This window comes from Mauremys mutica, chromosome 17 (genome assembly GCF_020497125.1).
Source record: "Mauremys mutica isolate MM-2020 ecotype Southern chromosome 17, ASM2049712v1, whole genome shotgun sequence".
Taxonomy (NCBI): Eukaryota; Metazoa; Chordata; order Testudines; family Geoemydidae; genus Mauremys; species Mauremys mutica.
The window spans coordinates 17972477-18043944 of NC_059088.1; the positions used below are offsets into that span (position 1 = coordinate 17972477).

The 71468-nt window shown below is 48.3% G+C and overlaps 1 protein-coding gene and 1 pseudogene across 3 annotated transcripts; one reads left to right on the forward strand and one right to left on the reverse strand.

Annotated features, from left to right (window-relative positions):
- Positions 1–6880: 6880 nt before the first annotated feature.
- LOC123352099 (natterin-3-like) lies at positions 6881–43514 on the forward strand. 3 transcript variants are annotated; one of them, XM_044991844.1, is made up of 4 exons: positions 6881–6898; positions 11315–11650; positions 28848–28953; positions 42166–43514. In XM_044991844.1, the coding sequence occupies exons 2-4, from the start codon at positions 11642–11644 to the stop codon at positions 42735–42737; spliced, it is 687 nt and encodes a 228-aa protein (XP_044847779.1). In that variant the 5' UTR covers positions 6881–6898; positions 11315–11641; the 3' UTR covers positions 42738–43514. The 3 variants fall into 3 exon arrangements, with proteins under 3 accessions (XP_044847779.1, XP_044847777.1, XP_044847778.1); XM_044991842.1 differs by lacking the exon at positions 6881–6898 and adding an exon at positions 10992–11218 and having other exon boundaries at positions 11297–11650; XM_044991843.1 differs by lacking the exon at positions 6881–6898 and adding an exon at positions 10992–11218.
- LOC123352100 lies at positions 9772–10215 on the reverse strand (annotated as a pseudogene).
- Positions 43515–71468: the final 27954 nt, after the last annotated feature.

Below are 71468 nucleotides of genomic sequence, written 5' to 3' on the forward strand. Positions count from 1 at the left end.
ACCAATGTTTTTTTACCCTTACGATTCCGGGCTGCTATACCATGATTTCTTTTGGGACCTCTCCCGTGGGGTAATCCCAGACAAGTTCTTTTAAGCTTTCAAAATTATTTTTTTCACTATTTCCTGAGTTGAGTGTGATGCCATTTAATTTCATACAGGTTTTACCGCTGGACAGTTTGTACCTGTATGTTTTAGGCCCGGTGGACAAAAACTCCATGATGTGTCCATCTGGTGGTATTTCGCTGGTCAGATCCCCTAAATAATCCCCTAGGGGCGGATTCCACTCCCCTTCTTTACTCACAAAAATCACAGAGACCGTATTGTGATAAAGGCACCGCTCCTGTAAGCACTCTAAGAGACGGAGCTCTAGCCTGGCATAAGCAGTGGTGAAGCTATAAACAGGTTAGTGTTGCTGGAATGGGTGCAGTGGATGAGAAGCTGGATATGAGTCAACAGTGTGCCCTTGTTGCCAAGAAGGCTAATGGCATTTTGGGCTGTATAAGTAGGAGAATTGCCAGCAGATCGAGGGACATGATTGTTCCCCTCTATTCGGCATTGGTGAGGCCTCATCTGGAGTACTGTGTCCAGTTTTGGGCCCCACACTACAAGAAGGATATGGAAAAATTGGAGAGTCCAGTGAAGGGCAACAAAAATGATTAGGGGGCTGAAGCACATGACTTATGAGGAGAGGCTGAGGGAACTGGAATTGTTTAGTCTGCAGAAGAGAAGAATGAGGGGGGATTTGATAGCTGCTTTCAACTACCTGAAAGGGGGTTCCAGAGAGGATGGAGCTAGGCTGTTCTCAGTGGTAGCAGATGACGGAACAAGGAGTAATGGTCTCAAGTTGCAGTGGGGGAGGTTTAGGTTGGATAGTAGTAAAAACGTTTTCACTAGGAGGGTGGTGAAGCACTGGAATGGGTTACCTAGGGAGGTGGTGGAATCTCCTTCCTTAGAGGTTTTTAAGGTCAGGCTGGACAAAGCCGTGGCAGGGATGATTTAGTTGGGGATTGGTCCTGCTTTGAGCAGGGGGTTGGACTAGATGATCTCCTGAGGTCCCTTCTAACCCTGATATTCTATGATTCTATGAAAACTAATGGGACATTACTTGCATTATTTTCACTTATCTGTATCCCGTTATAATGCAGCAGCAAACATTTACATTATGTATACTCCTTTGTAAGTCTTGTAGAATGCTAATGAAGAACTTTAAAAGAAAACTGCGAATTTTAAAGCAAGTGGCCACTGTGTGTGATGACTAGAGGTCAAAGACTCAAAGTGTGTTCCTCACTCACTATCATCAAAGGAAAAGCCCACATGGGTAGAGACACTATCAGCTTGTTTTCCATCAGAAGAGGTTACAAATATGGATTTAAGGAAAGATTATTCATCTCTGGACTGTTTGGAGTCTTACAGGGAAGTGTACCAGATACAAAGTGGAGACCCCCAGAGACAATCTGGGTACCCAGAAAAGACTTTGGGGAAACTGACAGTTAATTACATCACTGCCACAATTAGGAATTACAAACTGTGACTCACTTGTGCATATATTTTACCTGTTTTAATGTCTCAATAACACTCATTTCCTTTTCTTAGCTAATAAATCTTTAGTTAGTTTACTATAGAATTTACCAGCATTGTCTTTGGTGTAAGATCTAGAGTACCCATTGATCTAGGGTAGGTGACTGGTCTCTTGGGACTGGGAGCAACCTGGCATGTTGTGATTTTTGTTTTAAGTGACCTTTTATCACAAAATTCAGTTTGTCTGGGTGGCAAGATAGACTGGAGAGTCTAAGAGGAGTGTCTGTGACTATATGGTAAGACTTGTATTGTGATCCAGGAGTTCACATTTGTTACTGGATTGGTGAAATCTAATTATGAACATATCACGAGTTTGGGGTCTCTTCCCTGTTTCCTGACAGTCTGCCCTGAGGTAGGCACTCACAGTTGTGAGCCACTCCAGGCAGCGTGACAAATTTAATAGTGATGCTTGTTTAGTTTATGTAACTTTAGTGCCCTCGTGGCCAAGATGGAGTCTGCTCTGCAGGCAGCTCTGGCCAAGAGAAGGCGCGTGCAGGAACGCAGCAGGAAAAATCCCTTCCACCCCAGGGGCACCTGTTCCAAGCCCCCTAGAGTGAACACACACACACACAGGAAAAGTACAATGGATATAACAAAGGGAGATATTTATTTACAGAGGGTTGAGAGGAGAAATACAACAAGGGGAAATATAGGGGAAGCAGTAGACAGGGTTGCCTCCAAAACAAGGCCCCACAGGCCCAGTAGTAGCACAGTCTGACAGGGCAGACACTGAGCAATGTGTCTGCACACAGAGTTCAGGAGTCCTGAGCAAAGTTCCAGTCCAGTGCTGAGTCTTGGGTGTTCCTGGTCGTTTTCGGCGCCACTGAACTTTCCCCCAACAAACCCCTCCGGTGCCCTCTTCTGCCGCTCTCTGCAAAGCCCCACAGAGTGACCACCTCCCCATTTAACTAGCTAGCAACCTCCCTCCTTATTCCCAATGCAGAGTCACAAGCCCCAGTACTCACAGCCCCATGCAGCTCTGGGCAGCCATGATACTGGGTCCAGCTCCGGCTTGTCCTTCTCGGGCGATTCCTCCCTGGCCCAGGGCTCCTCCTGGCTCCTGTCCTGGGGTGTCCCCGATCAGCCCACTCCTTCCCAGGCTTCTGGCAGGTTTTCTCTTGCTTCCTTTGTCCAGGGCCTACAGGCTGCTCCCCCTCTCCAGGGCCATCCGGGGGGGGGGGGGGGAAAGTAGGGCAATTTGCCCCAGGCCCCGGGCTCCGCAGGGCCCCCATGAGACTGGCTGAGGCTCCCTCCCCAACCCAACCCCACTTCCGCCCCTCTCCTGGAGCCTCAGCGCATCCAGGAGCGTCCCTGGACAGCCCTGCAGCGTGCCTCCAGCGGGGCCTGAGCTCCTCCCCGCTCAGAGCCACGTGGTCAGGGGGCGGGGCTGTGAGCGCCAGGCCGAGTGGCAGGAGCTCAGGCCCCGCTGGAGCTCCAGGCCGAGTGGAGGGAGCTCAGGCCCCGCTGGAGCTCGCAGCCCCACCCCCTTACCATGTGGCTCTGAGCGGGGAGGAGCTCAGGCCCCGCCGGAGCCACGCTGCAGCGCTGTTCAGGGACGCTCCTGGATGCAGTGCTGTGAGGTGCCGGGTGAGGGGGGAGCCGGGGGTAAGGGTAAGGGGCCGGGCCCGGGCGGGGGAGGGTTGGCTAAGGGGCAGGAAGTCCCAGGGACGTTCAGGGTACAGGGAGGGGGCAGAGGTTGGGGGTGGTGGTCAGGGGACAGGGAATGGGGGGGTTGGATCGTGGGCGTTCCGGGGGTCTGTCAGGACTCAGCGGGGGGTGGGGGTGGATAGAGGTCGGGGCAGTCAGGGGACAGGGCGCAGGGGTGGTGGTTGGGAGGGTCTCTGGGGGACGGTGAGGGGACAAGGAGCAGGATGGGTCGGGGATTCTGAGGGGGGCGGGCAGTCAGGGGGCAGGAAATGGGTTCTGCCTCCTTGCCATCTCTGTCTAGACCCTCAGGTAAAGGTGTTCCACACTGCAATTTGATATTGTGCAGGATACAGGATTGTGACCCTAAAACACCCTCATAGTTCACAATTCTGTAACAGCAACACAAATGATTTTAGGCACCTACAGAGCTTGGGGCAGCTGAGTGGGGTTTTATGAATCCCAGTGGGGCCTGATTCTTGGATTTAGAGCTTGGACTAATCTAAATCATTAGGAAAGGTCTAGATAATAAGACAAAAAATGTCATAATGCCTTTACATAAATCCATGGTACGCCCACATCTTGAGTACTGTGTGCAGATCTTGTTGCCCCATCTTGAAAAAGTTATATTGGAATTGGAAAATGTACAGAAAAGGGCAACAAAAATGATCAGGAGTATGGATAATAAGCTTCCATATGAGGACAGATTAAGAAGACTCGGACTTTTCAGCTTGAAAAAAGAGAGAATTAAGGGGGGGGTAGGATAGAGCTCTATAAAATCACCTTAAGCACCTAAGTCACTTTGTGAATCTAGCTTTGTAGACTATTGCCAGGATAACAATGTGTTACTTCAGGGGCAGGGTCCAGTGGCCACCTATGTTCTTGAAGATGTTTGCTCTCACTGCAGTTTTGAGAAAGGAACCAGTCTGGTATTTCTTTATGGATTTTTATTAATAGAATAAACAACCAAATGTAAATGTAACCCCTTTGGGGTTTAGAGAACATGGCCCCTTTAAATCTTTTTCCTAGGGGGAAGGGGGAGAGTGAGAAAAAAGGAGGGAAACTCAGGGGGTGGGGCTGGAGCTCCAGGAGAAAGGGGCAGGGCCGCCCAGAGGATTCAGGGGGCCGGGGGCAAAGCAATTTTGGGGGCCCCTTCCATAAAAAAATTGCAATACTATACAATACTATATTCTCATGGGGGGAGCAGGGGGTGGGGCCACGGAGGGTTCGGGGCCCCTGATTGTATCCCAAATGAAAATCAGTTGGCAAGAGCAAACATGACAAATGCCCAGGATTGCCAAAAAGGGGCTTGGGAGGCTGAGTAGTGGGGCTCGGGCCAGGCCCACATGGGGGTGCTCAGGCCAGCTCCACGTGGGGGGCAGGGGGAGGGTTACTGAATTGGGCCAGCTCTGTGCAGGAGGGGGAGAGGAGTTTGGGTGAGCAACTTGGGCCAACTCCACCTGATGGGGAGGGGGCCTTGGGCCAGCTCTGCATGGTGTGGGAAGGAGCTCAGGTCAGCTCCGTGCAGGGAGATATTGTCACCCTACCATAGCCTGGCTCCAGCTTCTGGCCTGGCCAGGGGTGGGACCTCAGGGGGAAGAGGAGGAGCAGGGGCAGGGCCACAGGTCTGGTGCCAGTGGCCTTCCCACCCCTATACAGGGTCCAGTGCTTCTGCAGGGAACCCCAGATTGGCTGGGTAGGGTTACCAGGTGTCCAGTTTTTGACTGGAACACACAGTTGAAAAGGGACCCTGGTGGCTCTGGTTGGAACTGCTGACTGGGCTGTTAAAAGTTTGGTGAGTGGCACAACGGGGGCCCGGGGCTAAGGCAGGGTCCCTACCTGCCCTGGCTCTGCGTTGCTCCTGGAAGTGGCCACCAGGGCCTGTGGTCCCTAAGCACTGGGTCAGCCAGGGACTGGGAGGCTCTGCATGCTGCCCCCGCCCCAGTGCCAGCTGCAGCTCCTATTGGCTGGGAACCACGACCAATGGGAGTGCAGGGGGTGGTGCCTGTGAGCGTGAAGGCTGTGCACACCAGGGAGAGCTGCCTGGTGGCCCATGTGCCTAGAAGCTGCAGGGACCTGACAGCTGCTTCCTCAGAACTGCTGTAAGCGCCACCAGGACCCCACACTCCCTCCACACCCCTAACCCCCTGTCCCAGCCTGGAGCCCCCATCTGCATCCCAAACCCTTCACCCTTGAGCCTACACCGCCAGCCAGAGCCCACACCCCCTTCTGCACTCTGAAGCCCTCGGCCCCAGCCTGGAGCTCCCTCCTGCACCCCAAACCCCTCACCCCCAGCCCCACCCCAGAGCCCGCACCCCCTCCTGCACTCTGAAGCCCTCGGCCCCAGCCTGGAGCTCCCTCCTGCACCCCAAACCCCTCACCCTCAGCCCTACCCCAGAGCCCAAACCCCCAGCCCAGAGCCCTCACTCCCTCCTGCACCCAACCCTCTGCCCCAGCCTGGTGAAAGTGAGTGAGGGTGAGGGAGAGTGAGTGACGGAGGGAGGGGGGATGGAATGAGTGGGGATGGGGCCTTGGAGAAGGAGTGGGGCATGGGCAGGGCCTCAGATAAGGGGTGAGTGAGCCAACGAAGGAGGGGGAATGTAGTGAGTTGGGGGCAGGGCCGTGGGGAAGAGGTGGGGCTAGGGTGTCCAGTTTTGGGCAATTAGAAAGTTGGCAATGGCAACCCTACCCCTGCTCTACCCCCTCCCTTCCTTTCCCCACCCCATCCCCCTACCTCTCCACACTGTCCCTTTTCCCTGTCCCCAGAAGTGGCTTAATGCATAGGCCCCATGCCCAGGGGTCACAGTCATAGGGTTGCCAAATTTCTATTCACACAAAATGTAACACCCCTGCCTCGCCCCTTCTCTGAGGCCCAGCCCATGCCCCTGCACTAGGGTTGTTGGTGTCACTAGGCATAAATCTAGGCAACTCGGGAGGATGGCTCTGGGCCTATGTGAACCAAAGTACCTCTATGTGAAGCGCTTCTGTTAGCCTTACTAAACTTTTGTAACCTCCCGTGCTATGTGCTGACTACTAGCAGCTGCAAGGCCGGTTGGCACTAGATGCAGCCAATACTAGATAAGATAGGCGGAAAGCAGATGCTGTAATCAAAGTTATATGCATGAGAAAGTAGCCCCCACACAGTGGGAAAGTACAGATAAAGAAAAACAAAGGGGGTATAAATACTGGGACCCCGCCTGCGTGTGGGTGTGCAGGATTTGAGATTGCTATTTCTCCCTTGCACCTTTTCTTTGAGCTCAAATAAACTTGGTTTGCTTCTCCACCCTGGTGTGTTAATTAGTGCGACGCACACCGGGCAATGAACCCCGCTGTTGCCCACCTTGGGCCCTTTGGGCCGGCAACAGTTTGACCAGATAGCAACTGGGAATAAACAGGACAGGGGGTGGGGGGTAATAGGCACCTATATAAGAAAAAGTCCCAAGAAACTGGTGTGACAGATTAGATCACAGAAACCCCCTTTGGGACTGCCACCTGATGTGCTTTGACTACCTTTGAGCCTGTTTTCCCTGCCAGCTTAGGACTTCAGTGACCTGCCTGATTTGAGCCAGACACGCTAGCCTGCTACAAAGGCAGACCCAGGTCTGAACTACATCCCCTAAAAGCTGCAGGCTTAACTGAAAACAGCTTAAGAAGTGCTCCTGTCTCCAACACCCAGGTACCCAGCTCCCAAACCCCAAATAAATCCATTTTACCCAGTATCAGAGGGGTAGCCGTGTTAGTCTGGTTCTGTAGAAGCAGCAAAGAATCCTGTGGCACCTTATAGACTAACAGACGTTTTGCAGCATGAGCTTTCGTGGGTGAATACCCACTTCTTCGGATGCAAGCAGTGGAAATTTCCAGGGGCAGGTGTGTATATATAAGCAAGCAAGAAGCAAGCTAGAGATAACGAGGTTAGATCAATCAGGGAGGATGAGGCCCTGTTCCAGCAGCTGAGGTGTGAAAACCAAGGGAGGAGAAACTGCTTCTGTAATTGGCAAGCCATTCACAGTCTTTGTTTAGTCCTAAGCTGATGGTGTTAAATTTGCAGATGAACTGGAGCTCAGCAGTTTCTCTTTGAAGTCTAGTCCTAAAGTTTTTTTGCTGTAGGATGGCTACCTTAAAATCTGCTATTGTGTGGCCAGGGAGGTTGAAGTGTTTTCCTACAGGTTTTTGTGTATTGCCATTCCTAATGTCTGATTTGTGTCCATTTATCCTTTTCCTTAGAGACTGCCCAGTTTGGCTGATGTACATAGCAGAGGGGCATTGCTGGCATATGATGGCATATATTACATTGGTGGAGGTGCAGGTGAATGAACCGGTGATGGTGTGGCTGATCTGGTTAGGTCCTGTGATGGTGTTGCTGGTGTAGATATGTGGGCAGAGTTGGCATCGAGGTTTGTTGCATGGGTTGGTTCCTGAGCTAGAGTTACTATGGTGCGGTGGGCAGTTGTTGGTGAGAATATGCTTCAGGTTGGCAGGTTGTCTGTGGGCGAGGACTGGCCTGCCACCCAAGGCCTGTGAAAGTGTGGGATCATTGTCCAGGATGGGTTGTAGATCCCTGATGATGCGTTGGAGGGGTTTGAGCTGGGGACTGTATGTGATGGCCAGTGGAGTCCTGTTGGTTTCTTTCTTGGGTTTGTCTTGCAGTAGGAGGCTTCTGGGTACACATCTGGCTCTGTTGATCTGTTTCCTTATTTCCTCGTGTGGGTACTGTAGTCTTGAGAATGCTTGGTGGAGATTTTCTAGGTGTTGGTCTCTGTCTGCGGGGTTAGAGCAGATACAGTTGTACCTCAGTGCTTGGCTGTAGACAATGGATCTTGTGGTGTGCCCGGGATGGAAGCTGGAGGCATGAAGGTAGGCATAGCGGTCGGTAGGTTTTCGGTATAGGGTGGTGTTAATGTGACCACCACTTATTTGCACCGTGGTGTCTAGGAAGTGGACCTCCTGTGTAGATAGGTCCAGGCTGAGGTTGATGGAGGGGTGGAAGCTGTTGAAATCATGGTGGAATTTTTCCAGAGTCTCCTTCCCATGGGTCCAGATGATGAAGATGTCATCAATGTAGCGTAGGTAGAGAAGGGGCGTGAGTGGACGGGAGCTGAGGAAGCGTTGTTCCAGGTCGGCCATAAAAATATTGGCATATTGTAGGGCCATGCGGGTGCCCATAGCGGTGCCACTGATCTGGAGATATATATTGTCATTAAATTTGACAAGAATTTAATGACAATATATATCATTGAAGAAGTGGGTATTCACCCACGAAAGCTCATGCTGCAAAACGTCTGTTAGTCTATAAGGTGCCACAGGATTCTTTGCTGCTTTACCCAGTATAAGCTTATACAGGGTAAACTCATAAATTGTTCGATCTCTATAACACTGATAGAGAGGTATGCACATCTGTTTGGCTCCAGCCCACACACCCGGCAGGCATGCATAGCCTCCCTGCAGGGCAAAGCCCCACTCCGTCTCTAGGGGCCTGGCTCTCCCAAGGCAAGGATCACAGGGGACTGGAGGAGACGCTGCCCTACGGGGCTCCCCCTTCCAGGTCGCTGCCCTTTGCCCTTCTCCGATTCAGAGCTCATCCTCTCTGCCTCGAGTAAAGGGGGCTGGGGCAACCCCTGCTCCAGTGCAGGCAGATGCTGCCAAGAATGGGGTCTGGCCCCAGGCTCTGAGCCCAGCCCCTGCTCCCAGTGGCGGATTAACAAATATGGCGCCCCTAGGCCCTCAAAAAATTTCCGCCCCCCCCTACCGCCAGCTCACCTCTGTTCCCCTGCGGTAAGACTGGGAGGGAGGGGGAGAAGGGGAGTTGTGGCGCGCTCGGGGGATGGCAGTGGTGGAGTGGAGGTGAGCTGAGGCAGGGAGCAGTTCCCTGCCCCCTCCCCCCCCAAGAGTCACTCCCCACACCCGCCGGCCCCAGCTCACCTTTGCTCCGCCTCCTCCGATCGCGTCACTACTCGCTTCTCCCTCCCTCCCAGCGCTTTTGCGCAGCGAGCCTGGGAGGGAGGGGGGAGAAGGGGAGTTGTGGCACGTTCGGAAGATGGCAGCAGTGGAGCGGAGGTGAGCTGGGCGGGGAGAGGTTCCCGGCCCCCCAGGGTTACTTCCTGCGCTCGCGGGGCCCCAGCTCACCTCTGCTCTGCCTCCTCCAAGCGTGCTGCTACTCGCTTCTCCCTCTCCCCCAGCACTTTTGCGCAGCAAGCCTGGGAGGGAGGTGGAAGGAGGGAAGCACGGCACGCCTGGGGGAGGAAGCGGGCCGAGGATTTGGGGAAGGGGCGGAGTTGGGGAGGGGTCATGAGCAAATTTGCCGCCCCTGCAAATTTGCCACCCTAGGCCTAGGCCTTGTTGGCCTAGGCGATAATACGCCGCTGCCTGCTCCCCTCAGCAACCAGGCACTCCCTGCTGAGAGGAGTTGGGAAGGTCCCCTCTATGGGTCCAGAAACGCCCAGCCACAGGCCCAGGAGGGGCTTCCTGCAGGTGTCTGTGTAGCTGAGCAGCCCTGTCCCTCTTCCCCCCCACCCACACTCCGCGTAGGGAGGGGGGTGCCTCCGGCTGTGGCTATTTGTTGTGGTGGTGGAACTGGATCACAGCTTTCTCCTGGTCATGCGTCTCGATGGCTCTGGGCCGGATTCTCATGGATGGCGTCGACCCCAGTGAGTTTCTGGGCCTTCACAAGGTAACAGGCCAGCATGGTTCCCTGCCAAATCCCAGCATGCAGTGCACCACCACAGCCTCGCCCTTGGTGCTGGCATCCTCCACGATCTGCAGGAAGTGCTTGATCTGCTCCAGCGACAGGGCACAGAAGTCCTGGATGCAGAGGTGATGGTGCTTGATGCCAGGGCAGGTGTCGTGGTAGGGCGTGCTGTGCTCAGTCAGCAACACCAGGTGCTGGATGCCATGCTCATGCAAGTACTGGTAGTGTGCGGGCTGCCGTGGCATGGCTGGCCCTGCCAGCTTGCTGGGCACCACCCAGGAGAAGTTTGGAGGGACATCCGATGCCATTGGTGCTGAAGCTGGCCAGGCTGGTGCGCATCGCGCATACGTTCTCTGCAGCTCGCTGGTGGGAGTGCAGGGAGCCCCCGCCGCATGGTGCCTGGGCCCGGCTAGAGCCAGGACTGCGGGGTGGGTCCAGGCTGGCCTCAGTCCGTCCCCCGCTGCTACCAACGCATGACCTGGAGCCGTGCGGTGGGAGCTGTGGGTTTCTGGCTCCCGGGAGCTGGGGGAAGCGTCAGGGGCTGTTACATGCATCTTTGTGACAATGCTGTCAGTTGGAGGGCGCTTCTTCTGACTGGGGTTATTGTTTGGCCTGGCCACCAGTGTTTGTGAGAGTCTTCCTTGCACCCCACTCAGGTTGCTGGTTCCTGTGAATTCCATTCCTAGACCTTGTGTGCACTGGCAGCAACATGTAGAATATGTGTAGCTACCTCCCACAGTGAAAAGCAGGCTGTGTCCACACTCACTGCTGTGTGTAGCTAAATGTGGCAATGACAGGTTCCAGCCGAAAGGAGGCAATGGGGAAAGACTCCACTGGCAGGGAGGCATTGGACACTATGCTGTTAAAAATACATTTGTGTGTATTTACATTATTATGAAAAATATGGGATTTGTATAAACACACCCACCCCCTCCCTCTGAAATGGGTTGGGCTTGTTTAGAAAGGCAGTGCCACTTTTTTTGTGTGTGAGACTAGACCACATTCCAGCTGTGGGGAGGCAATCAGGACATTATGCTGCTAAAAACAGTGTGGACCTGGGAGAACAGTTTTAGAACTCTGTTACTTTAGGCTCTGTGGGGAAATGACCAAAAGCAAGGATTTGGAATAGAAAATTAGTTGAAAATAGCATGAGAATAAGCTAGACAATTCAGCCTTGTCCTCTGCACTGAACTGGTACAAGTTTGGGGAGGACCAGAGGGTATTTAAACTTAAGGTTTAAGGTATTAAAACTTCATTTAAATGTAAAATTGAACAAAACCCGGAAGCCACTAGGACGCCTTCTGAATCTAAGTACGCTGTCCAAGCCCTCCCCCTCTCCCCAGCACACAGTAAAGTCCGTCCTTTTGTGCCTGTTACGTTTGGTTTCAGTTTCCTTTTTGTTCGTAGGAGAAAGGACAGTACCAGTCTGCAGGGAAGAAGGACCACATGCCCCAGGAGCGCGTGCGTGGGGCCAGATTCTAGAAGGAGAACTGAGGAATGACGTGGTTATTTTAGTGGTTTGTGATCTTTAATGTGATGGAATGAAAACTGGAAGGTGAGGTTCCTGTGTGAAGTTGCAAGTGAATGCACAATCTGCACTTCCTCTGCGTGCAATGAAATTTTGGAAGAAGAATCCCAGCGGCATTTCGAACAGAAACGTGTTTTAAGGAAAGGAGCATTTACTGGAGGTGTCTAACAGTGAAGAAAGTGATACGCTAAGAGGTTTTGTTATTCATGTTCCCGGTGGGTTTTTTTTCTTTCATTTTCTCCTTAGTTGTGCATTTTAAACCTTATTTTCCTCTGAATTTCCCATTCCTTTTCCTGGTACTTTGCTTTGGGAAAATCTGTTTTTTCGGTTTAACTTGTAAAAAATGTATAATCAGTAATTGAATTTCTGAGGGTATATTTTGCATGTCTGACTGTGTTCTATGTTCACATATGTGTTTGACATGCATGATGCTGCTGTGATTTGTCAGAGAGGAGACTGGTTTGTTGAAGCAGAGCAGGTCCATGAGACCAAGGGCAGATCAGATCAGATCTTCTAGGACCAGGGAGCAAGGTGAATTTAAGGGGCTGGTTTAGATTGTCTTTGTTAGAGCTGTCCAGAAAACAGAATTTCTGTCCTGTGGAAAATTGGAAGGTTTTGGAAGTATTTCATCCCAATTCAGGACAAAGAACAGAATCTCACAATATTTTTTGTGGGAGAGAAATTTAAAAAAAAATCTGTTTTTGGAGAATGAAAATGGATTTTTTGTCTTGCTGGCAAAGTGATAGACTGACCATATCCTGCAATATCCTGAACAAACTTTATGGAATTCACATAAACTCAATTGAATTAAGTTAAACCTTTTTGAATTAGGGTTAATACCTTTCAGGTACATTGTGGGTGTGTTGTTGTGGCACTGTATGTACCTTCTCTAGTAAGGAAGGCAGCTGTTAATGAACCTTCTCCATTATCAGCTTTGGAGAGCGATGCATATACAGGTTCAAACTGGATTCTCCAGAGACCAACAGACAAAGAAAAGACTTTTGAATGAAGAGACGGAGTTTAAAATGACTCTGGGCCTTCTTCCTGATCCAGCAAATGGACAGGACACCTGGTCCACAGGGGGTCCCAATCCTTAGCGTAGGATCGGGGGAACTTGGCCTACTGAGGCCTCATAAGACAGACAGGGAAGAACAGACAGCTTGTTCTGAGCTGAAGCTCTGATGAACTTGTAGCCACAAGGAAGCCTCTGTGATGAAGGTATTGAAAGACTGCTCCTGTGACAGTCCCTGTTAGAGGTGGGGTGATCTCAGGTAAGTTTATTAGCATTAGGTTCTTTTATTGTTTTTAATGTTTTCTCTGTAATGGTCTGTACCTTCAGAAGAAAGTAGGCTGGCTTAGAAAGAGCTGTGTGGTGACTTATATCTATAGCAATTAAATCTGATAGTCTCTGAAGAGAAAGCAAGCAGGTCTGCTGAGTCAGCCTGTCTGTGCTGGGAAGTACACAGTAAATGCAGGAAACTGTGAAGCCTGGAAAAAAACTGGTCAGAAGGCAACAGCTGGCCAGCTGGAAACCTCACAGTGAATGCCCTTGTTACTCCTGGGGGAATTCTGTGCCACTGCACACATGCAGAATTCATGTCACCTATAGATTTCTTTGCATCTCTACAGAAAAATGACTTCTGATGGGGAAACAAAAGGAAGCTGCAAAAGTGGCCACACACCCCTCCCAAGCAGTGCAGGTGCATCATTTTGGGCGCCCAGAGCAGCTGGCGGTGAGATAAAACACTGCGGGAGGGGGAGGCCAAGGATGAAGATGCTCTGACTGGTGGCTCCAACCCTGTGCTGGGCTCAGCTGCTAGTCCTGGCTGGGCTGGGGCAGGGAAGGATGGGACTTCCTCTTCCCCTGAAGGATCATCTGGCTGCAGGAAGCTCCACCCACCCTCAGAAACCTCCTCTGGCTGCAGGAAGCTCCACACTCCTGTCCCTCCATTTCCTGCCCCTATCGCTCCTCAGCCATGGCGGGAGGAGTCGCTGTGCAGAGAGTTGCTCCCTGATGTCAAAGCCCCATTCATCTGGACCCCTTGTACCCAACACTTCTGCTGACCCTCACTCCCCCACACCCAGAACACCCCCAGTGAGTCCCCTGCACCCAAACAGACATCCTGCCAAGCCTCACACTTTGCACCTACCCCCCCACCAAGCCTCATCCCCTCTTCATCTGGACCCCCATTGAGCCTCTCCCCTCTGCATCCAGACAAACTCTACACCTACCTGCTGGGCTCCCACACTCAAACCCCCACCCTGATGAGCCCCACCCCCCTGCACCTGGACCACCGTGATGTGCCCTCCACACCCAGACCCTCCTGCTAAGCCCCGACCACCATCACCTAGACCCCCCCTGCAGTCTCCCATTACCCCTGCACCTGGAACCTCCCAAACAAGGCCCTGTGTATCCAGAATCCTCCCGCACCCAGACCCACCACCAAGCCATCCACACCTAGATTGCCCCACAAAGAATCGTCTTGCCCCACACCTGAATACCCCCACATTAAGCCCCTGAACACTTGGCTCCTGTTAAGTTGAGCTAGCCTACCCGTACCTACATGTGCATGCGAGACTCTGTCCCTCTTGCTCATTATATTGGTGTGCCTGGCACAGAGGGGCAGGGCCCCTGGGTGTTGCTGGGGCAGGCCCAGCCCTTGTGCTGTGTCAGGGTTGGGTGCAGCCTCACTGCTGAGTCTGTGTCCCGGGTATGTGTGGGCTGTACAGTGATCTCCCAACTCTGTGCAGCCCGTGGCCTGTGCTCCCCACTGCCATTCTGGAGCTTCCACATTTATTTATTGACAAATAAAATATGCAGAATTTTAAAATATTGTGTGCAGAACTTTTAATTTGTTGGTGCAGAATTCCCTCAGGAGTACCTTGTTGAACCACTCAGGGAAATACAGATGCAGTTGCGCTGAACTGTGCCTGGAAATTGACAATAGGCTTCGAAGTGGACTGCCAGATGCTGAGCTCTCCACCTACCCCTCTCAACCTCCCTCCCAGCCCAGCTGTGGCTCCCCAGCTGCCTCCTGGAAGGCTCTTGTCAATTTCACTTTCTCCCTGCAGCAGGGCAGCCAGGGTTTGGCCATTTCAATTTTCCTGATGAAAAGCCTTTTTTTTTTCTTTCAACAAAATTGAATTTTTCCTCCAGAAAATTTTGATTTTGTGAAAAGACCATTTTCATTTGGAAAATCATTTTGACAGACAATTCCCAGCCAGCTCTGATCTGTATGGGCTGCCTGTCGAGCTAGCCAGTCTCCTGTAGTGTGTCTCAGAAAGGGTTGGGAAGATGGCAGACAGGATGGTATGGGCTGGGGAACAGGATTCCTTCTCTGTCCCTCTATGGATTCCTTCTCTGTCCCGATATCTGCTGGGAGAGCAATACAGCAGTGCACAGACAATCCAGGAAGTTTCTGGAAAGTGTAGGGGACAATTTCCTGGTGCAAGTGCTGGAGGAACCAACTAGGGGAAAAGCTCTTCTTGACCTGCTGCTCACAAACAGGGAAGAAATAGTAGAGGAAGCAATAGTGGATGGGAACATGGGAGGCAGTGACCATGAGATGGTCGAGTTCAGGATCCTGACACAAGGAAGAAAGGAGAGCAGTAGAACAGAGACTCTGGACTTCAGAAAAGCAGACTTCGACTCCCTCAGAGAACTGATGGGCAAGGTCCCCTGGGAGAATAACATGACGGGGAAAGGAGTCGAGGAAAGCTGGCTGTATTTTAAAGAATCCTTATTGAGGTTGCAGGAACAAACCATCCCGATGTGTAGGAAGAAAAGTAAATATGGCAGGCGACCAGCTTGGCTTAACAGTGAAATCCTTGCTCGTCTTAAACACAAAAAACAGCTTACAAGAAGTGGAAGATTGGACAAATAACCAGGGAGGAGTATAAAAGTTTTGCTCAGGCATGCAGGAGTGAAATTAGGAAGGCCAAATCACACTTGGAGTTGCAGCTAGCCGGAGATGTTAGGAGTAACAAGAAGGGTTTCTTCAGGTATGTTAGCAACAAGAAGAAAGTCAAGGAAAGTGTGGGCCCCTTGCTGAATGAGGGAGGGAACCTAGTGACAGAGGATGTGGAGAAAGCTAGTGTACTCAATGCTTTTTTTGCCTCTGTCTTCACAGACAAGGTCAGCTCCCAGACAGCTGCACTCTGCAGCACGGTAAGGGGAGAAGGTGACCAGCTCTCTGTGGAGAAAGAAGTAGTTCGGGACTATTTAGAAAAGCTGGACGAGCACAAATCTATGGGGCCGGATGCACTGCATCCGAGGGTGCTAAAGGAGTTGGCCGATGAGATTGCAGAGCCATTGGCCATTATCTTTGAAAAATCATGGCGATCGGGGGAGGTCCCGGATGACTGGAAAAAAGCTAATGTAGTGCCCATCTTTAAAAAAGGGAAGAAGGAAGATCCAGGGAACTACAGGCCAGTCAGTCTCACCTCAGTCCCTGGAAAAATCATGGAGCAGGTCCTCAAGGAATCAATTCTGAACCACTTAAAGGAGGGGAAAGTGATCAGGAACAGTCAGCATGGATTCACCAAGGGCAAGTCATGCCTGACTAACCTAATTGCCTTCTATGATGAGATAACTGGCTCTGTGGATGAGGGGAAAGCAGTGGATGTGCTATTTCTGGACTTTAGCAAAGCTTTTGATAGAGTCTCCCAAAGTATTCTTGCCAGCAAGTTAAAGAAGTCTGGGATGGATGAATGGACGGTAAGGTGGATAGAAAACTGGCTAGATGGTCGGGCTCAACGGGTAAGTGATCAATGGTTCCATGTCTAGTTGGCAGCCGGTATCAAGTGGAGTGCCCCAAGGGTCGGTGCTGGGGCCGGTTTTGTTCAATATCTTCATTAACGATCTGGAGGATGGTGTGGACTGCACCCTCAGCAAGTTTGCAGATGACACTAAACTGGGAGGAGTGGTGGATACGCTGGAGGGTAGGGATAGGATACAGAGGGACCTAGACAAATTAGAGGATTGGGCCAAAAGAAATATGATGAGGTTCAACAAGGACAAGTGCAGAGTCCTGCACTTAGGACGACAGAATCCCATGCACTGCTACAGACTAGGGACCGAATGGCTGGGCAGCAGTTCTGCAGAAAAGGACCTAGGGGTTACGGTGGACGAAAAGCTGAATATGAGTCAGCAGTGTGCCCTTGTTGCCAAGAAGGCTAATGGCATTTTGAGTTGTATAAGTAGGGGCATTTCCAGCAGATCGAGGGATGTGATCATTCCCCTCTACTCAGCACTGGTGAGGCCTCATTTGGAGTACTGTGTCCAGTTTTGGGCCCCACACTACAAGAAGGATGTGGATAAATTGGAGAGAGTCCAGCGGAGGGCAACAAAAATGATTAGGGGGCTGGAGCACATGACTTATGTGGAGAGGCTGAGGGAACTGGGATTGTTTAGCCTGCAGAAGAGAAGAATGAGGGGGGATTTGATAGCTGCTTTCAACTACCTGAAAGGGGGTTCCAAGGAGGATGGATCTAGAGTGTTCTCAGTGGTAGAAGATGACAGAACAAGGAGTAATGGTCTCAAGTTGCAGAGGGGGAGGTTTAGGTTGGACATTAGGAAAAACTTTTTCACTAGTAGGGTGGTGAGGAACTGGAATGCGTTACCTAGGGAGGTGGTGGAATCTCCTTCCTTAGAGGTCTTTAAGGTCAGGCTTGACAAAGCCCTGGATGGGATGATTTAGTTGGGGTTGGTCCTGCTTTGAGCAGGGGGTTGGACTAGATGACCTCCTGAGGTCCCTTCCAACCCTGAGATTCTATGATTCTATGAAGATGTTGTGGGGCAGGCAGGCTAGGTGGTCATCCTGAGAGGTGATAGGAGCGGGAATGCCCAATCTCCCCCTAGAAGAAACTCCAAGGGTGAGTTCTTAGAGGTGGGAGATGTTATTGGTGAGGGGATATGAGCAAAATGGGGGATGGATCATAGGGACAGGCAGGTGTATGACATGATGGCTGGATGTTTGTGTTGGGAGAATGGGCCTCATTTGCTATGAGGCAAGAGGGGCAGTTGCCCTCCCCGACCTTGGTTTGCCCTTCCTACTTTTCCTGTGTCTATATGCTCCATGCCACCTCCCAACTGCTCAAAGATATAATATAATCACTTGTTCTGTTCTGTACGCGGACACACCTTTGTCCCCTCCAGAACTGTTCTGAAATGACATCACTGTAGCACTTCCCTACACTGAGGGGAGAATGTAGGTACTCCACCTCCATGAAAGGCAGTCGCTATGTTGACCGGAGAACATAGCTCCCTTGACACAGCGCTGTCTGCATTTGGGGTTAGGTTGGTATAATTACATTGTTCAGAGGTGTGGATGTTATACCGATGTCCATTTACAGTTGAGACCTGGTGTTAGGGGGAAAAAAAGGCCATACTTTCTTTGAGCCCTGTAAACCAACAAAAAAGGGCATGAGTCCAATTTTTATAAGCCTTTGAAGATTGTTTTTGAATATCATATAACTGCTTACAGGTATATGAATGGTACCGATTGAAAAGGACTGTGCAGAGTGGTACAAGAGGGGATGGAGAACTGAGGGATTACACAAAGCAAAGAAACATTTAGGCTTAATTTCATGAGAAGTCTATTCAATTGTGAGTAATTTTCTAGTGGAAGTGCTGGGAGCCCATCACAAATTAGTCTGGAGAGAGCACTGCGAGGGACAGGTCTGCTTTGCATCTCTAGCTTCTGAGATATTTAGAAGAGGCTTTAATTGTATGAAGGCAGGAGATGTTAAAAATCTGTGCCTATGACATGCCACTCAGGATGTGGGTTGGAGATCCTCTCCTTTCCTGTCTGCCTGGTTCATCTCTCAGCCCTCAAAAGGTCTCCTTGTTCAATCTCACTGTATTCTTCAGCAATATGAATGAAAACCTCAAGGAGCTGTCTGCACTTTGCAGGCAGCCAGGACACAGGACTCTAGTAAATAGGTACATAAGCGATAACTGGCAATAGCTCTATGTTCAGAGCAATAATCAGCAGTCTGGTGCATTTCCTGTTCCAACATGAACTTGGCTGAGTTCCCAGCTCTAGGGCATGCAGCTTTGTAGGGCCCCACCCCCTGAAACAAGATGTGTAGAGCTGAGAAAAAAGATCTCTGAAGGGGTGAATCTTACCAGCAGCATTGAATGAGTATAATCTGGCCCCTTCTTACTCCACATCACTACCCTGTGCAGGCTTTACACTGCATCCTCTACTCACTTTCCACGGCTCAAAGTTAGTGCAGACCTCTGACTGCTCTTAACACTCCTTTCCCCTGCCCCCCATGTTTACAATAAAAAAATTGCTAGACATTCCTGTCGGAGAAAAACACAGTTCTCACTTTCTGGTTGGGTGCAGCAAAGTCAGATACTTTATTTCTCAAGCAATTGCATAGAGGGAGAGAGTGCACTAGGACACAGAGTTTCCCCCTCCTAGGCAGGTAAACAATTACAGCAAGCATTTATACCTTTATTACAGACAATAATAAGCAACACTGTACAGACAGTAGCAAGCAACAGCTTCATTTTGTTTATACATAGGTCATCCTGATAACTTATTTTTCTCACTTATTTTGACTCTAGTCCACATTCTATCTCATCTACACAAGGTCGCAACAACTTCTCACACAGTTCTTTCCCACTCGGCTCACACAATCCTCATTTCTATAAATATCATGTTATTAGGGTTACAGCGAGCCTGACTCTTGCTAACAGAGACTGTCATGCATTAAAAACCCCTTCAAATCCCTGTCAGTTCTTTCTCTACTTCCACCCCCCTGCCACTTTTGTACTTCTAGTACAACAAATATTCTCAAACCTCTATTTGCATTAAGCCATGGATTTCAGATTCTATATCAGATGTTTCAACCTTAGGGGTTTTAATTGGATGTAATGACAATGCATGATTAGCCTGGACATGAAAGGTATTACTATTATCACGTCCTTTACAACAACAACATGATCCTAAACTAAATAACAACAATACAAAAAATAACATTCCCATAATAATAATATGATGGGGTTGTTGTACAGTTTTAGTCACAAAGCACAATACATCATACTTAGTACATAAAGTAGACACTCTATAAGCTATATGAAAGGCATTCTTTTCAACTTGATATATACTTTGAAGCATATGAATTTGCCCTCGTAATTCAGAGATTCTTTAAACCTCTGGTAACAATGAAAGCTAATCTTGAAACCGATCAGGTTCTAAACTAGTCCAATTAAAGGGTATCTGGAACCTAAGGGCTACTTGTAAAATTCTATCCGCAGGCTAGTAGATAATACTGCCTACAGCAGTAGTGAGATTAAAATGTATATCTCGCAACATGGTGGTTTTAACATACACACAGCTATCATTAGCTTGAAAAAGTAGGTGTCCTATCAGGGTAGTTCCTTGTCCCCTACCCTCCCAACAAACATTGTCATGAACAGTGACAACTTCCCCTGGCTTCAGTTTACGTATACACTGAAGCTGTGGGGGTTCTAATGGCCAAAATGTCCATTGACTCCCTAACCCCATCCAAATGTCGGGTGTAATCCCAGGAGCACTGACTAAAAATTGATTAGGCGTGCCAAGTAGTCTAATTTTCCAGATATCTCGGTGAATCACCCAATCCCACATGCATCCTCCCCATGGACCTGGCAGGATTCGGTATGTGGGAGCCCTGTGAAGGAGCACTGTGAATGTCCGCACTTCCACCCAGATAGTCTCGAAGTATGTCTCCATGGCCACAGATCAGATGGTACTCCTGATGTGTCTGTAAGGGCAGTGGGCCAAGCCTGGTGCTCAAGATCATTCCGAATGGCCATCAGCTGGTCATTCAGGAAATCCTGAATTTCTGAACATGCTAGATCCCACTGCAATGCCTTCCCAGCCTCAGTGATATTGAATACCATCTCTGTCAGCAACTTCTGGGTCATAGAACTAAGGGCGGATATAACATGTAACTCACCAACTCCAGCCTGTACTTGGGTTAGCTGTGCCCCAGAAATAAGGCCAGTGGCCTTCTCTAGTTGCCCCAATTTCTCATCATGTTTTTGGCTTTTAAGAATATTCCAAATGGCTGCTGCACTATTGGCGCCATCCCATAGGGATCCGGTCAAGTCTCTCTTCTTTCTAGAGGAAATAACCCAGGCCCTCTGTTGTGCTAATCTAATGGCAGCTCCCTGTGAGCAATTTGGGTATGTAGAGGTGATCTGGAAACTGGATAAGGGCAATGTAAATTTGACAGTCCCTAATGTAGTATTAATCACAGTCCATCAATATCCTAATACATCTCTCTTTGGTGTAGTACTATATCACATCTGTTATTTAACTATCCTCAGGTACTTTCAAGAGGCATTAATATTAATAGCATAGGAGGGGGTGTATTGCAATAAGGTACAGGTTACATTATTAGTCACTGGAATAATTTCTATACAGGTGAAATTTTCTGTGGCAGAACAAACTCTTTGGGTATTCATTTGATTACTCACTAATTGGGTGACCAAATAACAATAAGGGCCTCTTTCATGTAACACATTGCAAACTCCAGGAACAGCCATCATATCTACTTCACTATGGAACCCATCCATTTCAATTACAGATTCTTGGGGTTTATTTGTAGTGATATCATATACTTTTATCTCCTCTGACCAGTCTTTTCCCACTCAATTGTTTGCTTATATGGGACATCCTGAACTTTAAAAATATTTTTTTCTTTCTTTTTTTCCCAATCTTTAAATAAATCACTAAAGTGTGAAGGCCTTGGCCATTGGTTTTATCAAATATATGGCATTGTCTGTATTTGGATGTATTACAGGGGTAATAGTGTAATGGAGGAGATGGCAGGGGCAGTGGCAACAAGGTGCCTTTGGTATTTGTCATTTAAAATCCAATTAGAGAGGGCAATATATGCTGAAGGATTTATCCAAACCACAGGGCGCAGCCTGTAGAATAAACCCCAACATCCAATCAATACCACATTCCCAAGCATGGGTCCCACAATTTTTTTCCTGCCAGTGTATAAATCTTAGTTTCTTCACCAGGGTCAGTCTTTTGTAGTCAGGAATTCCTGGACTTTGGCAATTTCAGTGGAGCGAGTGTTCCTTCTTCTTTCCTGAAGCAATCATGGTTCAGCATCATACAGGGGAGCGGTTACCAGCACATTAACCTGTAATGGTTTTGCTTCTTCTAGAAAAATCCAAAGGCACAGTAGGTCTGTCAGTGGACAAGGGAGAGGTTACTAGCATTTCACCTTGTCCTTTTCCCCTGCTGTCCAGAAGGCACAGCAGAGCTAGAAGGAGAAATAGGCCAATCATCAGTAGGAAAATCCTCCCGAGGTGGAGGGGTCTTTTTGCAGTGAGAAGCATGGGTCCAGGCAGGTAGTCCTTGGCACTTCACGACAGTGTTGGTGGTTAACAGGACTTGAAAAGGGCCCTTCCAGTGTGGAGCCAGAGCAGTCTTTCGCTGATGGACCTTTACATAGATCCAGTCTCCTGGTTCCAAGGAGTGGTAGGGCTGCTAGAGTCTTTGGCAGGGGCGGCTCTAGGCACCAGCAAAGCAAGCACGTGGTTGGGGCAGCCCATTTGCAGGGGTGGCAGGGATCCAGCTGAGAACCAACAGGCGGCTCTGGGAGCTGTAGTTCCTTGGTTAGCTCCCTGCCTATAGAGCCAGCCCTGGAGCAGGGAAAGAACTACATTTCCCAGCATTCCCTTGGCCACTATGAACTGGAAAGGAGTTGGGGGGACCTCATGCTGCAGCCTGCTGTGAATGGAGAGCTGCACTGTGACGGGTAGGGATACCATATTTTAACATTCAAAAAATAGGACACTCCACAGGGAGGGAGGGTAGCCCCACCCTGCCACCATCCACTCCCTCCGACTGCCCCCCACAGAAACCCCAACCCATCCAACCCCCCCTGCTCCCTATCCCCTGACCACCCCCTGCCCCTAAGTGCCCCCCAGGACCCCACCCCCTATCTAAGTGCCACTGGCCCTTGTCCCCTAATTGACCCCTGCCCCTAAGTGCCCCCCAGGACCCCACCACCTATCTATGCCTCCCTTCTCCTTGTCCCCAACTTCTCCCTCCTGAGACCCCCCCCAACTTCCTCCAGGACCTAACCCCCTACCTGTCCCCTGACAAACCCCTGGGACTCCCATGCCTATCCAACCACTGCCTGTCCCCTGAGTGCCCCCCCGAACTCCTGACCCATCTAACCCCCCTTCTCCCTGCCCCTGACTGCCCTCCCGAACCTCTGCTCCATCCAACCCCCCCCGCTCCCTGTCCCTTGACTGCCCCCCCGGAACCGCCTACCCCTTCTCCAACCTCCCAGCCCCCTTACCGTGCCACTCAGACCAGTGTGTCTGGCTCCGCGCAGTGTCAGACAAGCTGCTGCATACATGCTGCCGTGCTCCCCCATGGAGCCACAGCCCCACCCCCCACCTCAGCACCTGCCTTCCAGATTTGAACACCTCAACATTCAGGAGTGCTCAAGCTCAGTTTGGGCAGCTGTAACTTCATTTCTCCCAAATCAAATATACTGATCCAATGTAACTTGCTGTAGAAAAAGTAGGATAAAACTGAGCAAGAAATGCTTTCCAGTGGTTATTAGGACTGGAATTGCTATTTTCAACAGCCATTGCCTTTTTTGTTTGTTTGTTTGTTTGTTTGTTTAAAAGGAAGACAGTGATATTGCATTGGCAAATTCCCCATAGAAAGAAAGAGTGGAACAAAAGAATAATAAGGACATCTCAACTTTTCCTCATTTATGTAGAACAGTCTTATAATATGCATCCAGATAGCCTCCAATCACACAAGCTGAAAATTGTTCCTCTTTACTGCAGTTCTGTAACCATATGGGAACCAATCCTGTCTGTGTTCTGTGCACATCCAAAATTCCTGCTGAATGACCTGCCCTGGGAACGAGTTACCAGTGACCCAGGGCTGCGGCGGAAGGAGGGTGCAGGTGGGGTGGGGGGAGAGCCCAGGGCTGGGGCGGCAGGAGGTGTGTGTGTGTGGGGGCAATGGTGTGGGGAGAAGGGGGAGCCCAGAGCTGGGGCAGCAGGGGGTGTGGGTGCAGGGGGAGAGCCCAGGGCTGAGGCAGCAGGGGGGATGCGGCGAAGAGCCCAGGGCTGGGACGGGGGGCAGCCAAAAATTTTGTTGCTTGGGGTGGCAAAAAACCTAGAGCTGGCCCTGGTCTTTGGGTAGCGCTTCTATACCTGTGAGAAAAGAAACCTAACACATTTCATTAATGCCTGGCAGTGTTTTGCAGATTTTACAGCTGCTTGGGCACATTCAAGCCCCACCCCCCTTTTCTTGGTTATCAGCCAAGTCTTAGCTGTGAGCAGTGTCCTTGAATCGGTCCAGCGTCTTATATTTGGACTGAGCTTGCTAGCTATTTTTTTCCCAGTTAATTCATTCTGATCTTTTTCTTTCTCCCCTTCTTGGCTTCTTTTAGCCTACAAAGGAAACTTCCACTCTTCACTCATACACCTTTTCCCAACCATGAACACATACACATTGCCGTTATACAGTACATTAGTCTTATTATTCAATGTATGCCACATACACCCTTCCAGTAAAATAACTTTATTACAGAGCTTTGGAGCAACAAGCGAGGACAAGCACACCCACTTTTGAGGAGTCCACTCAGTACAACCTCTGGTGTCCAATAGCTTCCCTTCCTCCCCAGCCCTCTGGCTAGAAAGGTAGCCAGAAGGATCCCATATGCAATATGGGGAGTGGGTTGACTTTTCATGTCCTTGCTTCCAAAAACTGTTGGTATGCAAATTTAACAACAGTTTTTCAATTAAAAGGTCTGGCCAATGAAGTTTCTTTTTCTTACTTAAGCAAATGTATTAGACTTTAGTATATCACATTTTCCTGATTTAGCCAAACACTTTGTATTTCAAGTTGAATAAAACAAGTATCTACATTTTAATTTAACCCTTCTGTTTGATTTTAAACTAGACTATCCTATGAAAATATTAAACACAACAATTCTGGCCACGAGACAAACATCACAAGACAGGACATAGAACACAGAACATAGTTCCTATTGTGCCAGTAAATGCCTGGTATGTTGAATGCTGTTCAGCTAGCATCAGTTTTCTCTGATTATCTGAAAGACAAAAGAACAGAGGTCTACCCCTTCTGGGCACTCTGTCATTGCTTAAAATATACAAATATCCTTGTTGATTTCAGGCAAAACAGAGGAATTACCCCATATTGTCTTGTATTTGTTTCATAGGCAGGCCAGGTTTCAGTGGTTTCTACCTTATCAGTTAGATAATTTGCATTAATAGAGATGCTTTCTGGCTTGCTTCTGGATCCAAAGCTATCCACAGCTTAAAGATTCTTACTTAAAAAGGGACACAATTTACTTTACCAGTATTTTGATTGCCTTTTACTTCTAACTCCAGCTTTCAAACACACAGTGACCTGAAAGAAAACATCACTACTTATTGTAGCCCCTTAGAGCCTATTACGGTTTTAATTACATAGGACTGTATACATTTCTTTAGCTAATTTGACTAAATTATTCATAGCCAAATGATTGCAATCAAATAATTTCTTTGCCTGGATTTATTTACAAAACATTTCAAAGACAGCAAGAACTTTCCTCTTTAGCATTTTTACGAAGTTCAACTACTGTTCCCTCCAGCAACTACAGAGTTAACTTCTCACTCTTTCCTAAAATCACTTGCTTGTCTCCCAACAGCCACTTTTTATCAACTCAAATCACCATTTCAAATATTGTCCTGGGTATTTGAAATCCCCATGCTTATACTTACTCTTTTCCTTCCACTATGCCCTCAAAATTTCCAACCTATTTTCCAATTTCTCTATCTCGGGGGTAGGCAACCTATGGCACGGGTGCCGACGGCGGCACACAAGCTGATTTTCGTGGCACTCACACTGCCTGAGTCCTGGCCACTGGTCTCTGCATTTTATTTAATTTAAATGAAGCTTCTTAAACATTTTAAAAACCTTATTTACTTTACATACAATAGTTAGTTATATATTATAGACTTATAGAAAGAGACCTTCTAAGAACTTTAAAATGTATTACTGACACACAAAACCTTAAATTAGAGTGAATGAATGAAGACTCAGCACACCACTTCTGAAAGGTTGCCGACCCCTGCTCTATCTGTTGCCTGTCCGCTTGGGCCCGATCCTGCTTTCCTCGCTGAACCGTCCCTTCCAGGGGCACCGGTTTGTTCCACTACCAATTTAGCTAGGAGGGTGGGCTTCTCAACTAGCCCCCACCCTTCCTGGTCTCTTCCCTTAAACATTCTTACTCACAAGGCTTGCCACCTGAGCAAAAATGCATGGCTCATGGGCATTTAACTATTCAATTTCCTCTTGTGGCAAACACACTGCTGTTACAGCATATGCTGAGCACAAATGGTTAAATTTTGCAAGTCTCTGAAGGACCGGTACTTGCTTAGCCAGTGTTTCCTTTTCTGCCTGGAAGTCCTATCTCAAGGCCTGCATCTTGCCCTGGGCATAGGTTTGAGTTGCTGCTTGGTTCATAATCTATGCTCTTAATTGCTCAATTCTAGTTATCAAGTACACATCTCTTCCCTTTTCTCCAACTTCTCTATTGCCCAGTCCTGCTATGACTGGGGGTAGATTCACCTGACACCCTTCCCGGTCAACTGGGGTAGAGAGAGGAATGCTAAAGCCCTCTCTGGTTCTCAGACTTACTGCGGCTGAGAGTGGGCACACCTTTAATCATTCAGTCCTCAACATATAACACCAACAATATCAAGCAAAGCAAACATTAAAATAACAAGGGCAAAACAAATAGATGGTGTGAATTCTGCAGGGCTCCCCCCTTTTCAATTGCCCACCAACTGTGACAAATTGCTGTTTACCAATCTATCTAGATTGAAGGTACCTTCAAGTGGGCATTGTTTAGGTGGATTTTCACGCGTGTAAAGATTCCAGTGTCTCAATACCTGCAGGTCTTAGGACCATAATGTACGTACATGTAATATGCTGGGGTACCCTTAGGGGGTGAGGGAGAATGCTTAGACTGTCTCCCACCCATTTTCCAATCACACACAGGGAAAACACCCTGCTCGCTAGCGGCTGATAAACTAAGGATCTCACCCTACAGGGCACTCACACAAGGAGAGGCACACGGAGAAAAGAAGGAGGAGGGAAGATGGGTTCACACACTCCTAGACCCAGGTAGCTTCCTCGCCGGACGATGCCAGACCGAGTCAGCCAACTGTGGGTTGGATCTTCTACAGATCCTGGAGTTACCCAGCTTGCTTTAGAATATTTCTGGTCACGAGTTATTGCTTTGCAGAATACTCTGGGCGTCTTCCGTTCACACTGTGTACACCCGCCCCCGCAAAGCCTCTGTTTCTAATTACCATGATGCATCTGTACCTTATGTCCGGACTCAATACACTTTCCCTTATGAGGCGGTAACAACCCCTCTTGAGGTGGTAAAAACCCCTCAGCACTGATGCATACCTAATGCATTTCCCTTATGCATTAACCTTATTGGGTGCGGCCAAACTAACAGTTCCCCAGTACCGCATACAACTACCTTATTGGGGGTGGCAAAACTAAGTCCCCAGTACCACTTCAAACTAACCTTACTGGGGGTGGCAAAACAGTTCCCCAGTACCGCTTTGCATTTGATCTTGCTGCACAGTCAATAAGTTCAGATGGCGTAAGCCCAACAGGGACAGACGGCCCCACGGACAGTTCTCCTCCGATACCCCAATAGAGATTTCAAAAGGTCTCAAACCTCTCTTGTGGTGCCATGGGGTTCAAAGGGGAACAATCCTGTCAAAGGGGACAGCTGCCGTTGTCTCAGTAGGTGTTGCCATCCTGGACAAGCCCCCAAATTGTCAGAGAAAAACACAGTTCTCACTTTCTGGTTGGGTGCAGCAAACTCAGATACTTTATTTCTCAAGCAATTGCGTAGAGGGAGAGAGTGCACTAGGACACAGGGTTTCCCCCTCCTAGGCAGGTCTCTCTACAGGTAAACAATTACAGCAAGCATTTATACCTTTATTACAGACAATAATAAACAACACTGTACAGACAGTAGCAAGCAACAGCTGCATTCTGTTTATACATAGGTCATCCTGATAACTTATTTTTCTCACTTATTTTGACTCTAGTCCACATTCTATCTTATCTACACTAGGTCGCAACAACTTCTCACACAGTTCTTTCCCACTCGCCTCACACAATCCTCGCTTCTACAAATCTCGTGTTATTAGGGTTACAGCGAGCCTGACTCTTGCTAACAGAGACTGTCATGCATTAAAAACCCCTTCAAATCCCTGTCAATTCTTTTTCTACTTCCACATTCCCTTTCATCCCTCTTCACTTGTGCACAGCTTTCCCTAACTATCCCCACACCTGGCTCGATTCTGACCTTACACCATCCCCAACACCCTATGGCCCACCCCACTTCCTGAGCCTGCAGTGTCCTCGTTAACCCTAACATACCAAGGCGTCACTCCCCCATGTCCTGATCCTTTTCTGAACTTTCTCCTCATCTTGCCCCATGGGGTTGATCTCCATGCCTCCAAACCAACTTGCACATGCTGGCCCTATACTGACCTTGCTTATCTCCATGCCTTGCCCCAGGTTCTGATTCTATACCTAGACTTTTGTTACCTCCCTAAACTCTTCAGTACATCACAAGGGTGTGTGTCTCATGAGCAATGACAGAGGGAAAGTAAAAGTCCCTTCTCTATTGATTACGTTGTTCATGCACACCACTGTGCTTTGTTGGATGAACATCAGGGGTAGGGTGTGTGTGTGTGTGTGTGTGTTTACATCACTGACTTGTACAATATGAGAAATGCCAGACATTGGATAGAAGGGTTCCAGTGTTGCTGTATCTGTGTTGGCCCCAGGATATCAGAGAAACAAGGTGGGTGAGGTCATATTGTTGATTGAACCAACTTTTATTTTTCTATAGCTCTTGACCATGGTGTTATAACCTGTTCATATGTGTATATGTGCCATATATGCCCTTTACTGAATCACTTTGTTTGTGTGACTGAGTCACCCACTGGAAGCAGGAGGATACTGATATATGATAGAAATTCCCATTGATCTCAGGTAAAGGTCTGTGTTTTGAGAAAGTTTTATAGCTGCAAGTGTGCATAGCAGAAGACTACAGGGTATAAGTCTGTAGCTATTCAGGATAAGATTCTACTCAAGGTTCTAGTTTTTTTAGGAAAAGACAGAACCACAGCTATGACCACTTGAATCTATTAAAAATAGATCTATTGAATCTATTAAAATCTTTTCTTGCTCAAGAAGTGGTGTTAACTGATGTCCTCACAGGATAGTACCTTGGATAATTATATTTTTTCTACCTAAAATTCCTCTTGTAATAACAATTGTTGTTTTTCACTTTTCCTCCCTGAAATTTTATGGGAAGCTGGAATTCTACCAGAAGGACATGTCCATGGATGCAGACACAGAACTCTTGGAAAAGATTAGTCTGAACGAATCTGCTTCCGAGATGGGGGAGGAAAAAGAAAAAGGTCAGTAATTCCAAAGGGGCTGTAATCTCCAGAGACTTTTCCTACTGAAGAGCCACAGACCAGTGACTAGCAAAGGGACACAGTTTGAGATGAAGCTAATAGGACAAGAAAGAGATCTTGGAGTCATTGTGGATAGTTCTCTGAAAACATCCACTCAATGTGCAGTGGCAGTCAAAAAAGCGAATAGAATGTTGGGAATCATTAAGAAAGGGATAGATAATAAGACACAAAATATCATATTGCCTCTATATAAATCCGTGGTATGCCCACATCTCGAATACTACGTGCAGATGTGGTCTCCCCATCTCAAACAAGATATATTGGATTTGGAAAAGGTTCAGAAAAGGGCAAAAAATGATATGGGTTATGGAACGGTTTCTGTATGAGAGAGATTAATAAGACTGGGACTTTTCATCTTGGAAAAGAGACAACTAAGGGGGGATATGACCGAGGTCTATAAAATCATGACTGGTGTGGAGAAAGTAAACAAGGAAGTGTTATTTACTCCTTCCCATAACACAAGAACTAGGGGTCACCAAATGAAATTAATAGGTAGCAGGTTTAAAACAAACAAAAGGAAGTATTTCTTCACACAACACACAGCCAACCTGGGGGACTCTTTGCCAGAAGATGTTGTGAAGTTCAAGTCTATAACAGGGTTAAAAAAAGAACTAGATAAGTTCACGGAGGATAGTTCCATCAATGGCTATTACCCAGGATGGGCAGGGATGGTGCCCTCTGCCTCTGTTTGCCAGAAGCTGGGAATGGGTGACAAGGGATGGATCACTTGATGATCACCTGTTCTGTTCATTCCCTCTGGGGCACCTGGCATTGGCCACTTTCAGAAGACAGGATACTGGGCTAGATGGACCTTTGGTCTGACCAAGTATGGCCATTCTTATGTTCTTACGTTCTGACATAAAATTTGGTTCTGGTCAGAAAAGTGCCCATGTACAAATTCATTTTCTTACTCAACAGATCGTTTGCTCCCTGTGTGTGTGAGTCAGATCAGGCTTCCCATATGTGTCAGTTTGATCATACACACAAAAACACTCCCTGTGTGCATCATAAGATTGCTCCCATGTATGTATCAGGTCTTGTCTATACCAACTCTTTGTTCACAGCAAACTGGAGTATAAATCTATTCCACTCATTAACTAGTTGTGTGGAACCTGCTGCTGGATATTAACAATTCCATACTATGTTTTCATCTACCCTGCTTTGAAACAGGAGTAGATCAAAGCACACTACTGAACAGTTAGTGCCCATCAGCAGAGTCCTCATGGGCACTTAATGTGTGGCAGGCTAGTGTGGGGTAGATTCACACCCTAGTTTGCTGTGAATGAAGTGTATAAATAAGCCCTCAGAGTCAGACTGGCTCCCATGTGTGTATCAGTCTGGTGACCACTCATTTGTGTCAGAGTCAGATTCCCTGCACCCCTCTGTATGTGTCAGAATCAGACTGGCTCAGTTTCTGAAGTAACTTTCACGTTTTTGTACCTCCCTATAAACAACAGAGCCAAAATAGCTATGGGAGAGTGAGCTGGATTCATTTCTAGGCCATGCAATGTCAAAAGAATTGTTAACTAAGAGCTAGACTATGCCTTTAGGCACAGCCCTGAGCTAGGTGTGGGGCACAGCCTGGGGAGGCATTCTGCTTTAGAGACACTCCCTGCTTCCTCTCTGCTCCATGCGCGTAGCAATTTACTACAGCAGCAAATTATGACTAATAGACTCATGGACTTTAAGGCCAGAAGGAACCATCATGATCATCTAGTCTGACCTCCTGGACATTGCAGGTCCCAGAACCTTGGCCATTCCCTGATGTAATAGGCCCCTAGCCTCTGGCTGAGTTACTGAAATCCTCAAATCATGAATTGAAAACTTCAAGTTACAGTGAATGCACCTTTTATTCCAGTTTAAATCTGCAAGTGACCCATGACCCATGCTGCAGAGGAAGATGAAAACTTACCAGGGTCTCTGCCAATTTCACCTGGGGGAAAATTCCTTTCTGGCTCTAAGTGTGGTGATCAGTTGGACTCTAAGAATGTTGCCAAGACCCTCCAGCCTGGGAAAGAATTCTCTGTAGTAACTCAGAGCCCTCCTCGTCGAGTATTCCATCTCTAGCCACTGGGGATATTTGCTGCTAGCAGTTGCAGATGGGCCACATGCCATTATAGGCAGTCCCATCACACCATCCACTCCATAAACTTATCATGTGCAGTCTTGAAGCCAGTTAGGTTTTTTGTCCCCACTGCTCCCCTGGAAGGCTGTTCCAGAACTTCATTAGTTTGATGTTTAGATACCTTCATCTAATTTCAGGCCTAAACTTGTTGATTGCCAGTTTATCTCCCTTTGTCCTTGTGTCAACATTGGCACTTAACTCCTCTCCCTCCCTCTGACGTAGTTATAGATAGCAATCATATCTCCCTCAGCCTTCTTTTGGTTAGGCTAAACAAGACAAGCTCATTGAGTCTCCTCTCATAAGGTAGGTTTTCCATTCTTCTTATCATCCTAGTAGCCCATGTCTACACCTGTTCCAGTTTGAATTCATTTTTCTTAAACATGGGAGACCAGAATTGCACATGGTGTTCCAGGTGAGGTCTCACATAAATGCCTTGAACAATGGGTACTAACACTTCCCTATCTATACTGGAAGTGCCTCACCTAATGCAGCATAGGATTGCATTAGCCTTTTTCACAGATGCATCACATTAGCAGCTCATAGTCATCCTGTGATTAATCAATACACCCAGATCTTTCTCCTCCTCTATTGCTTCCAGTGTAGGTCCCCAGTGTAGAGAATGGCCTTGCATTTTGCACTGTTAAATTTCATCCCATTTCTATTACTCCAGTTTTCAAGGTAGTCCAGATCTTCTTGTATGATATTCCGGTCCGCCTCCATCTTGGCAATACCTTCCAACTTTGTTTCATCCACACATTTTATTAGCACACTCCCACTTTTTGGTCCCAAAACCAATCCCGGAGGAACTCCCCTAGTAATCTCCCTCCAACCTGACAGTTCACCTTTCAGTATAACCTGTTGTAGACTCCCTTTTAGACAGTTCCTTATCCACTTTTCAATTCTCATGTTGATCCCCATCCTCTCCAATTTATCTAATAATTTCCCATGTGGAACTGTATCAAATGCTTTATTGAAATCCAGGTAGATTAGATCTACTGCATTTCCTTCGTCCAAAAAAATCAGTTAGCTTCTCAAAGGAAGAGATCAGGATGGTCTGGAACAATTTACCTTTTGTAAAACCATTTTGTATTTTATCCCAGTTACCGTTCACCTCTATGTCCTTAAGTACTTTCTCTTTCTGAATTTGTTCCAAGACCTTGCATACAATTGAGGTCAAACTAACAGGCCTGTACTTTCCCGGATCACTTTTTTCCCTTTCGTAAAAGTAGGCACTATATTAGAAATTCTCTAGTCATGGAATCACTTTTTTCTCTTTCATAAAAATAGGGACTATTAGTAGTATACGGCTCGATAGCATTCATCACCATGCTTTTTTTGATAGGTTTCTACGCCCCATTTGGGGCTTATGTCCTGCCTTCCCACCCTGTTTCCGTTGGCACTGAAGTTTGGCGCCATCAGCCATTTTGAAAAAAAAAATTGCGGGTGTGTTTGAATAAGGGAAGTGTTCTGTGTGTTTGTTCTTGGGTACATTGAGAGAAAGGTTGAAAGAATAGAGTGAGAGAGTTTAAAGATGAAAAAAGAAAGTTTGGGTAAGATTTAGAGAAAAAAGGAAAGAGGTTATTTGGATGTGATTGAGTAAGGAGAGAGGATTGTAACGGTTTAGTTTAAGAAAAAAAATAAATAATATTGAAAACTAGGTTTAAAAGGGAATTTACTAAGGCAGAGCCTGTTTGGTAAGCACATGGTAAAAAAGTGAATAAAAATGCATTTAAACTATTCAATACCAGTGTAGGTTAAGAAAAAAGAGAGGTTAAAAGAAAAAAGAGGATAAGAAAAGAGAAAAGAGAGCCCCCTTTGCAAAGGACAAAGATAGAGAGTACATGGTTGAATCAGAAAGAGAGAGAGAGACAGAGAATGACAGCGAGAGAGAGAATTCTTACCTTTCCAGTCTTTCTGTAGAATGAGGCAACGTCCCAGTTTCAGACCCTCTCAGGCATCTTATCACCACCTTTGGTTTGGATCAAATGATCAGTGCTAGCCTAAAACCTAGGGAAAAACTTTTTTATCACTATACATTACTTTTATAAACAGGTTTTCTGTGTTTTTAATACTGGGTTGTTTCTGCATACTTACAGTTTATTAAAACACTTATGCCAATGGGGCTAAATGAAAAAAGTGTCTTCAGGTAGCCTGTTTTTCAAAGGGGTCTTCTTTTCTAATCCATTACCTTCAAAAGGCTGTTTCAAATTGCTCTCACTAAAAACATTGGGAAAAAGCTTTTAAAAACTTTTTCTTAGTCAAGGTTTAGGCCAGAGGTGCTTCTGCATGCTTTTTTTTTTAATTGAAACACTCCTGTAAATAAAGGATTGTGTCTTTAGGTAGGTTTGCCTTTTAAGTGTTTACTTAATAAGTTAGAAAAGAGGGGTTTTTTTAAGCATTACTTTAAAAAAACACATTTTTGAACTGTTTATATTATGTGTTGGTCAGCTTTTATTACAGTGTGAAGAAAAACAGACGATCCTGGTTGTTTAGATAAGAGCAGAGCAGGGGCCTTTTTACTTGTTTTTCTCTGGGGGAAAAAAAAAGGCGGGAATCCTCTGGCTACATACTTTAACTTCTTTTAGCTTTAATGGTTAAAAAGTTTTTATTTTATATAGTAAGCTTATTTACAGTTAAAGTTACTATTCTTTCTAATACAAGTATTTGGCAAAATTTTGTTTTAAAAGCAGGCCTAGGGCTTTCTTGTTATGTTCTGGCCTTCTTATCTCTCATCCACTAACTCACAGACTCTGTTTTTGCTGACAATGGCTTTGCTAAAAAAGCATGCTGTTTCGAAGTGTTCTTACTAAAAAATAATCCATGTTAGTTTAAAACAGGGGGAAACGTATTTATCATTATGCATTACTTTTATAAACACGTTTTCTGTGTTTTTAACTCGGGGCTGTTTCTGCATGCTCATTTTATATTGAAACACCTATGCAAAAGGGGCTAAATGAAAATTTGTGTTTTCAGATAGACTTGTTTTTCAAAGTTGTCTTCTTTTCTAACCCACTAACTTAAAAAGGCTCCTTCAAATTGTCCTCACTAAAAACATAGGAAAAAGCTTTTAAAAACTTTTTCTTAGTCAGGGTTTAGGCCTGGGGTGCTTCTGGATGCTCTTTTTTAAATAAAACATATGCAAAAGGAATGTGTCTTCATATAGGCTTGTCTTCTCAAGTGTTTATTCCCTTAAAAGCCTTACTATAACTTTCAGCTCTATTTGTTAAAAAGTGGGGGAAGAAACAAACTTCTTCTCTCTGATCCACTGGTTTACAAAATAAGGGAAATATATACTGTCTGTTACTAAGGACCTGTGGTTTTAAATCTGGGGTCTTCTGGCCTTCTTATCTCTGATCACAGAGGCTGTTTTTGCTAACAATGGGTTTGCTGCAAAAGCCTGTTGTGCTTACTAAAAAAAACCCACATTACTCTAAAACTTTTTTGTCACTATACATTACTTCTATAACCAGGGGTTGTTTCTGCGTGCTCTCTTTTTTTTATTAAAACACTTGTGCCAAGGGGGCTAAATAAAGAAATGTGTCTTTAGATAGACTTGTCTTTTCAAGTGTTTATTCCTTTACAAGACTTTCACCTCTATTTGTTAAAAAGCGAGGAAAGAAACAAACTTCTCTCTAATCCACTAGTTTACAAAATAAGGGGTATATAAACTGTCTGTTACTAAAAACCTGAGGTTTTAAACCTAGGGTGCTTCTGCCTGTTCTTTTTTTATTACAACACATACAAAAGGGATGTGTCTTAGGTTTGTCTTTTCAAGTAATTATACCTTTGCAAAACTTAATGTAACTTTAACATGTGTTTGTTAAAAAGCAGGTAAAGAAGCAAACTCCTTCTCTGTGATCCACTGACTCACAGAGGCTGCTTTGCTAACAGGAGCTTTGCTGCAAAAGCCTGTTGTTTCATATTTTGCTTACTAAAAAATAACACGTTAGTCTAAAACCTAGGGGAAAACTTTTAAAATTGTGTGTTACTAAAAGCTTATGGTTTTAACTTTTATAAAAACCCCTATGTAAAGGAGCTAAATGGCGGGAAAAATGCTGGGGGTCTGTTTCTTTAGATAAGAATAAGACAGTTAAAAGAGGGGGAGGAGAGGAGGGAAAAGAGGAGGGAGATGGCTCTTGTTTAAAATCTTGGGACTCTAGGATTGGTTCAGGAAAATGAATTCTATGATGCTGTTGTAGAACAAACTCTGATTGGTCCGAACCAAAGGTGGTGATAACAAGCCTGAGAGGGTCTGAAACTGGGAAGTTGCCTCATTCTACAGAAAGACTGGAAAAGTAAGAATTCTCTCTCTTGCTCTCATTCTCTGTCTCTCTCTTTCTGATTCAACCATGTACTCTCTATGGCCTGGTCCACACTAGGACTTTAATTCGAATTTAGCAGCGTTAATTCGAATTAACCGTGCACCCGTCCACACCAGGAAGCCATTTAATTCGACCTGGAGGGCTCTTTAGTTTGAATTCTGTACTCCTCCCCGACGAGGGGAGTAGCGCTAAATTCGACATGGCCATGTCGAATTAGGCTAGGTGTGGACGGAAATCGACCTTAGTAGCTCCGGGAGCTATCCCACACTGCACCACTCTGTTGACGCTCTGGACAGCAGTCCGAGCTTGGATGTTCTGATCAGCCACACAGGAAAAGCCCCGGGAAAATTTGAATTCCTTTTCCTGTCTGGTCAGTTTGAATCTCATTTCCTGGTTGGACATCGGGGCGAGCTCAGCAGCACCGGCAACGATGCAGAGCTCTCCAGCAGAGGAGTTCATGCAATCTCTGAATAGAAAGAGGGCCCCAGCATGGACTGACCGGGAAGTCTTGGATCTGATCGGTGTGTGGGGCGAGGAGTCTGTGCTTTTGGAGCTGCGCTCCAAAAAATGGAATGCAAAGACCTACGAGAAGGTCTCAAAAGCCACGAGAGACAGAGGATACAGCCGGGATGCAACGCAGTGCCGCGTGAAAATCAAGGACCTGAGACAAGGCTACCAGAAGACCAAAGCGGCAAACGGACGCTCCGGAGCCTGCCACCACTGCCCCACCAGTGACTGTGGACTCTGACGATGGGATAGTGTCGACGGCCAGTTCCTCGGCGATGTTCGCGGACGGGGAAGATGAGGAAGGGTTTGTGGAGGACGAGGCAGGCGACAGCGCTTACAACGCTGGTTTCCCCGACAGCCAGGATCTCTTCATCACCCTAACAGAGATCCCCTACCAACCCTCCCCGGCGGTTAATCTGGACCCTGAATCAGGGGAAGGATCAGTCAGTAAGTGCTTTAAACATGTAAACTTTTATTATTAATGGAACAGGAATCTGAAGTATGTGAAAAGGAGGTCTATATATATGGGGATAGAACAGAAATCCTCCTGGGAGATCTCCACGAAGCTCTCCTGGAGGTAATCGAAAAGCCTCCGCAGGAGGTTCCTGGGGAGATCTGCCTTATTGGGTGCTCCGTGGTAGCACACTTTTCCTCGCCAGGCTTTCATGAGGTGTTCAGGGAGCATTGCCTCCCCGAGCATGGCAGCATAGGCCACTGGTTTGTGCTGGCTTTCACGCAGCATGCGCTCTCTATCTCCTTCAGTGACCCTCCTCAGGGTGATCTCGCTCGGAGACTCCTGCATCTAATTAGGGGAGTTACTGTAATGTTATGCCTGGTCCACAGTATTTTCAAAAAATCTCCGGACAGACGGCGTAGCAGAGACTCAGCACGCTGCTGCGTGACAAGCGTAACGGAAAGCCAAAGAATCAAATGGACGCTCATGGAGGGATGGGGGACTGAGGACGCAAGATATCCCACAGTTCCTGCAGTCTCCGAAAAACATTTGCATTCTTGGCTGAGCTCCCAATACCTGTACGGTCAAACACATTGTCCACGGCGATTCAGGGTATAGCTCGTCAATGTACACCCACCCCCAGAAGGAAAAGGAAAAAAAAAGTCTCTTGACTCTTTTAAATGTCACCCTATGTGTACTGAATGCTGCTGGTAGACGCGATGCTACGGCACTGCACTGTAGCATCCTCCCCCCCCGGCCTCATGGGTGGCTGACGGTACAATATGACTGATATCCGTCATCATCATCAGCCTTGTGGTAGATGGTGTAATGCAATACGACTGGTACCCGTCCTCATCATCAGCCCATAAGTAGACGGCCTGCTAACCGTCTTCATCATAGCAACAGGGGGCTGAGCTCCATCAGCCCCCGCCCTTTATGTGTAAAGAAAAGATTCTGTACTGCCTGGACTGTCATAGCAGCAGGATGCTGTTCTCCTCTCCCCCACACTGCTTAATGTCCTGTCTGGACAATCATAGCAGCTGGAGGCTGACTTCCCCTCATTTCATTTCACTAATAAGTCACTGTTTCTTATTCCTGCATTCTTTATTACTTCAGCACACAAATCAGGGGACACTGCAACGGTAGCCCAGGAAGGCTGGGGGAGGAGGGAAGCAACAGGTGGGGTTGTTGCAGGAGCACCCCCTGTGAATGCCATGTAGCTCATCATTCCTGCATAATCTGACACAGAGCAGCTGTGCTCTCTGGTTCTCTGATAAACTGGATCTCTACTACACTTGCCCCATATTCTATGTATGAATTATTCTACTTTTACATACCATAAAGGAGGGATTGACTCAGGGAGTCATTCCCAGTTTTGTCTTTTGCGCCCCCGGCTGATCTCAGCCAGGGGCACCTATGACAGCAGCAGAAGGTATAATGCAATACAACTGGTAACCGTCATCACATTGCCAATTTACAATGGCATGGTAGATAGTACAGTATGGCTGATAACCATCTCTGCTGTCATGCAAAAGCAAATGAATGCTGCTGTGTAGCGCCGCTGAATCGCCTCTGTCCGCGGTATCTAGTACACATACGGTGACAGTGACAAAAGGCAAAACAGGCTCCATGGTTGCCATGCTATGGCGTCTGCCAGGGTAATCCAGGGGAAACGGGCTCGAAATGATTGTCTGCCGTTGCTTTCCAGGAGGAAGGAATGACTGACGACATTTACCCAGAACCACCTGCGACAATGATTTTTGCCACATCAGGCACTGGGATCTCAACCCAGAATGCCAAGGGTCGGGGGACACTGCGATGGGGTGGAACAGGGGCAGAGTTTATGCTTTCCGGATTGCCTGCTGCAGGAGTGCGCACGAGATAGGTGCTGTGCATGGTCTTGTTCACAGAGACAGACTAGACTGTGTTCATTGTTCGCAGAAATGTATCTTTGCAAGGAATTCACTCGCTTTTTCCCATCACACAGCTTCGACTGTCTCCAGACCTGCCACAGCATCCCCCTCACAGAGGCTGGCAAAGATTAGGCGGCGAAAGAAAAAGACACGGGACGAGATGTTCGCTGAACTTCTCGGCTGCTCCCGAGCCGAGGAGGACCAGCAGAGCCAGTGGAGGGAGACCCTCTCTCTGTACCAGCGCTCACACAGCGAACGGGAGGAGAGGTGGCGTGAGGAAGACAAGCAGGCGACTCAAACGCTGCTTGGACTAATGAGGGAGCAAACGGACACGCTCCGGCGCCTTGTGGATGTTCTGCAGGACCGCAGGCAGGAGGACAGAGCCCCCCCGCAGTGTATCTGCAACCGCCCTCCCCCGCCACAAAGTCCCATAACCCCCTCACCCAAAATAACCAGAAGGAGGGGCGCCAGGGGCCGTGAAAACTGTCACTGCACCCCAGCAGAGTGCTCAAGTACCCAAAAGCTCTCATACCCTCAATTTTGAGAAGTCCTTCCCTTCCTGACTCACCCAAGCCCCAATCCAAGTTTCATCCCCTAACTGTCTAGTTAATTATTAAAAATACTTTGCTGTTAATTACTGTTTCCGTCATGTTTTTTTTACAGAAGACTGTGTTTGAAGGGGGGTGGTGTGGTGAAGGGGGTTGTCAATTGCATAGGGCAGTCACCTTTACCAGGGTACAGACACGGGGGCAGGATGAGCAGCAGGTCACACACACAGTGCAGTCAGTAGGCACCCTGGTCTGTATGGGAGGTAGTTTCCAGGTTCTGTGTGGGTGGGGGGGTATGTGACTTTGTAGCAGGGGAGGGCGGTTACAGATCTTATGCAGCGGTCCTTGTCCTGGACCACAGGGCCACGCAGCAGGGGAATCTGTAACCGTCCTCCCCCGCCGCAAGGTCACATAGCCCCCGCACACAGAGTCCCAAAAAGGAGGGATGGCAGGCTCCGTTGAAACAACCAGTCCGTCACTGCGGACTGCTCTAGGAGCAGGAGCCTGTCATTCCTCGAGTTTAGAGGCGGTCTTTACATCACCGCACACCCTACCCAGCACAGTCTGCATCCCAGTTTCAACACTTTAACGCAAAGTCATTAATAAAAAAACCTTTGTCAAGTAACAATGGAACATGTATTTTATTTTTACACGTGTGTTGGAAGTGGGGGAAACGGGGTGAATGGGGTATGTAACTGCAGAGGATAGTCAACAGTAACTGGGTAAAGAAATAGGGGCAGGTTCAGCTTCTCTGTAAAGAAACTGAACAGTCACAGGTCACGCTGCTCGCTGAGGAACCTAGGTTTGAAAGCCTCCCGGATGCACAGCGCTTCCCGCTGGGCTCTTCTAATCGCATGGGTGTCAGGCTGAGCATAATCAGCAGCCAGGCGATTTGCCTCAACCTCCCATCCCGCCATAAAGGTCTCCCCCTTGCTCTCACAGAGATTGTGGAGCACACAGCAAGCTGCAATAACAATGGGGATATTGGTTTCGCTGAGATCCGAGCGAGTCAGTAAGCTTCGCCATGTCCCCTTGAGACGTCCGAAAGCACACTCCACCACCATTCTGCACTTGCTCTGCCGGAACTTGAAGAGTTCCTTGTCGCTGTCCAAGGCATCTGTATAGGGCTTCATGAGCCAGGGCATTAGCGGGTAGGCTGAGTCCCCAAGGATCATATAGGCATCTGCACATCCCCAACAGTTATTTTGTGGTCCGGGAAGAAACTACCTTACTGCAGGCGTCTAAACAGACCACAGTTCCTGAAAACACGCACATCATGAACCTTGCCCAGCCACCCGAACGTTGATGTTGGTAAAACGTCCCCTATGGTCCACCAGTGCTTGCAGCACCATTGAAAAGTAGCCCGATTTCTCAGCAGCTGACTGTGGAAGAGGTGGACAATAAGGTGCGAGGAGTTGACAGCGGCCATAACTGCAGCGGGCTCCATGCTCGCAGTGCTGTGGCGTCCGCGCTGTCACTGACCAGAAAAGTGCATGAACAGATTTCCCGCAGGCGCTTTCAGGGAGGGAGGGAGGGTGTGATTGACAGTTCAATGATGACAGTTACCCAAAACCACCCTTGACACATTTTTTCCCCCAGCAGGCATTGGGGGCTCTACCCAGCATTCCAATGAGCAGCAGGGACTGCGGGAACTGTGGGATAGCTTCCCACAGTGCACCGCTTCCAAAGTAGATGCTTGCCCCGTTAGTGTGGACTCACAAAGTCGAATTAGTGTCCTTAGTGTGGATACACAAATTCGACTTCGTAAGGTCGATTCCACAAATTCGACTTAAGTTGAATCGAACTACTCTTGTAGTGTAGACATACCCTATCTTTGCCCTTTGCAAAGGGGGCTCTCTTTTCTCTTTTCTTATCCTCTTTTTTCTTTTAACCTCTCTTTTTTCTTAACCTACACTGGTATTGAATAGTTTAAAAGCATTTTTATTCACTTTTTATCATGTGCTTACCAAACAGGCTCTGCCTTAGTAAATTCCTTTTTTAAACCTAGTTTTTAATGTTGTTTAACTTTTTTCTTAAACTAAACCTTTATAATCCTCTCTCCATACTCAATCACATCCAAATAACCTTTCTTTCCTTTTTCTCTAAACCTTACCCAAACTTTCTTTTTTCATCTTTAAACTCTCTCACTCTATTATTTCAACATTTTTCTCTCAATGTACCCAAGCACAAACACACAGAACACTTCCCCTATTCAAACACACACACAATTTTTTTTCAAAATGGCTGACGGTGCCAAACTTCAGCGCCAATGGAAACAGGGTGGGAAGGCAGGACATAAGCCCAAAATGGGCGTGGAAACCTGTCAAAAATACATGGTGATGAATGCTATCGAGCCATATATTACTACTATTTTAGCAGTTGTCTTCTCATAGGGTACGTCCCCCAAGTTTACAGATACATGAAAAATCCCTTGCTGTTGAGCTTGCAATTTCATGTGCCAGTCCCTTTAATATTTTTGGATGCAGATTAGCCAGGACCCTCAATTTGCTCCAATTAAGCTGTTTGAATTTGACTTCCACCTTGGATGTGCTATTTCCACTTCCAAATCCTCATTTCCATTAGCCTTCCTGCCACTAACACTAAGTCCCTCATTACCCTTATTAAAAACTGAGGCAAACTATCCATTTAGTTGTTGGGTCATGTCTAGATTATCTTCAATCTCCACCCCATCCTCAGTGCTTAGCGGCCTCTCTTCTTCTTTCCTTGTTGTCTTTTCATTTATGTGGCTATTCAACATTTTACTGTGGGTTTTAATTTCCTTTGCATGGTCCAACTCTGCTTGGTTTTTGGCAGTTCTCACTTTCCCCCTACACTTTCTGACCTCCTATGCTAGCTCAGGGTGTGGAGTGAGTGGAGCCAAGGCTGTTCCCCTCCCTGATCACTCGCATTAGGGGAAAGGCTCAAAGTAAACATGCCCAAGGATTCTAGGTAGCCTGTGCAGGGGCAGGTACTATTTGGTACTCATAGAGAAGGAGGCAATAGGAACCTTTTGGAAACTGAGATTTTCCTTATAGGCTTGGATGATTAGTGTCATTTGTGAAAGGTTACCACCAAAGTAACCATCAACCTTACCAAAATACTGATCATTTCAATACTGGCAGATCTTCTGACCACAGTAGAAAATCCATCCCTGCATTGATTACTCTATTAAACAGAGAACACCCAACACACACACACACACACACACACACACGAATGGAAATGGAAAAAAAATGGAAATGTGAATTCCACTCATGTGCTTTACATTTTTTTTTCATTTTAGTCTTGGGAAACAACAGCAATCATGCTGCACCATCCCTGATCTCCAGCCTCCAGGAAGAGACCTCTGCTTTGAATACTTACACAGCAGAGGAGGAGAAGAACAAAACACCTCTAGAGAACAAGGGCCAGATCATTTTTGATGACCACGAAAACCTGAAATGGGTTGAGTGGGAAGGGTCAGTTCCAAGCGGGGCAGTTTCCATCTGGAATGAGGAGGCATCTCGCAGAGAGTATGCCTGTGCAGAGGCAGGATGTTCTGTTGGGTTTTTCAATGAAAGTAAAGGTCCATATTGTTACTATTCCAATGCTGATCAAGAACATCGCACCTCAAACTTCAGAATGTTGGTAAATGAGAATAACGGTGAAGTACTAGAGTGGAAGAAAGGGTCATTTGGTTCCGTTCCACCAAAGTCAGTTCCAAGCTACCCAGGAGTTAACGTTTTTGTAGGTAGGAATCGTTATGGCTTAGGAAAAGTAGTCCCTAGGTTTGAAGCTTTCTTCTTACCTCACCATGGCAAAGAGAAGTTTGACAAAGAATACGAAGTTCTGACTGTTAACACACCCAAGAAATAGCAAAAGTTCAGTATTTAATAAATAAGGCAAAATTTTCTTACTGGCCAATTCCAATCTTAACATGGTCCAAAATCCTTAACAATTTTCAAAATATAAAAGAAACCACAACCGATGAGCAATGCTGAAAAATTGGTCACCCTACTTGAAATGGAGTGGTTTCGACAAAAGTTCCCATTTTCGATGGGACATCAGTATGTTTTTCATCAGAGATAACTTTTCCATCGTATTGGTGCCAGTCGTACCAAGCTGCAAAAACATCCATCTACCTGTGAAATGAATGTCCCCACCATTCATGAATGTGAGATGGTCACGATGGGTACAAAGACGAGGGCTCATATACCCTAACCAGCCACACTCATCCGTACTTATCAAAAAGGAGAAACTCTCAGCAACACCATTCGGGAAACAAGCACCAACATCCACATCTCAGATGTGAACGCTGAGGTGAGACCATGCCAGCCCATAATAAATACTGAACTGTGTCCAAAAGAGTCTGTAGTTCCAGTATCAGCAATATGGAAAATAGTAGCTCTACTTTAGGCTTTTTCTTTTCCCAGATTTTAATCTTTCCATGGAATTAGTGTAATAACTTTATTGTTTAACATTTTATTTAGGGTTATTATTTTCTTTAGATACTGAAGGTTGGGATCAAGACCAGCATACAACCCCCAAGGAACACCTCCTTATCCACTATCCACTTTATTCTCTGTTCTTATGCCCTCGGCTGCCATGTATAATGCTGAACACCCACAGGAGAGTAAAAAGAAGATAAATGTTGTGCATCCGATTTATTTTTCTAGTGTTCGGATGGTTTTTAGCATGCCCATCATTGGGCCTGGTCTACACCACACGTTTAAACCAAATTTAGCAGCGTTAAACCGAATTAACCCTGTACCTGTCCACACAATGAAGCCCTTTATATCAATATAAAGGGCTCTTAAAACCGATTTCTGTACTCCTCCCTGACGAGGGGAGTAGCGCTGAAATCGGTATTGCCATGTTGGATTAGGGTTAGTGTGGCCGCAATTCGACGGTATTGGCCTCCGGGCGGTATCCCACAGTGCACCATTGTGACCGCTCTGGAAAGCAATCTGAACTCGGATGCACTGACCAGGTAGACAGGAAAAGCCCTGTGAACTTTTGAATTTCATTTCCTGTTTGCCCAGCGTGGAGCTCTGATCAGCACAGGTGGCGATGCAGTCCCAAATCCAAAAAGAGCTCCAGCATGGACCGTACGGGAGAGACTGGATCTGATCACTGTATGGGGAGACAAATCTGTTCTATCAGAGCTCCGTTACAGAAGATGAAATGCCAAAGCATTTGAAAAAAATCTCCAGGCTATGATAGACAGAGGCCACAGCAGGGACTCAGCACAGTGCTGTGTGACAAGCGTAACAGAAAGCCAAAGAATCAAATGGACGCTCATGGAGGGAGGGAGGGGGGACTGAGGACTCCAGCTATCCCACAGTCCCCGCAGTCTCCGAAAAGCAATTGCATTCTCGGCTGAACTCCCAATGCCTGAAGGGTCAAAAACATTTTCCCGGGTGTTTCAGGATATATGTCATCAATTTACCCCCTTCCCCCCCTGAAAGAAAAGAGAAAAAAAATCGTTCTCACCTTTTTCCAATGTCACCCTATGTCTACTGCATGCTACTGGTAGATGGGGTGCTGCAGCACTGAACAGCAGCATCCCCTCCCCTCCCCGGTGGCAGATGGTGCAAAATGACTGATATCCGTCCTCATCATCATCCCGTGAGTGCTCCTGGCTGGCCTCAGTGAGGTCGGCCGGGGGAGCCTGGGCAAAAATGGGAATGACTCCCTGTTATTCCTGGCAGATGGTACAGAAGGATTGAAAACCTCATAGCAACTGGAGGCTGAGCGCCTTCCCCCCCCCCGCCCCCGCTTTCATGTCTAATGAAGATTCTGTACTGCCTGGACTATCATAGCAGCGGGAGGCTGCCTCCCCCTCATTTTATCTCACTAAAAAGTCAGTGTTTCTTATTCCTGCATTCTTTATTACTTCATCACACAAATGGGGGGATACCCTGCCTTGGTAGCCCAGGAGGGATGTGGGAGGAAGGAAGCAATGGGTGGGGTTGTTGCAGGGGCACCCCCTAGAATGGCATGCGGGATATCTGGGGCTCTGACCCGGAGCGGCTGTGCTCTCTGTTTCTCTAGTAGACTTGCCCCATATTCTAGGCAGGACTGACTCTATTTTTAGAGAAAACATAAAGAAGGGAATGACCCGGGGAGTCATTCCCAGATTTGTCCATGCGCCTCCGGCCAACCTCAGCGAGGCCAGCCAGGAGCACCCATGACAGCAGCAGATGGTACAAAAGGATTGATAACTGTCATCGCCAATTTCCAATTGCAGACGGCTATATAGGGCTGGTAACCGTCTCTGCTACCTTGCAAAGGCGAATGAATGCTGCTGTGTAGCACTGCAGTACTGCGTCTGTCAGCAACATCCAGTACACATACGGTGACAGTGACAAAAGGCTAAACAGGCTCCATGGTTGCCATGCTATGGCGTCTGCCAGGGCAATCCAGGGAAAAAGGGCGCGAAATGATTGTCTGCCATAGCTTTCACGGAGGAAGGATTGAGTGATGACATTTACCCAGAATCACCTGCGACACTGTTTTTGCCCCATCATGCATTGGGATCTCAATCCAGAATTCCAATGGGCGGGGGAGATTGCGGGAACTATGGGATAGCTACCCACAGTGCAACGCTCCGGAAATCAACGCTAGCCTCGGTACATGGTCGCACACCGCCGAATTAATGTGCTTAGTGTGGCCGCATGCACTCGACTTTATACAATCTGTTTTTAAAAAACGGTTTCTGTAACATCGGAATAATCCTGTAGTGTAGACATACCCTAAGAGCTGCATAGCTGTATTAATTCTGCATTGTGAGGTCTATTGTCATGGATCCACAGGGCAAGCTGGCCCCTGACCTTTTGTCATGGATCCACAGGATCACTGCTGTGGCCCCTGCTTTGGAACAGTCTCTAGGAGGATCACCTGCAGTGTGCCAGACTCCGTTGGGGTCTCTTCCACCTGGGTCAGCTATATCTTCACCACCTCCTTAGACTGGACCTCTGGGCCTTCAGCACCCCTGCTTCACACCCTGAGTTCTGTTCAGTGCCTGAGGTTGACTTGTCCATTCTTCAGGGATCAATGCAACTCACTCAGCATTTTCAGTGACACTAACACAGCATTGTCCAAACAGAAGGGTTTATTAGTCATCTGGAACACAGCGTCCTTGGGTTTGTGTAGAGAAATGAAGGTGAAAGCATAGCCCAGAGCCCACCCAAGCTGTAATGAAGCCCTTAGTTCTTTCTCTGTCTGACCTCCTTGGCTAGACTCCAGATGAGAGCACCTTGACTGGCTCCAGCAGCCAGCTTTTATCTCATACCTCTCCAGCCCTTTGTTCCCGAGCTGGGGAAAAGCTGCTTGGCTTCTTGCAGAGAGGTGGGGCAATCCATGGTCATTGGTTGCTGGGTTTAAATGTCCTAGCAATTGGATTTGTCAGTCTTTATGAATTCTCCACTGATATGGGATTGCCAGCCAGTCCCTTTCCAATGATCCATTTAGTCCCAGGCTGCTAGGTGCCTTCAAACCTCTGTGTTAGCCTGCCCCAAGAACAAACAGTCCCTTTCCAGCCAAGTAGGTAAAAAGGGGAAAGTGAGGCACACATAGAACTCAAAAATAGTACCAAAAAATTCCCATTTGGTCACACCTTTATATCATCTCTCTAGCAGTGTGTCCCTGTCATGCTGCTTGTTGTGGGACACGACTAAGAGCACCAGTCTCAGATCAGACTGCCAGAAAACAGGGTGTGTATCCCAAACTGGTGGGGTACGTAAGTTTTCACTAAGCCAGTAACAAATATGTGCTTCCAAAATACTATGTGTGGCAGAGCTCTGACCTTGCCTCGTGGGTTCTGCAATTCCAGGCTTCAGAGGCTCACTCCACATAGCCCTTCTCTCTCTAGGGCCAGGGATTGAGTCTACTGAGCCCTTTTCATCATAAGCCAGCAAGGAGGTTGATGAGAGAACTCCCACAGTCTCTGTTGCTCCTATGGCCTCATACCAAAACAGTTTAGCCTTCTGTCCTGACAGGGGCCTGTCTTCCCCTCCCAGGGGTTGTTCTTGTAGTGGTGGGTTGGGGGGAACCTGGGCCCGCCCTTTACTCTGAGTTCTGGTCCAGGGACCCTAATGGTAGCAGCTGTTGGCAGCCAACCATTCACTGCCAGAGTTGCTACATTTCCCTGGGCCACTTCCCCGCAGCTCTCCTGCTTCTCCCTTCTTCACCCTTAGGGCTCCCTTACCGATGGTTTGAGGGTGTCTTCATTAACCAGCCCTTCAGCTGCACTTCCTCTCCTCTGGCTCCCTGGCGCTCCTTGGCCTGACTGGAGTGAGCCCTTTTATAGCATCAGAGGGGCCTTAATTAGAGTCAGGTGCTTAACAGCCTCAACTGACTCTTAGCAGGTTAATTGGAGTCAGGTGTTCTCATTAGCCTGGAGCAGCCCCTGCTCTGATCACTCAGGGAACAGATGCCTGCTTCTCCAGTGGCCAGTAGTGTATCTCCCTTCTACTCCTCTGCTGTAGAGGGAAGGAGGGAGAAGGCTGCTGCTGCTGCTGTTCCTGTTCCTGCTGGGTACTGAGCCCTCGCTACTGCTGCTGTTGCTGATCCAGCTGCTCCCCTGGTTGGGCTAGACACCACCACCCATCCCCTTTCTCTGCTACCTGCTTGCTGGCTGGCTAGTGGACCCCACCCCCACCCTCAGTTGCTGCTGTTACTCCAACTACAGCCACCCGGGGGGGGGGGGCTGTTGGCCTGCTCCCCAGAGGAGGGGAGTGTGGGACACCAGCTCCAGCCCTTGTTGCTGAGGACACCACCTCCACCACCACCATCTGAGCAGGGTCCCTCCTGCCTGGCCACCAGACCACCTGCTGGAGCTGCTGGGGAGCTGCTGGAGCCCCAAGGAGGAGAAGAAGAGGACCACCTGCTGCTGGGGGAACGCACAGAGGCTCTGAAGACCACAGTGGAGGGGGCACTTAAGCACTGAGTAATTTTTGAACTGTGCTCCTGCCTCTGGGACTGTGCTGCTCACCTGGCTAGCCATGCCCGTTTCCACCATTTGGGCCTGCAGCAGCAGCTAGCTGAACATTGACTTTTTGTGCAAATGCTTGAACTAACCCCCTTCCCCTTTGCTATAGGTCCCCCAGCTTAACCCCTTGCTGCCTACCCCATTTATCCCTGCAGCCTTTGTCCTGCCCTAGCCCCAGCTTCAGTTTGTTTATCTGCCCTGCCTGTTTCCCTCTGCAACCTTGATTGTCCCACCCCAGCCCTGAAGTTAGCCCCTTGTTTCCTCTGCCCCACTTCCAGCCTGGCTGTTTCCCCTACCCTCACAGTCCCTCAGCCCTGATTAGCCCCTCCCCTTGTGCACCCATGCCCCCTCCTGTGTGCTTGTACCCTTCCCCTGTTTGAGTTTGCCCTAGTTCACTGCACCCTTCCCAATGTTGTTGTATCCCCCGATCCCCTAGTGCAGCTAGAGGAGCCAGATTTCCACCTCGAGTTGGTGACTGACATTCCCCCAAGTCCTCGATAGCCCTCCCTGCACATTTAGACCTCTCCTTCTGGTGCCCTCCTCCCCTGCTTGCAGCCTAGCAGGGAGGAGTGGTTGCCTCCCTTCCCTATCCCCCCTTCGCTGTTTGTCCCCCTCCCCGCTCTCATTATGGCAGGGGACACAGTGGGAAAGACCCCTCAAACAGACCCTGTCACCCCTCCTCCACCTGTCCCCACGTCCACTTCCCTAACCTCTACCTCAACCGCCGCTGCCAAACTGCCTGCCACCGCCCCCGCTGGGGCACCGGTGTGGCGAGTACCGGGGAGACCTCTGCTGCTGCCGCGTCCCTCGCCCCTTCCAATTCTGGTGGAGTCCCCCAGCCGGCAGGAAAGGTCAGGGAAAGAAGAAGAGTAAGGGCCCTGCTAAAAAGACCAGGCTCTCCATGGCAGGGGCTGCCCCCGCTGCTCCTCCCCGCTGCTCCTTTCACCAGCTCTGCGGGTGCCCCTCCCCTGGCCCCCAGGGCATACACACAGGTGGCGGCAGCCCCACTGCCCGCCGCAACGTCATCTCCCCCTATCACCGCCTCCGCTATAGTGGCCGGGGCCCCTTTCCCACCTTGACCAGGAAGCACGGTGTCCGTTGCCTCCTGGTGCCTGCCTCGCCCCACGTGGAGACCTATGTGTGGGCATTGGTGAGGGTGGTGGGGCCCACAGCCATCGTGGCAGCCTCCAAAATGTACGGAAAGGTCGTCTTCTTCCTAGCTTCGGAGGCCGCTGCTTAGGAGGCAGTGGAGAAGGGCCTGGCGGTAGGGAGAGTGTTCGTCCCCCTGGAGCCGTTAGAAGACCTGGGTGTCTGGTTAGTCCTGACCTCCATCCCTCTCTTCCTGCCCAATGCCGTCCTGCTGCCTGCCCTTTCTACCCTGGGGCGACCAATCTCTGTCATCAGCCCTCTCCCACTGGGCTGCAAAGACCCCGCCCTCCATCACGTCCTCTCGTTCTGCTGGCAAGTGCAGCTTCAACTGCCGCTGGCGGCGCGTGATGGTGAGGTGCTCGAGGGGTCCTTCCTGGTCCCCTATCAGGGACCCACTACTGGGTACATTATTCTTCGGGGGAGGCCCGGTGCTACCTCTGCTGCGCGATGGGACATGTCCGGAGGGACTGCCCCTTGGCCTGGCACAGAGGTGCATCCGGGACCCCCAAGCCCTGGCAGGGTGCCAGCCCCATCATTGCCGGTGCCCCTGGCTGTCCAGTGCCCGGAGCTGTCCCTCCTCCTTCCCAGCCTACCACTACTCCCGCTCGGGCTCGAGGGGTACTGCCCCCAGCAAGCCCAGCCGAGCAGGAGAGCCCCGCCTCCACTGCCTGCGATCTGGCGGGGCCTGTGGAGCAGGGTGCAGCAGGGATACCACCGGGCATGGGAGAGGGCCTGCCCCAGAGAGAATCCTCCCTTTCTCATGCTGCCCCACCGTTGCCTCCCCGAGTCCCCGAGCCATCGCCCTTGCTCCCTGACCCGACCCCTGTTAACCAGCCCCCAGACGATGCCACGGAGGGCTGGACCCTAGTACAGGAGAAGCGGGGCAAGCGGAAGGCTCGAACTCCGCTCCTTTCCACCGATGTGGAAGCCCCCTGGAAGACCAGAAAGGGGGGCACCGATCCCGAGGCTTCCGCTTTGCCCTCTAGCACCTCCCATTTAATGGTGCCGGCTGGGGAAGACATGGCAGCATTGGAGGGTAGCACCGTCCCTCCCCTGGTGTCCCTCCCATCAGAGGCCCCCAATGGAACCCCTCCTGCCCCTTTCATAGTTGAGAACCCAGCGAGCCCTGAAGCGAGCATCGCTTCGGGTCCTGGCAGGGTGAACCCTGGGGTGGTGGAAGGTGATCTCCCCTCTATCTATGAGAAATCGAGGCCCTGGGTCTGACCCCGGTCACCCTGGGGGAGGACGACCCTCTGCCAGCAGGCCTCAATATAGGCGACCTCACTCCGGCCCCCCTTTCCCCACTCTCCATCCCCCTAACTGCTGCTTCTGCTCCCACCTCCGAGGGTCCCCAGGGCTCTTCCATCTGCCCGGCTGCAGGTGGCACCCCACTGACAGCCGCCGAGCCTATTGAGGTGATGGCTGGTGCCACGTGGCCAGGACCTGATTCCCATGGGGTACACCTCTTAGGTGTGGGGCAACCGACCTCCTTCCCAGGCAGGGACCCCACTGAAGATTGTCCATCTCCCGATGCCGTGGCTGCCACACCAGCCATGGAATCTGTGCCCGGCATCATTGAGGGTCCCCTTCCCACCCTCCAGATCCCTGAGCTGACCTGAGAGGGGCCACCTTCCAGCAGCCCAACTCATGGGGCTCTGGATCCTGCCTCTGTCCCCCTCTCCAACTCTACTCTTGATCCCTGCCCTGCCCCTGATGCCAACCCCGTCCTTATCCCCTCCACCTCCCGTGATGCCATTGCCGTCCCTGGGGTCGACTCCTTTCATATCCCAGAGGATGACCCCCAGGGAGCGGCCTTTGTATTTCCCTGTCCCGACCCACCAGGGGCTGCTATCTTCCCTCAGCAGCCCCCTATTGAGCTGGGGTTTGAGGCAGGCCTCATGGCGCCAGGCCATCAGGTGCCACGTCGGGGGGTCTGCACCTTGCCTGCCCATCTCGGTGGGCCATGGGGCTGTGTCAGAGGCTCCTCTGGAGGATAGCCAGCCCCCCATGTGCTGCGAGAAGAGCTGCGGGAGTTCCTTGAAGACGTCCGTGGCTCCCACAACAAAGTGCAGCTTGCTCTCCAGTGATGGGGGGATTTTCATCAAATCCTCTGGGCCATGAGGGCCCTCATGGGGGAGGGTGAAAGGACTGGGAAGCAGGCTGCCATGGCCTACCAGCGGGTCCGCCTCTTCCATGACTCCTTACTTACCTACGGGGTAGGTCACGGTTTGCTGCGCAGCCCGACGGAGGCCCTGGGCGACTCTGCTGGCAAGGATCCCCCCCAGCCCTTTTCATGGCACCTTTCATCTTTGCAACATTGAACACCCAGGGCTCCGCAGGAGCCAGGTTCTCTCCTTCCTTTGGGAGGGGGGGTACTCTGTGGTTTTCCTGCAGGAGACCCATACAGATCCGGCCGCTGAAGCTAGCTGGCAGCTGGAGTGGGGGGACAGGGTCTACTTTAGCCACCTCTCGGTTCGCACAGCTGGAGTGGCGACCCTGTTCTCCCCCAACCTACGGCCTGAGGTGCTGGGGGTCGCCAAGGCTGTGCTGGGCTGCCTGCTGCACCTCTGCGTCCGCATGGAGGGGCTTGTGGTCAATCTCATCAACATTTACGCCCCGACATCGGGCCCGGAGAAGTTGCGTTTTTATTAGCAGGCGTCCGCCTTCCTCGGCTCCTTGAATCTTCATGAGTGCCAGGTCCTGGGCGAGGACTTTAACACCACCCTCGAGGAACGAGACTGCTCGGGGACCGAGCAGTGCCCGGCCGCCATGGACATTCTCCGGGAGATTGTTGAACATCACTCCCTGACATCACTCCCTGGTGGGCATCTGGTGAGACCACCACCTGGATGACATCTCAACATTCATCTTCGTCCGGGTGGAGGCCCATCGGTCGCACCACTCTCAATTGGACCGTATTTACTTGTCACGTTTCCACCTTTCACGGGCCCACTCCTCCAGCATTCAGCCGGACCCGTTTTCAGATCATCATCTTGCTTCTCTCTGCGTGGAGAGGCCGGGGTCGGCCTATTGGCACTTCAGTAAGTTTGTTGGAGGATGTGGGCTTTGTGGCATCCTTCTGGGAGTTCTGGCTGGCCTGGCGAGGGCAGATGTGCGCCTTTCCCTTGGTGTGGCAGTGGTGGGACCTGGGGAAGGTGCACACCCGGCTCTTCTGCCGCGACTGAGGATTGATCCTGCTTTGAGCAGGGGGTTGGACTAGATGACTTCCTGAAGTCCCTTCCAACCCTGATATTCTATATGATATTCTATGTGACTGCACCCAGGGCACCAGCCAACGGAGGAATGCAGTGATAGAGCAGTCGGAACGGGAGGTCTTAGAGCTGGAGAGACGTCTGGCTGCCAGCTGCGAGAATCCATCCCTCTGTGGAGAGTGCTGGGAGAAGCAGGAGGAGCTCTGGGCCCTCGAAGATCATCGGGCCCAGGGTGCCTTTGTTCGATCCCGCATCCGCCTCCTTCGGGAGATGGATTGCGGCTCCTGCTTCTTCTATGCCCTGGAGAAAAAGAGGGGGGGCTAAGAAGCACATCACCTGCCTCTTGGCGGAGGACGGCACCCCCTCACGGATCCGGAACAGATGTGCAGAAGGGCCAGGGCCTTCTACGCAAATCTTTTCTCCCTGGAGCCGACCGATCGTAACACTTGCAGAGTGCTCTGGGACAGACTCCCGATGGTCAGCGCGGGCAACTGTGACCGGCTAGAGCTACCTCTCAATCTGGCCGAATTCTTGGAAGCCCTCCGTCACATGCCCACCAATAAATCTCTGGGCATGGACAGGCTGACCGTGGAGTTCTACCGCGTGTTCTGGGACGTCCTTGGCCCAGATCTAGTCACCGTCTGGGCCGAGTCCTTGCAGAGCGGGGTCCTCCCTCTCTTGTGCAGGCGAGCCATGCTTGCCTTATTGCCGAAGAAGGGGGACCTCCGCAACCTGTGGGGAGGGATAGCTCAGTGGTTTGAGCATTGGCCTGCTAAACCCATGGTTGTGAGTTCAATCCTTGAGGGGGCCATTTAGGGAACTGGGGTAAAAATCTTTCTGGGGATTGGTCCTGCTTTGAGCAGGGGGTTGGACTAGATGACCTCCTGAGGTCCCTTCCAACTCTGATATTCTATGATTCTATGAACCTACGGAATTGGCATCCTGTCTCGCTCCTCAGCACGGACTACAAAGTCGTAGCGAAGGCCATCTCACTGTGGCTAGGGTCCATGGTGGCGGACGTGGTCCACCCAGACCAGACCTACACCATCCCGGGCCACACCATCTTCGATAACCTGTATCTGGTCCGGGACCTCTTGGAGCTTGGGTGTAGGGATGGTCTGTCGTTTGCCCTCCTGTCCCTGGATCAGGAGAAGGCGTTCGACAGGGTGGACCATGGGTATCTCCTGAGCACTCTGTGAGCATTTGGCTTCAGACCCCAGTTTGTGGGTTTTCTCCAGGTGCTGTACGCTTCCACAGAGTGTCTGGTCAGGCTCAACTGGACCCTGACTGAGCCACTCAGCTTTGGGCGAGGAGTGCGGTGGGGTGCCCCCTCTCAGGCCAGCAGTATGCTCTGGTGATCGAGCCCTTCCTGTCTCCTCCACCAGAGGTTGACGGGGTTGGTGCTCTGGGAGCCGGAGCTGTGGCTGGTCCTGTCGGCGTACGCCGATTACATGCTCCTCGTGGTCCAGGACCTGGGGGACTTGGTGCGGGTGGAGGCTTGCCAGGCAATCTACTCGGCAGCCTCCTCCGCCCAAGTCAACTGGGTCAAGAGCTCTGGCCTGGTGGTCGGGGACGAGTGGCAGGCAAGCTCCCACCCATCCGCGCTTCAAGCCATCTGGTGGAGCGTGGGTCCGCTGCACTGTCTCGGCGTTTATCTCTCTGCCATGCATCTGTCTCCACCGGAGAACTGGCATGGCTTAAAGGGCAGGGTGATGGAGCAGCTCCGGAAATGGACAGGACTACTCTGGTGCCTCTCCCTCCGAGGGAGGGCACTGGTGCTCAATCAACTTTTTCTGTCCATGCTCTGGTACCAGCTCAACACCCTGGTCCCAGCCCCAGATTTCCTGGCCAACCTCCGGAAGTCAGTTCTGGAGTTCTTTTGGCTAGGAGTGCACTGGGTCTCTGCAGGGGTCCTCCACCTGCTCCTGGAGGAGGGAGGGCAGGGCCTGAAGTGCTAACATACTCAGGTCTATGTCTTCTGCCTCCAGGCCCTGCAGAGGCTCCTGTATGGTGCAGGTAGTCTGGCGTGGTGAGTACTGGCGCACACCTTCCTGTGTCGCTTCCGAGGGCTCCGATATGACTGGCAGCTCCTTTATCTCCATCCGAGAGGTCTTCTGCAAGATCTCTCTGGGCTGCCGGTCTTCTACCAAGACCTCCTCCGGACCTGGAAGCTGTTTTCTAAGACTAGGTCCATGGTGGCCGCTGTGGGGGCTGATCTCCTTGTGGAGCCCCTGCTACACAACCCCCAGCTCCATGTGCAGGTGACAGAGTCCCCCGCGGTGCGCCAGAGGTTGGTCCTGGCAGAAGTCACCAGAGTTGGAGACCTCCTGGACTACAACCGGGGAGACTGGCTGGATCTCTTGATGCTCGCTCAGTGCATCGGACTCTCCAGACCTCGTACTCCCCAGCACGTACTTCAGGAGGTGAAGGCTGCTTTGCCACCGGCTGCTCGGGCCTACCTTGACCGGGTCCTGTGAGAGGGCACATCCCACCCACCTTCCACCCCGGCTCTCCGGACCTTTTCATTAGACCCCTGCCCCGTGGACCCAACTGGCCTCCCTCCGCCCTTTCACCATGAGCCAGCTGCATGCTTTGCAGCCGGTTCGGTTCCAGACCGCGCCAAGAAACATCTGTACACGCTTGTGCTCCACACCCTTCACTTCCTCACCCTTGCGTCCCACCCCGACACAAAGTGGCGGGACCTCCTGCCACCTCTCGAGGGTGAGGAGCCCCGGTGGGCCAGCCTATACTCCACCCTGGTTCCGAGGCCCACCGTGGATATCAGTTGGCGGCTCCTTCATGGGGCTGTGATCACGGGCGTGTACTTGGCGCAATTCACCCCTATCTCAGACACCTACCCCTTTTGCAGCATGAGGGAAACCCTGGCGCACATTTATCTGGAGTGCACCAGGTTGCAGCCCCTATTCTGGCTAGTCTTAGATATATTATTACGTTTTTGGTTGCACTTTTCCCCCACCAGTTCGTTTACGCACCCCTCCCATCTGAGGCCCCACAATGTTGCGGGACATCCTTGTCAACCTCCTCTTGGCCCTGGCCAAACTGGCCATCTACAAAACCAGGGAACGGAGATTGGCCGAAGGGATTTCCTGCAACTGTGGGGCCTATTTCTGCTCCTCAGTCCGTTCACGCATCCGGGCAGAGTTCCTCTGGGCAGCGTCCGCTGACTCCCTTAATGCCTTCGAGGAGCAGTGGGCGCTGTCTGGGGTTCTCTGCTTGGTGTCCCCATTAGGTTCCCTATGTTTAGCCCTTTGACCACACTCCTGTCCCTGTTATTTCATTTGTTGTCCCCTGGAATTACTTGGTTATCAAGGTCCTGTGGATCCTGCCCTTAGACTAGGGGGAGGTCCTTTGGCAAAGCCCACACACTTCCTGGCTACTAATAAGACTACTCTGCTGTTCCCAACTGGTCTGGGTCTATCACATATGCCAGTTATTTTGAAGCCACAGACAGTTCCCTTCAGGCGCTCTAGCCCCTCATGCACTACCCAGACAAACCAGACAGTATAATGAAAGGCCATTAAAACCAAAATTCATCAGAGATTAGCTTCTTCCAAGTCCGAAGAACCAGCCACTTGCCACAGGAGAATATGTACTTCAAGATCTGGTAGCCAATCCTTTAGTAATCTAAAACCTAAAGGTTTATTAACATAAAAAATGATTAGGGGGCTGGGGCATATGACTTACGAGGAGAGGCTGAGGGAATTGGGCTTATTTAGTCTGCAGAAGAGAAGAGTGAGGGGGAATTTGATAGCAGCCTTGATAATTTGATAGTAATTACCTGAAAGGGGGTTCCAAAGAGGATGGAGCTCGGCTGTTCTTGGTGGTGACAGATGACAGAACAAGGAGCAATGGTCTCAAGTTGCAGTGGGGGAGGTCTAGGTTGGATATTAGGAAACACTATTTCACTAGGAAGGTGGTGAAGCACTGGAATGGGTTACCTAGGGAGGTGGTGGAATCTCCATCCTTAGAGGTTTTTAAGGCCCAGCTTGACAAAGCCCTGGCTCAGATTATTTAGTTGGGGATTGGTCCTGCTTTGAGCAGGGGGTTGGACTAGATAACCTGCTGAGATCTCTTCCAACCCTAATCTTCTATGATTCTAAAATAGAAGAGAGTTGTTAAAATGAATCCTATGCATTACAATGATTTCAGAGTCTGTAGATCAGGATAATGGCAGTGAAGTTAAATCTGCTAGCTTGCAATAAGTCTCTATGGTTCACCCAAATATTGGTGTTCTCTGTCCATTATTCAAAGCTCCCTTATGTTAGAAATCACAGTCCAGAGATGTGGAGCAGGATGAGGCAAAGGGGTGATGTCACCATCTCCAATTTATACCCCAGTCCATGTGCATGGAAAAATACTGGCTCAAACGTGGAGCTATGCATCACATATTCTAGTGCCCTGCTGGGCCTCCATGGTCCATATGGGCATCCTCAGGAGGGGCCCACTGGAAGACTAATTCTCCTTAATGGCCCAGCAGCACATGGCTGGCAAGTCCTGATGTAAATCTGTCTTGTGGTTGTTACCCAGGAACACAACATGTTTAGTAACAAGCGTACAGTAAAATTTTGTAATATCGTCCACAGTGGTGAGACCCACATTTGAACAGACTAATAATACTTAACAGATTATAACTTTTCCAATAATACCTTACAAGGTGAGCTTTGTACAACATTTATCACAATTATGCATCACTGGTGGCAACGTTAGCAGATGATCTCCTTTTTTATATAGCATCACAGCCCCTTTCAGCAGCCTCCACATTTTAGAAGGATGAGCCCATTACTTCAAAATGGAATCATTAGCTTCAGAGCCACTGTTTCTCACCATGGCTTTTTCAGCAAGTCCAAAAGAACTTGAACCCTTGTTAAAAGACTTTAGCCCTTTGGGAATGATGCACCCAGCAGATGTTTTGCAGCAGCACAGGATGGCTGTTTCAAAACAAATCAGCATTTATGAGCCAACTGGAATTCAGTATTTTAGGGTCCTTAGGTTAGAATGGAAAAGCCATGTTTATGTGCATGTCCTGGTTGGCAGAACATCTTGCCTCTGTAGCCCAGTGCATCCAGGATTCCATTTCTCCACCACTGCACTGCCCAGATGAGTTCTTAACACCATGTCCTGACACCTCTGGTCTCTCTGTCAAGCTGCAGTCACACTGCTTTCATGTGTGCTGCTCCCCTTGGCTGCCAGTCCTTAAAAGTTCATGTCCTGACATTGGTCTTCCAAAGTATTTCCATTCATAAGTTACAGAGAGTCAAGATAAGTGAGGTAATATCTTGTACTGGAGCAACTTCTAGTGATGAGAGAGACAAGGCTTTGAGCTTACACAGAGCTCTTCCTCAGGTCTGTGTAAGCTTGAAAGCTTGTCTCTCTCACCAACAGAAGTTGGCCCAATAAAAATATTATCTCTTCCACCTTGTATCGCTAATATCCTGGAACCAACACAGCTAGAGCAACACTGCAAACATTCATATGGTGTCAAGTATCAGAGGGGTAGCCGTGTTAGTCTGGTTCTGTAGAAGCAGCAAAGAATCCTGTGGCACCTTATAGACTAACAGACGTTTTGCAGCATGAGCTTTCGTGGGTGAATACCCACTTCTTCGGATGCAAGTAGTGGAAATTTCCAGGGGCAGGTATATATAAGCAAGCAAGAAGCAAGCTAGAGATAATGAGGTTAGATCAATCAGGGAGGATGAGGCCCTGTTCTAGCAGTTGAGGTGTGAAAACCAAGGGAGGAGAAACTGGTTCTGTAATTGGCAAGCCATTCACAGTCTTTGTTTAATCCTGAGCTGATGGTGTCAAATTTGCAGATGAACTGGAGCTCAGCAGTTTCTCTTTGAAGTCTGGTCCTAAAGTTTTTTTGCTGCAGGATGGCCACCTTAAGATCTGCTATTGTGTGGCCAGGGAGGTTGAAGTGTTCTCCTACAGGTTTTTGTATATTGCCATTCCTAATGTCTGATTTGTGTCCATTTATCCTTTTCCTTAGAGAATGTCCAGTTTGGCCGATGTACATAGCAGAGGGGCATTGCTGGCATATGATGGCATATATTACATTGGTGGAGGTGCAGGTGAATGAACCGGTGATGGCGTGGCTGATCTGGTTAGGTCCTGTGATGGTGTTGCTGGTGTAGATATGTGGGCAGAGCTGGCATCGAGGTTTGTTGCATGGATTGGTTTGTGAGCTAGAGTTACTATGGTGCGGTGTGCAGTTGCTGGTGAGAATATGCTTCAGGTTGGCAGGTTGTCTGTGGGCGAGGACTGGCCTGCCACCCAAGGCCTGTGAAAGTGTGGGATCAATGTCCAGGATGGGTTGTAGATCCCTGATGATGCGTTGTAGGGGTTTTAGCAGGGGACTGTATGTGATGGCCAGTGGAGTCCTGTTGGTTTCTTTCTTGGGTTTGTCTTGCAGTAGGAGGCTTATGGGTACACGTCTGGGTCTGCTGATCTGTTTCCTTATTTCCTCGTGCGGGTACTGTAGTTTTGAGAATGCTTGGTGGAGATTTTCTAGGTGTTGGTCTCTGTCTGCGGGGTTAGAGCAGATACGGTTGTACCTCAGTGCTTGGCTCACACGGAAGACCAATGGATCTTGTGGTGTGTCCGGGATGGAAGCTGGAGGCATGAAGGTAGGCATAGCGGTCGGTAGGTTTTCGGTATAGGGTGGTGTTAATGTGACCATCACTTATTTGCACTGTGGTGTCTAGGAAGTGGACCTCCCGTGTAGATTGGTCCAGGCTGTGGTTGATGGAGGGGTGGAAGCTGTTGAAATCGTGGTGGAATTTTTCCAGAGTCTCCTTCCCATGGGTCCAGATGATGAAGATGTCATCAATGTAGCGAAGGTAGAGAAGGGGCGTGAGTAGATGGGAGCTGAGGAAGCGTTGTTCCATGTCGGCCATCAAAATATTGGCATATTGTGGGGCCATGCGGGTGCCCATAGCGGTGCCACTGATCTGGAGATATATATTGTCATTAAATTTGAAATAGTTGTGTGTGAGGATAAAGGCACAGAGCTCAGCAACCAGTTTTGCTGTGGCATCATCAGGGATACTGTTCCTGACAGCTTGTATTCCATCAGTGTGTGGGATGTTTGTGTAGACAGCCTCTACATCCATGGCGGCTAGGATGGTGTTTTCTGGAAGGTCACCAATGCATTGTAGTTTCCTCGGGAAATCAGTGGTGTCACGGAGATAGCTGGGAGTGCTGGTAACATAGGGTCTGAGTAGAGAGTCTACATATCTAGACAGTCCTTCAGTGAGAGTTCCAATGCCCGAGATGATGGGGCGTCCAGGATTTCCGGGTTTGTGGATCTTGGGTAGTAGATAGAATAACCCTGGTCGGGGCTCTAAGGGTATGTTGATTTGTTCCGGTGTTAGTGTAGGGAGTGTCCTGAGTAGATGGTGCAGTTTCTTAGTGTATTCCTCAGTGGGATCTGAGGGAAGTAGCCTGTAAAATTTGGTATTGGAGAGTTGTCTGGCGGCCTCCTTTTAGTAGTCAGACCTGATGACAACAGCACCTCCTTTATCAGCCTCTTTGATTATAATGTCAGGATGGTTTCTGAGGCTGTGGATGGCATTGCGTTCTGCACGACTTAGGTTGTGAGGCAAGCGATGTTGTTTTTCCACAATTTCTGTCTGTGCACGTCGGCGGAAGCATTCAATGTATAGGTCCAGACTGTCATTTCGACCCTCAGGAGGAGTCCATGTGGAGTTCTTCTTCTTGTGCTGTTGGTGGGAGGGTAACTGTGTATCAGTGCGCTGTTCAGTGTTGTCCTGGAAGTATTCTTTGAGTCGGAGACGGCGAAAGTAGGCTTCCAGATCGCCGCAGAACTGTATCATGTTGATGGGGGTGGCAGGGCAGAAAGAGAGTCCCCGAGATAGGACAGACTGTTCTTCTGGGCTGAGTGTGTGGTTGGATAGATTGACGATATTGCTGGGTGGGTTAGGGGTACCACGGTTGTGGCCCCATGTAGCAGGTAGGAGTTTAGACAGCTTACAGTCCTTTTTCCTTTGTAGAGAGGTGAAGTGAGTAATGTAGATCTCCTGTCTTATTTTAGTGAAGTCCGTTTGTATGGAAGTTTGGTTATTGATGAGAGTCTTCAGGTTGGAGAGCTCTTTTTTCATGTTTTCCTGTTTGCTGTATAGGATGCTGATCAGGTGGTTCCTCAGTTTCTTTGATAGAGTATGGCATAATCTCTCACTGTGGTCTGTGTAGTATGTAGATAGCAGTGGATTTTTTACCTTTAGTCCATTAGGTATGATGTCCATCCATTTACATTTGGAAAGGAAGATGATATCTGTCTGTATTTGTGCAAGTTTCTTCATTCTTCATTTCTTCATTCATATGGTGACAGTGTTTGATAGTTCATTCACACCGAGCCAGACCTGCCTACTTGATTCCCAGCCATGATCATGTTTCAGGAAAGAATTTAACTCCTTCAGACTCAGTGGTAACAATACAAAGTGAGTGGGTAAACTGAGACACATATTTTTTATAAAAATAATGCAGAAATCCGTCCCATTCTCCACAACTTTCTAGAGGATTCCACTTTTCACCCGTCCTCGGAAGCTCTGATTGGGGTAGCTGTGTGTGTGTGTTAGGGAGGTGGGGACGGTTCCTTTCTTGCCACAAGGTCTAAGAATAGGCAGACTTGGAAGCCAAACACCCTTGACCAAGACACTGTATCACATGCTTCCACATGCTTTGCTGAGGGAGTGGTAAGTTGCATTGTCCCAGAGCATCATGTCCTTAGACAGCTGCAGTGGCACAGCAGCCAGCAAACAGAGCTGTAAACAGGGGAGTTTCAGTGGGACTTCTGTTGAAGGAGCAGGTTTTTGTATTTTGTGTATTGTATTTTGCAGTTTGTGTGTGTGGAGGCTGGTAGGTGCAGTGTGCTGGGAGAGAAGCTGAGCCCTGCTTAGGGGGCGGGGCTTATCTGCCTAGGGATCCTATAAAGGCAGCCAGCCAGTCAGGCAGCGGCATAGACAGCTGCAGCGGCACAGCAGCCAACAAACAGAGCTGTAAACAAGGGAGTTTCAGTGGCAGGTCACAGGGGGAGTTTGAGGGGGAGACTTAGAGACCTAGGCAGAGGAACCGACAGGCTAGTGAAGGGAGTGGGTGGTGGTCTGCCAGTGTTCTGGTGCCTGTTGGGGGGGTTGTTTTGGTTTGTGTTTCTTCGACTAACAGGTTTTAGGTGGGAAGGCTATGACCGATAGAGAGGCAGCAGTGAAAGACAAAATGAGGATGACTGGATGTGGAAGCTGCGGCATGTACATGATCCTGGAGGGGGTACCTGAAAAGAGTTTTGTCTGCATGAAGTGCCGTCTGATAGAGTTGGTGGAAGAAAAGATCCGAGGACTGGAGATGCAGGTGGAAACTCTGGTTGAGTTTAGAAGGGGGTTTGAGCAGATGATGGAGCAAAGACATGAAGAGGCTGAAGAGACAAGCTCAGACTTGCAGATGGAAGCAGGACCAAAGAATTCTGAGGGAAGACTGCTGGGTGAGGAAAGTGGACGGTGGAAGCATGTGACTAAGAGAACCAGGCAGAGGAAAAGACGGGCCAGTGAAGGAGAAATAGAGCTCAGGGACAGGTTTGCAGAGTTGGAAAATGAAGAAGGGGCACAGCAGGTGGTCGCTGAAGGTGAGAGGGCAAGGAAAAAGAGAAGAGCAGCTAGTCCTACAGGAAGAGGGGAAGAGTCAATGGAGACAACACCAAATATGAGCCCCAGGAGGATACGGGATGGGTTGCGGAGGATTGCAAGGGTGAATCGGAATCACGAGGACTTGCAGCCAGTGGGAGCAGGGGATAGTCCGGAGAATCACACTGTCACCAGGAAAAGGCAGGTCTACGTGATTGTGGACTCCTTACTGAGAAGAATAGACAGGCCTGTAACTAGAGCTGATCCGGAGAACAGAAGGGTGTGCTGTCTGACGGGTGCTAAGAAACGGAATGTGGACCTGAGGCTGAAAAGGATCTTAACGGGAGTGGGAAAGAATCCGTTGATTGTCCTTCATGTGGGAATGAATGATACGGCTAGATTCTCACTGGAACATATCAAGGGAGACTATGTCAGACTGGGGAAGACGCTTAAGGAAATTGAGGCTCAGGTGATCTTCAGTGGGATTTTGCCTGTTCCTAGAGAAGGGCAACAAAGGTGTGACAAGATTATGGCGATCAACAAATGGCTCAGGCAGTGGTGCTGTAAGGAGGGCTTTGGAATGTACGGCCACTGGGAAGCATTCATGGACAGAGGACTGTTCTCTCAGGATGGACTTCACCTGAGTAAGGAGGGAAATAGGCTTCTAGGATGGAGGCTGGCACAACTGATTAAGACAGCTTTAAACTAGGAATTTGGGGGAGATGGTTGGGAGATGTCCAGGTAATCTCCACGCCGGAATTCAACATTGAGAGGGAAGAAAACAAAGTAAGAGAGGATATAGCAGTGGGCAGAAGAATGGACATAAGGAGGAAGGGTAGTGTAGATACCAGTCTAATAGGTGATACTGGTGGTAGAATGTCTGTACCTAACCGGGTAAAGAATGTCAGTGAAGCCAAATGGCAAAAATTAAGATGTCTAAACTAATGCGAGGAGCCTAGGTAACAAAATGGAGGAACTAGAGCCACTGGTGCAGGAAGTGGGGAAAGCAGTGGATGTGCTATTTCTGGACTTTAGCAAAGCTTTTGATACAGTCTCCCACAGTATTCTTGCCAGCAAGTTAAAGAAGTATGGGCTGGATGAATGGACGGTAAGGTGGATAGAAAACTGGCTAGATGGTCGGGCTCAACGGGTAGTGATCAATGGTTCCATGTCTAGTTGGCAGCCGGTATCAAGTGGAGTGCCCCAAGGGTCGGTGCTGGGGCCGGTTTTATTCAATATCTTCATTAACGATCTGGAGGATGGTGTGGACTGCACCCATAGCAAGTTTGCAGATGACACTAAACTGGGAGGAGTGGTTGATACGCTGGAGGGTAGGGATAGGATACAGAGGGACCTAGACACATTAGAGGATTGGGCCAAAAGAAATATGATGAGGTTCAACGAGGACAAGTGCAGAGTCCTGCACTTAGGACGGAAGAATCCCATGCACTGCTACAGACTAGGGACCGAATGGCTGGGCAGCAGTTCTGCAGAAAAGGACCTAGGGGTTACGGTGGACGAAAAGCTGAATATGAGTCAACAGTGTGCCCTTGTTGCCAAGAAGGCTAATGGCATTTTGGGTTGTATAAGTAGGGGCATTTCCAGCAGATCGAGGGATGTGATCATTCCCCTCTACTCAGCACTGATGAGGCCTCATTTGGAGTACTGTGTCCAGTTTTGGGCCCCACACTACAAGAAGGATGTGGATAAATTGGAGAGAGTCCAGCGGAGGGCAACAAAAATGATTAGGGTGCTGGAGCACATGACTTATGAGGAGAGGCTGAGGGAACTGGGATTGTTTAGCCTGCAGAAGAGAAGAATGAGGGGGGATTTGATAGCTGCTTTCAACTATCTGAAAGGGGGTTCCAAAGAGGATGGATCTAGACTGTTCTCAGTGGTAGAAGATGATAGAACAAGGAGTAATGGTCTCAAGTTGCAGAGGGGGAGGTTTAGGCTGGATATTAGGAAAAACTTTTTCACTAGTAGGGTGGTGAAGAACTGGAATGGGTTACCTAGGGAGGTAGTGGAATCTCCTTCCTTAGAGGTTTTTAAGGTCAGGCTTGACAAAGCCCTGGCTGGGATGATTTAGTTGGGTTTGGTCCTGCTTTGAGCAGGGGGTTGGACTAGATGACCTCCTGAGGTCCCTTCCAACCCTGAGATTCTATGATTCTATGAAGTGAAACTGGATATTATAGGGATAACAGAAACATGGTGGAATAGTAGTCATGACTGGAGTTCAGGTATTGAAGGCTATGTGCTGTTTAGGAAAGAAAGAAATAAAGGCAAAGGTGGTGGAGTAGCATTTTATGTCAATGATGAGGTTAACTGTAAAGAAATAAGAAGTGATGGAATGGATAAGACAGTCTGGGCAAAAATCACACTAGGAAAGAAAGCTACTAGAGCCTCTCCTGAGATAGTGCTTGGGGTGTGCTACAGACCACCGGGATCTGATTTGGATATGGATAGAGACCTCTTTAATGTTTTTAATGAAGTAAACACTAATGCAAATTGTGTGATCATGGGAGACTTTAACTTCCCAGATATAGACTGGAGGACAATTGCTTGTAACAATAATAGGGCTCAGATTTTTCTGGATGTGATAGCTGATGGATTTCTTCACCAAGTAGTTGAAGAACCAACAAGAGGGGATGCCATTTTAGATTTGGTTTTGGTGAGTAGTGAGGACCTCATAGAAGAAATGGTTGTAGGGGACAACCTTGCTTCGAGTGATCATCAGCTAATTCAGTTCAAACTAGATGGCAGGATAAACAAAAATAGATCTGGGACTAGGGTTTTTTATTTCAAAAGGGCTAACTTTAAAGAATTAAGGAAATTAGTTAGGGAAGTGGATTGGACTGAAGAACTCGTGGATCTAAAGGCGGAGGAGGCCTGGAATTACTTCAAGTCAAAGCTGCAGAAACTTTCAGAAGCCTGCATCCCAAGAAAGGGGGAAAAAATCATAGGCAGGAGTTGTAGACCAAGCTGGATGAGCAAGCATCTCAGAGAGGTGATTAAGAAACAGCAAAAAGCCTACAAGGAGTGGAAGATGGGAGGGATTAGCAAGGAAAGCTACCTTATTGAGGTCAGAACATGTAGGGATGAAGTGAGAAAGGCTAAAAGCCATGTAGAGTTGGACCTTGCAAAGGGAATTAAAACCAATAGTAAAAGGTTCTATAGCCATATAAATAAGAAGAAAACAAAGAAAGAAGAAGTGGGACCGCTAAACACTGAGGATGGAATGGAGGTTAAGGATAACCTAGGCATGGCCCAATATCTAAATAAATATTTTGCCTCAGTCTTTAATGAGGCTAATGAGGAGCTTAGGGATAATGGTAGGATGACAAATGGGAATAAGGATATGGAGGTAGATATTACCACATCCAAGGTAGAAGCCAAACTCGAACAGCTTAATGGGACAAAATCAGAGGGCCCAGATCATCTTCATCCAAGAACATTAAAGGAACTGGCACATGAAATTGCAAGCCCATTAGCAAGAATTTTTAATGAATCAGTAAACTCAGGGGTTGTACCGTACAACTGGAGAATTGCTAACATAGTTCCTATTTTTAAGAAAGGGAAAAAAGGTAATCCAAGTAACTATAGGCCTGTTAGTTTGACATCTGTAGTATGTAAGGTCTTGGAAAAATTTTTGAAGGAGAAAGTAGTTAAGGACATTGAGGTCAATGGTAAGTGGGACAAAATACAACATGGATTTACAAAAGGTAGATCGTGCTAAACCAACCTGATCTCCTTCTTTGAGAAGGTAACAGATTTTCTAGACAAAGGAAATGCAGTGGATCTAATTTACCTCGATTTCAGTAAGGCATTTGACGCGGTTCCACATGGGGAATTACTAGTTAAATTGGAAAAGATGGGGATCAATATGAAAATTGAAAGGTGGATAAGGAACTGGTTAAAGGGGAGACTACAACGGGTCGTACTGAAAGGTGAACTGTCAGGCTGTAAGGAGGTTACTAGTGGAGTTCCTCAGGGATCAGTTTTGGGGTCAATCTTATTTAACCTTTTTATTACTGACCTTGGCACAAAAAGCGTGAATGTGCTAATAAAGTTTGCGGATGACACAAAGCTGGGAGGTACTGCTAACACAGAGAAGGACCAGGATATCATACAGGAAGATCTGGATGACCTTGTAAACTGGAGTAATAGTAATAGGATGAAATTTAATAGTGAAAAGTGCAAGGTCATGCATTTAGGGATTAATAACAAAAATTTTAGTTATAAATTGGGGACGCATCAGTTGGAAGTAAGAGAGGAGGAGAAGGACCTTGGAGTATTGGTTGATCACAGGATGACTATGAGCCGCCAATGTGATATGGCCGTTAAAAAAGCTAATGCAGTTTCAGGATGCATCAGGCGAGGTATTTCCAGCAAAGATAAGGAGGTGTTAATACCGTTATACAAGGCACTGGTGAGACCTCATCTGGAATATTGTGTGCAGTTCTGATCTCCCATGTTTAAGAAGGATGCATTCAAACTGGAACAGGTTCAGAGACGGGCTACTAGGATGATCCGAGGAATGGAAAACCTGTCTTATGAAAGGAGACTCAAAGAGCTTGGCTTATTTAGCCTAATCAAAAGAAGGCTAAGGGGGGATATGATTGCTCTTTATAAATATATCAGAGGGATTAATATCAGGGAGGGAGAGGAATTATTTAAGCTTAGTACCAATGTGGACAGAAGAACAAATGGATATAAACTGGACACTAGAAAGTTTAGACTTGAAATTAGACAAAGGTTTCTAACCATTAGAGGAGTGAAGTTCTGGAACAGCCTTCCAAGGGGAGTATTGGGGGCAAAAGACATATCTGGCTTTAAGACTAAGCTTGAAAAGTTTATGGAGGGGATGGTATGATGGGATAGCCTAATTCTGGCAATTAATCAAAGATCAATTGCCAAATTATCAGTAGGTAAGTATGCCCAGTGGTCTGGGATGGGATGTTAGATGGGATGGGATCTGAGTTACTACAGAGAATTCTTTCCTGGGTGCTGGCTGGTGAGTCTTGCCCACATGCTCAGGGTTTAACTGATCGCCATATTTGGAGTTGGGAAGGAATTTTCCTCCAGGTCAGATTGGCAGAATCCCTGGAGGTTTTTTGCCTTCCTCTGCAGCATGGGTCACGGGTCACTTGCTGGAGGATTCTCTGCAGCTTGAGGTCTTCAAACCACAATTTGAGGACTTCAAAAACTCAGACATAGGTTAGGGGTTTGTTATAGAAGTGGATGGGTGAGATTGTATGGCCTGCATTGTGCAGGAGGTCAGACTAGATGATCATAATGGTCCCTTCTGACCTTAAAGTCTATGAGTCTATCATGGCTTGTGACCCACTGACGGTTTAGAAATTAAGCACCAATGCCTTAAATTGGCAATAGATGTGGTTTGAGTCTAAGTGGAGAGACTAGCACAAGTGTGATGTGCTTGCAGTGGCCTGACCCATTGAGGAGGGGCACCGCTACATTCTGCACAACACAGAGCTTCTGCTTTGCTTTCTCCTTTGGTTGTAGGCACATTCAATTAGGTAATAGGTAATAATTGGAGATATACCAATCTCCTAGAACTGGAAGGGACCTTGAAAGGACATCAAGTCCAGCCCCCTGCCTTCACTAGCAGGACCAATTTTTGCCCCAGATCCCTAAGTGGCCTTCTCAAGGATTGAACTTACAACCCTGGGTTTAGCAGGCCAATGCTCAAACCACTGAGCTATCCCTTCCCCCTACAATAATCCTGTCTGAAGGTGAAAAAAGTGTGGCTTACTGTGGCCAGAGCCTGGTCTGGTTGGAGGGATGCAGTCTTCTAGGTAGTGGGAGGACCCAGACATTTCTTGACCCTGTTACCTTGTTCATTCAGGGCAAGTGGTGAGTCTCACAGATCCTAAGACTTTGCTCAAGTATAGGTGCCTCTGATGGTCAGTGACTTGGCTAGCTTCCTACTGACCAGTGTCAACTTAGTGACTTGCCTAGAGTTAGTTTGAACCAGCTGTTCTTCCTCCAGCTGCTGAACTGCTGGTCAATACTCTGTCTGGAACTGCCTGGACCTGAAGCCTGGGAACTCAACAGCACCTTACGTGGGACATGCTGAGAAGTGACCATTATAGTCAGAAAAATGACTTTTATTAAATGACAGCTTGATGGCTCAAATTTTCTCTCCATCAGATAAAAGCTTTTAGGTTTGTAAATAAAAGCATTTTCTAATTCTTGGCACAGAATTCTTGGCCTGGTGTCTGATAATCTGGTTGTACATTTTCTGTTTCATATATCATTGGCAAAGGAGTTGAAACCTGAGCCCAGCTGCTAATGAATAAATCAGACAAGGCACCAGCTTGCAGTTCCTCAGTTGTATTAGCGCCATACCTCAGCTACGGGGAACAGTTCTCAGGATGATGGGGTGATCTAGGGTGTACCCTTGACTGGAGCGAGAGGGAACAATGGAGCTATTATCATCCAGGAGGAACATAAGTGAAAGACGTGGGAAGGAATGAAGAACCATTTCTCTGATAATAATTTCTCTGATAATAATTGTGTGCTAATAAAGAAAAGATTTGAGATTCAAAAGTTGAGAAGGAAGCCAAGAGGGACTGTGACTAACGTATATGGAGGTTCTGTTTTGCATAAGATAGGTATACATGAATTGTTTAGAGAATAACAGAAATTTCATCCTCATCATGTACACCTTTCTACTCTGCACAAAAACCTCCACAATAAATGTGTTCTAAATGCTATATGCGGGTTGTGACTGTGTATCTTAATTGCTTCTCAATTATGCAGATTTAATTCTTGGGATGGGAAGGGGCGATAACAAAGGGTTCAGTTATAACTTTCTTGAAAAATAAGTACCATTGTGGGGCTTGATCCTGCAATTGTGTGCTGTAATAATTGGGACCTAGCAGGCATATGCGGATTGAGCTCAACTGTAGGTGTGAGTTTATGAAATCTTCCAGTCACCTGTTAGCAATAAATGTTGAAGGGCACAGTACAAAACGGAAACAGAAAGACTAGAGCAGTAGTTTGCAACCAGGAGTATGCTTAGGGGTACGCAGAGGTTTTCCAGGGCATATATCAACTCATCTAGAAATTTGCCTAGTTTTACAACAGGCTACACAAAAAGCACTAGTGAAGTCAGTACAAACTAAAATTTCATACAGACAATGACTTGTTTATACTGCTCTATATACTATACACTGAAATGTAAGTAAAATATTTATATTCCGATTGATTTATTTTATAATTATCTGGTAAAAATAAGAAAGTCAGCAATTTTTTCAGTAGTAGTGTGCTGTGACACTTTTGTATTTTTATGTCTGATTTTGTAAGCAAGTAGTGAGGTGAAACTTGGGGCTACACAAGACAAATCAGACTCCTGAAAGGAGTATAGTAGTCTGGAAAGGTTGAGAGCCACTGGACTAGATTAACCCAAACAAAAAAGTGTACTGATATAACCCAAGCTCTGTTTTGAGATCATGTCTGGTAAACAAGAGGAGAATTGGGCCAGAAAACAATGGACCAAATTGATGTTGTTGAAAACTATATCTAATTGGTGGACAAAATCATGTGAAAACAGGTTATTCTGCCCATCTTCTCCCCCTTGGTGTTGTTAAAAAGAGACTTTCAGGTGGGGGAAATCAATTGCAGAACAGATACCTGGGAGATTCCTGAGGGAAGAACCTTCAGGCCCCTATTTCTCACTAAAACTCTATTCCTCATTCATGAGCCTCGAGGATCATCAGACCTTGGCACACTAGTGGATGCCCAACCACCAGTGAGGTCCCCAGCCTGATACACGTAAGATCCTGCTCTGTCTTTCCTCCCTCATGTCCCTTTCCATCCAAACTTCTCTTCTTCCTGTCCTCTCTTGTCACCTAGTCCTCAGACCAGCTGCTCTGCACAGCGCCAGCATGACAGAATGAGACAGCCCCTCTAGCTCGTCCCAGCCTGAGAAGTTTTGGTACAGGTGATGGACCTGACCAGCCCAGCCAGATGGCAGCCCACACTGGGGAAGTGAGCCTGGGTCCAGAGCAACAGTTGTCATGGCTGACCTGCCAGCCCAGAGCACCCATGATGGACCAGCCACCTCGTATCTGGAGAACATTGACAGAAGCCGTATTTCTGCCATCTTTACTATTTTGTCTTTATTATTATTATTGAGGAAGTGTCTAGAACTCCATTATGCCGGGTGCTGTACAAACACAGAACTAAAACTAGAATGGGCCCCTGCCCTGAAGAGCTTACAATTTAAACAGACAAAACAGACACAGGGTTGGGGATAGTCACTGCATCTATAGCAAGTGAATGCTGGAAAACACTGTATGGATTATAACATATTCAAGAACCTTGAAGCCAGTCAATCCCCACAACAGAATGAGACAGGCTCTGTAAGCTGGGATTCAGCTAAGTCTGCTTTATGGAGAAACCTGTTTATTAATTATGGATTGTGAGGAGTTTGTGTACTTCATAAATAGGACTCTTAATTTTAGGTTTTAACTAGAGCTGTGGATTAATCACAGTTAATTTAAGTGATTAATTAAAAAAATTAATCATGATTAAAAAAATTAATCGCAATTAATTGCCCTATTAAACAACAGAATACCAGTTGAAAAGTATTAAATATTTTTGGATGTTTTTCTACATTTTCAAATATATTGATTTCTATTACAACACAGAAAACAAAGTATACAGTGCTCACTTTTTATTATTTTTTATTACAGATATTTGCACTGTAAAAATGATAAACGAAAGTATTTTTCAGTTCACCTCATACAAGTACGGTAGTGCAATCTCTTTATCATGAAAGTGTAACTTACAAATGTAGAATTATGTACAAAAATACATACCTGCACTCAAAAACAAAACAATGTAAAACTTTAGAGCCTACACGTCCACTCAGTCCTACTGCTTGTTCAACCAATCACTAAGACAAACAAGTTTGTTTACATTTAAAGGAGATACTGTTGCCAGCTTTTTATTTACATTGTCACCTGAAAGTGAGAACAGGCATTTGTGTGGCACTTTTGTAGCTGGCATTGCAAGGTATTTATGTGCCAGATATGCTAAATGTTCATATGCCCCTTCATGCTTCGGCGATCATTCCAGAGGACATGCTTCCATGTTGATGATGCTCGTTAAAAAAAGTGTTAATTACATTTGTGACTGAACTCCTTGGGAGAGAATTGTATGTCTCCTGTTCTGTTTTACCCACATTCTGCCATATATTTCATGATATAGCTTACTCAGATGATGACCCACCACATGTTCGTTTTAAGAACACTTTCATAGCAGATTTGACAAAACGCAAAGAAGGTACCAATGTGAGATTTCTAAAAATAGCTACAGCACTTGACTCAAGGTTTAAGACTCTGAAGTGCCTTCTAAAATCGGAGAGGTTTTACGCAGGCTTTCAGAAGTTTTAAAAGAGCAACACTCAGATGCAGAAACTACAGAACCCAAACCACCACCTGCCCCCTCCTTCCGCCGCAGCCCTGGGTCACTGGTAACTCGCTCCCAGGGCAGGTCATTCAGCAGGAAGTTTGGATGTGCACAGAACACAGACAGGATTGGTTCCCATATGGTTACAGAGCTGCAGTAAAGT

Bases quoted from the DNA above. Each gene is read 5' to 3' on its own strand.
- LOC123352099 (XM_044991844.1), top strand. The intron at 28,954-42,165 runs GTCAGTAATTCC...TTTTCATTTTAG, and splicing joins GGGGGAGGAAAAAGAAAAAG to TCTTGGGAAACAACAGCAAT.